General features: G+C 34.0%; 2 protein-coding genes, 1 non-coding gene and 1 pseudogene across 4 annotated transcripts; 2 read left to right on the top strand and 2 right to left on the bottom strand.

The window, feature by feature from the left end:
• The first annotated feature begins 2,216 nt into the window (after window positions 1-2,216).
• LOC105629538 (serine/threonine-protein kinase 12) lies at window positions 2,217-18,956 on the top strand. 2 transcript variants are annotated; one of them, XM_037640446.2, is made up of 11 exons: window positions 2,217-2,759; window positions 3,058-3,132; window positions 3,282-3,377; window positions 12,645-12,730; window positions 12,833-12,953; window positions 14,223-14,302; window positions 15,265-15,327; window positions 15,483-15,595; window positions 15,918-16,003; window positions 17,408-17,548; window positions 18,546-18,956. In XM_037640446.2, the coding sequence occupies exons 1-10, from the start codon at window positions 2,421-2,423 to the stop codon at window positions 17,531-17,533; spliced, it is 1,185 nt and encodes a 394-aa protein (XP_037496374.1). In that variant the 5' UTR covers window positions 2,217-2,420; the 3' UTR covers window positions 17,534-17,548; window positions 18,546-18,956. The 2 variants fall into 2 exon arrangements, with proteins under 2 accessions (XP_037496374.1, XP_012066539.1); XM_012211149.4 differs by having other exon boundaries at window positions 2,220-2,759; window positions 17,408-17,529.
• Window positions 5,178-8,625, bottom strand: LOC149496975 (uncharacterized). The gene is made up of 7 exons (XM_089720381.1): window positions 8,265-8,625; window positions 8,053-8,144; window positions 7,813-7,947; window positions 7,165-7,315; window positions 5,858-6,936; window positions 5,528-5,713; window positions 5,178-5,204 (listed from the first exon to the last, which is right to left on the bottom strand). The coding sequence occupies exons 1-7, from the start codon at window positions 8,623-8,625 to the stop codon at window positions 5,178-5,180; spliced, it is 2,031 nt and encodes a 676-aa protein (XP_089576507.1).
• Window positions 18,957-43,590: 24,634 nt separating the features above from the next.
• LOC149496974 (small nucleolar RNA R71) lies at window positions 43,591-43,696 on the bottom strand. The gene has a single exon (XR_016320708.1). It is a non-coding gene; the product is annotated as a small nucleolar RNA R71 (small nucleolar RNA).
• A 12,597-nt stretch (window positions 43,697-56,293) lies between these two features.
• LOC149496973 (uncharacterized) lies at window positions 56,294-57,352 on the top strand (annotated as a pseudogene).
• Window positions 57,353-62,553: the final 5,201 nt, after the last annotated feature.

The raw sequence follows: 62,553 nt of genomic DNA, 5'->3' as shown, positions 1-62,553 counted from the left end.
AGTTAAATGTAATGTTGATGCCGCTTATAATGAGAAGATAACGATGGCTGGAGTTAGGCATGGCCGGTTCAGTGAACCGCCGGTTCGAGATGTTTAAAATTTTGAACTGGAACCGACCCTTGAACCTCTGGTTCCGGTCCGGTTCTGGTTCCGGCACGGTTCAGCACGGTTTCGGCGAACAGACTGTTCAAATTACGGTTCCGATTCGGTTCCGGCATTACACAAATTTTTAAATAAAATAATAAAATTTTGATTCCGAATTCACGAATAAATAATAATTTTAAAATGTTTAAATTTTATTAACTAAATGAATTATTATAAATTTTAAAAGAAAAACTTCTATTAACTAACTTAGAACTATTATTACATTAAATTTACAAATTTTGCTAATTTCCTAATATAAAAAACTATAAATGGAATATAAAATTAATGGAATGAGTTGGAAATTATTATTTTCAAATACCAAGAAAATTATTTAAAAAATCAAATGAAGTAAATTTATGAATGGAAAAATTTGAGATTAGAGAAAGAATTTGGAATTGGATGTAAGAAAATAAAAAATAAACAATAGATAATTCCAATATTAAGGAAAATAAAGCAATAGAAAAAATAATGAACTATGGAAATTTGAGAGAATTTTGATTGAGAATAAGAGAAGAGTTATGATATAATTGATTGTGAAATAAAAAATCATCAACTCATCATATTTATACATGTTTCTCATTTATTAGTTTTCCAAATTGTCCCTTATAACAGAAAAATAACAGCAATATTTTTGGATAATTTAGTAAATTGCAGTAAATAAATGAATAAATGATTAAAAATGAATAAAATTTATTTACCAAAAAATAAATAAAAAACACCTATCATATCAAAAACTATCCGTTACACTCTTTTTTTGTACACTTGAAAGTATTTTCTTTTATATAAATCAACTATTCATGTACCATTTTTTATATAAATTAAGTCAAAAAATGTGTATTTTTTTCACAATTTTTTATAACTTATGTACCATTTTACTTCTCTTCACCATAAATCAAATCAACTACAATCAAATCAAGTGATATAAATTTTTTTATAAAAATTTTAAGCTACAATTTTTTGTGCATCCATTTTGAATCGGACCGGAACCGCCGGTTCCGGTTCATATTTTAACATTCACATGAACCTTAACCGGCCCTTGAACTGCCGGTTCCAGTTCAAAATTATGAACCGCTGGTTTCGGTCCGGTTCTGGTTCGTCTACAGTACGGTTCAGTTCCGGTTAGAACCGAACCGGTGGCCATGCCTAGCTGGAGTTGGGATGGTTTTGCGGGACCAACCTGCGAAGTTTGTGGCGGGTCCATGCTTGCCTTTGGGACGGGTTCAAAGTGCTTTGATGCTGAAGTGATGGGTGTGCGAGAGGCGTTGGGCTGGTTGAAGGCACAGTATAAAGATTTGCGAGTGGTGCTTGAATTGGACTGTCAAATGGTTCAGCAGGCATTAGAGAGTATTTTACTGCTTAATTCTTATTTTGCTTTGTTTATTCATGATTGTAAATTGAGTTTACATCATTGTCGATTTCTTATGTTAGAAAATCAGCAAACCAAGTCGCTTATGTGTTAGCTAGGGCCACTGGTTTTATGTCTGGTTTCGTTGAGTAGTTTGATAGACCTCCATCTATTATTCATGATGTTTTGCTTTTGGATGAGATTAATAATTAAGCAGCGTTTGAATGTTAAAAAAAAAAAATTGTTATATTAAAAACGTATTTTATCATCATATTTTAATTTTCAGTATTATTTTTTATTAATATCCTTATTATATAATTTAGAATGAACTATTTTAATATTCATAAATTATTATTTCCTTAGAAGAAAAATCCTCAATGACAATGATAGTTTTGTAATCTTTATATTTAACCTTACCTTTCCATACCATCTAATCCAACAAAACAGTGTTATTAAATTTTTATTTACCATACATTTCCTCTAAACACAAACATGACACTTACAATACTTTCCCATGCCATATTTTAATAATCCTTACTTCACTTCATCCAAATATAGCATTAATGTTTCGTGGACGGAAAGACTAAATATTCTAATCGAACGAGGCCATAACTTAGGATGAAATTATATATTTAAAGAAATAATAGGTCTTAACTAATTTGAGCAATATATAAGGAGTTAATAGTATTTGCCTAAAAATTATCCCTATCGTATAATTTCCTCGATTTGTCTTTACCCTTTATTTGTTTAATGTATTCTTGTTTATTTGGTTCTCCCTAGCCTTTGTTCCTGGTTCGGTTATTATCTTTAGAATGACGCCGCCAACAGTGAATGGATTCCTAAGTTCTCTAGGTCGAGTCTGATACTCTGTTCTTCTTCTTCTTTTTTTTTTTTTTTTTCCCTTCCTAATCACTCCTGGAGCCAAAGCCATATGGAGTTGCCAGAACCGCAATCAACAGCTCGTTTCATCCTTGGCAAGCAGTCTTCACTGAAGCCGGAAAGAGGGTGTTCGTCTTCGTCGCCTCTGCCAGCGGAGAATGAAGAAGAAGAGGCGATCATAGACCCGAGGGTTCGGTTAATGTATTTAGCTAATGAGAGAGACATAGAGGGGATTAAGGAGCTCTTGGACTCAGGTATCAATGTTAATTTTGAAGATATAGATGGACGCACAGCTTTGCATGTCGCTGCTTGTCAGGGCTTCTCCGACGTCGTTCAGTTACTGCTCGATAGAGGAGCTGCGGTTGACACCGAGGACCGCTGGGGCAGCACTGTAATTATCTAGAACATAATTTTACATGCTAATTTATTTTGAGATATTAATTGAATTTGTTGGAATTTAGTTGCTAAATACATATAATATATTTATCTACTGAACATTTAAAGAAGATCAGGAGCCTGAAAATTGAATGTTTGATACTCTTTGTTTGTGATCAAAAGGAAAGAGGCTCGAGTTTTAGTTCTGTAGTGGCTATGGCTCTGTATTAGAATTAGAAATTTTGTATAATATTACTTCTGCTGTAAATTGTCAATCATTCCTGATGTAATATATTGTGTGGTTGATGTAACAGCCTCTTGCTGATGCTATTTATTACAAAAATCATGACGTGATAAAGCTTCTAGAGAAACATGGTGCAAAACCCCCGGTATGTGGCTTGGCTTTTCTGTTTTCTTAAGTTCTAGCTGCAATTATATATTCCATTAGCCAAAGCCTTGATCATCTTTTCTTGCTTGTACTTGATACTTTTTACATGCTTTTTTTGTCTATTTATTTGTCATTCTCTTGTTATACTAGATAGCTCCAATGCATGTACAAAATGCTCGTGAAGTTCCTGAGTATGAGATTGATCCTAGAGAACTTGATTTTTCTAACAGTGTTCATATAACAAAGGTAACTTACAGTTCCACCTCGTATTTTAGTTTTGTTTCTTCAACTATTAATGGATTTTTATTTAGAAATGAGCGAAGTATTCCTGTTTCTTATTTTTTTTTTTTTCATTCACTTTTTGATGAACCTGAGAAGTGGATAATTTTTGTTCTGGTTCATATGGTATTTTCTGTGAAGAATCAAGTACAGATCATGACAACTGTCAGCAGTGTATGTACGTGCTACTTTGAAATTATTGCATATTGTTTTGCTATCAGTAGGATTGAGTTGTTAGCATCCCTTCTAAAACATCAGTTTCAAAAGTTTCCAGGGTTAGATGATATGACAACTGTCAGCAGTCCATGTGCTACTTTGAAATTATTGCATATTGTTTCATTATCAGCTAGGTGGAGTTGTTAGCATGCTTTCTAAAACATCAGTTTAGGGAGTTTCCAGGTTTAGATGATATGATAACTATCAGCAGTCCATTTGCTACTTTGAAATTGTCGCATATTATTTGGGTATCAGCGGGGTTGAATTGTTAGTATGCACTCTAAAGCAACAATTTCGAAAGTTTCTGGGTTTAGATGATATACAAAGTGAATGTTATGTTTTGCAAGCTGATAGGTGATGTTTTTTTTTTTTTTTTTTTCTTACACCATTTATTAATAAGAATTTATGCTGCGATTCTAAGTTATCAGGCATCAAGTCTTGGCCTGTTTTAGGGTTGTTTCTGGTTCTTCTAATCATGAAATAGTTTTAATTTTTTCCAAAAGATAAAAATACAGGAAGGACCATTCTGTTTTCACATTGTTGTTTTCGTGATAATCTCATTCTTGGATTAGAATGTACCAAGTAACTTTGAGAGAGAATTTAATGCCCTTGGCTCTGCATATTAAAATTAAGAAACACCACTTTACTTACAATACAACATTTTGTGCTTGAATCATTTTCTAAATGTTACGCATTCTCTGTGCTATCTTGGTTTTCTGCCCCAACTTCACACTCATGTTAATCTGCATCTCCCTGTTAGTAACGATGCAGATCTTTTGTTTTCTGTTTTTTTCTTTTCTAGTGTGGTACAGAGCAACAGTCTGTCTTTCTAATTTAGCCAAGCCTCTGTTACTTTTACCTATAGTTCCTGATATTGCTAATAATTTTATCTAGGTCTCTAAGCAGTAGTTTCTCTTTATTGTTAACTCAAATAAAATATAAAATTTTTAATTGCTTCATATTTTTTCCTCTCTCTCTCTCTCTCTCTCTCTCTCTCTCCCTCATCATCATCAACATTGTCATTGAGGCTGAGGAAAACATTATATATATATATATATATATATATATATATATGTAGAAATTAAAGGAAAGACTGTTTTATTTCTTTCAATTTTTGATAATATTTTCAACCTCTACTCCACTATATATATACAAAAATTGTTCCAATATAGGAAGTAATCTAAATAGGAATATCCCTAAACTAGGAAACATAATCTTTACACTAATTAGAAATAAACCTAAACTAGGAAACACTATATTTACTTTAATCACAAGGATTTCAACACTCCCCCTCAAGTTGGTGCATAGATATTACTCATGCCCAACTTGCAAACTAAAGGATGAAACAACTTGCTATGCAAACCCTTTGTGAAAACATCAGCTAGTTGCTCTTTTGAAGCTATATAGGAGACGCTTATAACACCTTCAACTATCTTCTCTTTTATAAAGTGACGATCAATCTCTATGTGCTTAGTTCGATCATGCTGGACTGGATTGTTCATAATACTGATGGCTGCTTTACTATCACAAAACAAAGATATATTTGTTGTTTCAACCAACTTTAACTCTTCCATTAATCTGCGCAACCATAGAAGTTCATAGATTCCCTGTGCCATAGCTCTATACTCAGCTTCTGCACTAGACCTTGCAACAACAGCCTGCTTCTTGCTTCTCCATGTGACCAGGTTTCCTCCAACAAAAACACAATAACCTGAGGTTGATCTCCTGTCATCAAGGGAACCAGCCCAATCTGCATCTGTATAGCCTGTTATTGTTAAATGGCCATGTTTAGAAAATAAAAGTCCTCTACCTGGAGCTGATTTTAAATATCTCAGAATTCGATGCACTGCTTCTAAATGAGACTCCCGAGGGTCATGCATTTTCTGACTCACTAAACTTACAGCATAGCCAATATCTGGTCTAGGATGGGCAAGATAAATCAACCTCCCAACCAATCTCTGATACCTGCCAATGTCAATTGAACTTCCCACTCCAGCTTGAAGCTTATGATTAGCTTCAATAGGTAATTCTGGAGGTTTACATCCCAACATACCAGTTTCTTTAAGGAGATCAAGGATATACTTTCTCTGAGAAATAAAAATCCCTTTTTCTGACCTAGCAACTTCTATCCTAAGGAAATATCTCAACTTTCCCAAATCCTTAATCTCAAACTCCCTAGCTAACAAATTTCTCAAGCGAGTCATTTCTTCTTCATTATTTCCCGTCATCACTATATCATCAACATAGACAATAAGCAACGTGATCTTACCTTCATGATGTTTAATGAATAAAGTATGATCAGCATCGCTCTGAATATACCCAAAGGAAAGCATAGCTTTATTAAATCTTTCAAACCATGCTCTTGGTGATTGTTTTAGCCCATATAATGACTTCTTCAGCTTGCAAACTTTTCGTCTGGTTTTGTCATCATCAAATCCAGGAGGAATCTCCATATACACCTCTTCTTTCAAATCACCATGTAGAAAAGCATTTTTAACATCAAATTGATGTAACTCCCAGTCAAGATTGACTGCACAAGACAACAAAATTCTGATTGTGTTCATCTTGGCTATAGGGGCAAATGTTTCCTGATAATCAACACCATAGGTCTGGCTGAATCCTCTGGCTACCAATCTAGCCTTGTACCTCTCAATTGAACCATCTGCCCTATGTTTAACTGTGAACACCCATTTACATCCAACTGGCTTCTTTCCTGGTGGAGGAGTTACAAGATCCCATGTCTCATTTTTTGCCAAAGCTCTCATCTCCTCAACCATTGCAGCCTTCCATTTTGAATCCTGTAATGCCTCTTGCCAATCCTGCAGTATAGAAACAGAAGAAACAGACAAAACAAAGGCTGTATAGGAAGGGGACAGAGCATTGTAGGAGATGACATGGGAGATGGGATGTTTAGTGCATGTTCTAACTCCTTTTCTAAGAGCAATAGGGATATCAAGGTCATTATCAGAAGGACTGGAATCAAGATTAGGATCAGAATCAACAGGAATTAAAGAAGACTCACCAAGTTCTTCCTCTTCTGTATCTTCAGGTACTGAAATTGGAGAGGACGGTTGATCAGAGGTCTCATGCTCCATGGTTGTATCTGTATTAGTCCGCCGTGTGTAGGTTTTCAAATCAGGTCTATCCAATCTTCCTAGAGATTTGGGTGGTTGCTCTCTCTTACTATCTATGTCTACAGGAATCTCCCCCTGGAAAGAAATGTCATCCATTGCCTCTTCCATCTGATATTTCTTCCCCTGAAGAGGTGACTGGGAAGAAAAATAAGATTCAAACTCCCGAAAGGTAACATCTATACTCACAAAGTATTTCCTGGAAGAAGGATGATAACACTTGTATCTTTTTTGAGTAGTAGAGTAACCAACAAACACACACTTCAAGGCTCTAGGATCTAATTTGCTAAGACCATTCTGATGAACAAAGCAAACACATCCAAAGACTTTAGGAGGTACAATATAAGAGTTTTTTCCTTGAAGAACCTCTAATGGAGTTTTAAAATTCAAAGTACGAAGAGGCATACGATTGATAAGGTAAGCAGCAGTCAAAATAGCATCCCCCCAATATGGTTTGGGAAGATTCATAGTGAACATAAGGGACCTAGCTACTTCTAGTAAATGCCTATTTTTCCTTTCTGCTACTCCATTTTGAGCACTAGTATTGACACAACTAGTCTGATGGATAATACCATTAGAATCTAAATAGGTACGAAAATCTGCATTCATGTATTCAGTACCATTATCAGTTCTTAGGATTTTAACATGCGTATCAAACTGAGTACAAATCATTTTATGGAAATTCTGAAAACACGAAAAAACTTCATTTTTTGTTTTCATCAAATAAACCCAAGTCAATCTAGTGCAACAATCAATAAAGGTCACAAACCATCTATAACCAGAAAGAGAGACAGTTTTAGTAGGACCCCAAACATCAGAATGAATAGTAGCAAAAGGAATCAAATTTTTATTATTAATCGGAGAATGAGAATGCCTGGTGTGTTTGGCAAGTTCACAAGCATCACATACTAATGAATTAAAATCACATTTAGCAGACAAAGTGGGAAATAAACGTCCTAAAACAGAAAAAGAGGGATGTCCTAATCTCCTATGCCATTGAATAACTTCATCGGAAGGATTTCTAGAAGTTCCTAACAAAGCTTGAATTGAATAACTTCATCGGAAGGATTTCTAGAAGTTCCTAACAAAGCTTGACTGGTACCCGAATTTGAAAAACCACAAACGTCATCTAACAGATACAGTCCATCGCGTAAGCTACCACTGCCAATCATTCTCCCCGTGTTCAGTTCCTGAAATATACAATGAGTGGGGTAAAAAGTTACTTTGCAATTAAGTGCTTTTGTGATTAAGCTGACAGATAACAGATTAATAGGAAATCTGGGAACATGAAGAACATGGGAGAGTTTAATATTGGAAGTAAAGTCAATAGAACCTGTGCCAGCAATTGGTACTAATGAGCCATCCGCAATGCGAATTTTGTCTGTGCCTTGATATTTAGAATATGTGAGGAAATGTTTTATAGAGCCTGTTGTATGTTTATTTGCTCTTCAATCTATAACCCAAGAGGGTTTTGCAATTTTTGCAAAAAAGGTAAGAAAAGCATTACCTGAATTAACAAAATTGGAGGCCGCAGTCTGAGTTGAGGACGAATCAAGCTGTGATAATAATCGTTTCAGGGACTGAATCTCCTTATCAGAAAAGCTTCCAGCAGTAGATGGTTCCTCAGATAAAGCTCCACTATCAGATATGTGTGCCTGTGGTCTAGAAGAACTGACCCGCTTTCCTCCACGCCCTTTAGTTGGGCGTCCATGTAATTTCCAACAGAACTCCTTGGTGTGCCTGTTCTTACCGCAATAGTCACAAAATAATTGATCTCTGTCTGAGGAACTGTTCTTTGCAGCTTGGATATGTTCTCTTGCAGAATTAGCAATCAACCCTGCTTTGTCAATGGTAGATCTGTGAACCATAGCGTTCCTCCTAGTCTCCTCTTGCTGTACAAATGAGTATGCTTGTCGTAAGGATGGAAAAGGATCTCGTCCAAAAACTTGGACTCGAATCTGATCATACTCGTTATTAAGGCCAGCCAGAAAATCATACACACGTTCTACTTCAATCAACTTCTGAACTTGAGTCGCATCATCAGTACATCTTGCTTGAAAGTCTTGATAATAATCTAGTTCCTGCCATAACCCACTAAGTTCCGCAAAATACTGAGCGATGGTTAGATCTCCCTGCTTGGTTTTATGAACTTTCTGTCGCAATTCATACCTCTGAGCATAGTTTTCAGTTTGTGAATACGTCTGTGAAGAAGCATCCCATATCTTCTTAGCTGTATCAAGAAGCAAATATCCTCGGGGAAATAGTTGGCTGCATAGAATTTATTAACCAAGACATAATAAGAGAATTCTCGGATTTCCATTTGTTAAAACCCGGATCTGTTGAAACTGGTTTAGTCGCTCCACCATCAAGGTATCCTTGCAAACCTCTTGCTTCAATAAATAATAAACAAGACGGAGATCAAGCCAGGTAGTTTGTTTCATCTAACTTCACTGGACTAATCTGAAGTGAGGGACTCTCTGAGTGAAAACTTATATCCACCTTCTTTCCGTCACCCATACTGTCAGATTAAAAAAAAATTCAAACAGAAGTGTGAAGAACTAGCAGTGGCAGAAAAACACCGGAAAAAACGAAAAAAAATTCCAAACGCAAAACTGGTGCTGAAGAACAGTAGGGGAAAAAACGCGACAACAAGTCGAGCTCGTCGGAACAAGAAACGTCGACGGAGCTCGCCGGAAACAGCCGCATGCGTCGGCGAGTGAAGAACGGCCGAAATCTTCTAGTGGTGCGTGTGCACACGCGCGTGGTCGGACGGCGACGCGGCTTGGATGGAGGGCCGATCGGCGGTCCCTCTTCCTTCTGAACTGGGCGGTGACGGCCAACTCCCACTCTCGGAGGCACTGTGTGTATCTCAGCTCTATTTCAAACCAAAAACGTTGCCGAAAAATTCACGGCAATGGCTCTGATACCATGTAGAAATTAAAGGAAAGACTGCGTTTTATTTCTTTCAATTTTTGATAATATTTTCAACCTCTACTCCACTATATATATACAAAAATTGTTCCAATATAGGAAGTAATCTAAATAGGAATATCCCTAAACTAGGAAATATAATCTTTATACTAATTAGGAATAAACCTAAATTAGGAAACACAATATTTACTTTAATCACAAAGATTTCAACAATATATATATATATATATATATATATATATATATATATATATATATATTTTTAACCGTGGGTTCATTGATATCAAATGTCATGGTCCCGTATCAAGCACACAAGAGGAACCATGTGGCGCTTGCTTGGAACACTTGAAAGCCACCCTATTGTGTCAACTAGTTATCTGCAAGTCAATAATAGCATTAGGGGAACATGGTACCAACATATAAGGATAGGTTCGAATATAATAGGAAGCCAAACATCATAAAGAATCATATAGCAACATAGAGCACATCATCGCACATAAAGGAATCAAAGGGCGTTCTTATTCATAGATCAAACATTACACTAAGGCAACAGGTGGACCTTCCATAGGCAAGGGGAGTGACTGACAGTCAAGGTCACTTGGATGTTACATTTAGTTACTAAAGTGCAAAAGGATATTGAAGCATATGCTCAAGGTGCTGGTGCAGCTCAAGAGAGGAAACACCCAACAGATATCCTATCTAAGTCAACTACATGTATTCATAACATAAGACAGAATCCAAGAACCAATGCCTTTTGAAATTAGAAAAATGAAACTAAAGATGTTGAAAAGGATTAAAACAAAAATCGAATCTTCCTACTAGATATCAATAATAACCATAAGACAACTTCTCATCATGCAGTTTAGACTAATAGGGATCTGATTTTTTAGAAAAATCAGGCACAAGAGCAACAAAAGCATCCCGAAAAGATAAGGAAAACGAATAAGAAAAAAGCATCCAGAAAAGGAGAAAGGAAAAGAAACAAAGATAGAGACTGAGCGACAGCAGAGGTAGAATGTAGAAAATGCAATCTGGACCATGATATTTTATAGTGAGAGTAAAGGAGAATAATAGATGGGGAAGGGGAAAATGAGGACCAATAGCCAATAGAGACTGGAAGAATAGAAAAAGACAATTGATTGAGTGAAGAGGGATAGAGAAGAAGAATGACGGAGAGAGAGATAATGAATCTGGTTGAATGCAGAGAATCTGTAACAGCTCTTGGGTTCTCCTCTTGTGTAGAACAGTTGTCTGTTCTCCATTTCTCATATAAGTTCACGCATACATACCCGAGCCAAATGGTGGAGATTTCTAGATGAAGGAACTAGAAAATTAGAACAGAGGGGGAAAAAGATGCTGAATAAAATATTATCAAGGTATGTGCCTCAAGTGATAAGGGTGACACTTTACTTTAAGCACCTTGGGAGTGCTCACTAGGCAATGCATTTCAATTTTTTGTTTTCTAAAAGTAGTGTTTTTTTTTAGCACAGGATTTTGAGTCTCGCTTGTCTACCATTTCACCACCAAAAAAATTGTCAGCAATATCAGAGGCAAGCCTATGTTTGCAAACTTTGGCTGTTGTGCACGTACCTTGAGTGCCCATAGGCTAGGCCATCCATAAGGTGTCTGCCTGGTACTGAGGCATATGCCCCTTTATAGTAGGCTTAATTACAAGAAATGCTTCAATTTTAGCACCTTTTCTAATTCTATCAGAAATTTCTAATTTTGGCAAAATTATCTAGCATCTTTTAAATTTTACAATTTTATCGGTGGTTCAATTTAGGTGAAATTATACTTGTAGTTGCTAATGTTTCAGACAAAAATTTATCAAATTTTTGTCAGTTTATGTTACTAAGTTGACAAATGTGCCTTATTGACATGGTATATTTTATTATTTTATTTTTTTTTTTTCACATAATATGTAATAAAAGAAAAACAAATTCAGACCTGTCCCATCAGTAAATTCTGGCTTATTTTGCCTGAAATTGGATCGATGATGGAATTGCAAGAATTCAAAAGGTGCTCCACAAATTTGCCAAAGTTAAATGTTTTTGATAGAACTGCAAAGAACTTTTTAGTCTTGCTGTTGAATAATTTTATTTATGGCTTTATAATTTAGTTTTGACCATTGGATGATAGTTTCTATATTTATAAAATGATACAATTCTGTAAACTAATACTTGAAAGGGTAAATGTTGGTCTGCCTAGTCAACTCAACTGTGTAGAGCGGTGGCACAGGGTATGGTTCCCCTATTAAATTTTACTGATTGGCAAGAAATTTGTGGCTGATGGATAAAGAGGAAGAAAATGTTGAAAACTTTAATTCAGGGAAAGAAGGAAGATGAACTGTTACTCGATGATAATGATAAATCACTATTAGTTTTCTCTAGGGAAGAGTTGAAAATAAAATTTAGGGTTTGCAATTGTTTCTTCTTTGTGTGTGGTTAACTATGCTATTTGGTGGGTTCTTTTTCCTTTGCAATCTTTTGTGCATCTTCTTTATTGTAGTATTGATGTAGCTAGACGGTATTATTTGGAATTCGTTAGTTTGAAATGTGATTTCTTTGTATTCTAGTGTGTGCACGACTTTAAATTAAAGATTAAACTAGTCCAAACAGTGATATTTGTAAAATGATGTTCTATTTTTGAAATTTTAGATGCTTTTGCATTTAATTTTTTATTATTGAAGTTGTGGATGTGTTTACATTTGATGTTTGCGACTGTCAAATTTATAACATCATATTAATGTTTTATTCATATTTTAATTAATGTGTGTCTCAAAGTGCTTTTTCTTTGTGCTGAGGGCTTAGTTACCTTGTGTGCCTTGCAATTTTATATTGTATCAGCTAGTTCCACTGATGCAAAAGAAAAATGAAGATCTTGGGTGCAGCATGACTTCTTTCTAAATAAAGCCTTCACTTGTCTGCACTTTTTTATTCACTTGAAAGTTTTACAGGGAACCTTTCGCATTGCATCATGGCGTGGAATTCAAGTTGCTGTTAAGACACTTGGAGAGGAAGTCCTTACTGACGAGGATAAAGTGTGGGTTGGTCATAGTTGATCTATGTATTTTCCTTTTCTTTCTTATTTCGTCCTGAACTTGTCTTTAAATTATTCATAACTTGTTTTCTTCTTCATGTTCAGCAAGGGTTTTAGGGATGAGCTTGCATTACTTCAAAAGATTCGTCATCCAAATGTTGTTCAGTTCCTGGGTGCTGTAACGCAAAGCAGTCCTATGATGATTGTCACAGAATATTTACCTAAGGTTGTCTTCTATTTCTAGACTGATGGATGCATTCAATTTGATCTGCATGGATGATGGAAAAGGGTGTAGTAGGATGGCCAGCATAAGATGCACCCCATTTTATGATATGGAGAATTCTCAGTAATAAACTTGTATTGATTGCAAATTTCAAAATTAATCCAATAATGGAATTACTAGGAAAAGGGCAAAGGATGTGGATGGAAAGTTGTGAATTGGCAAGTTTTTATGTGCTTAAAAAAAGGCTCAATCGTCAACACAACTTCAAATCTATCACCTTACTTTGCTACGGGAGAAGCTTCCAACTCTTAAGGCATCTTCTCTGTTCTTGCTGCTTTGTGATGTTGTGAAGTTACGAAATCCTCCTATCAAGATACTTCCTATAAATTTGATATACTACTGTTTAATTTCTTTTCATTGAAAAGTATGAATTAATTATCTTTGTAATTTGATGCTAACATAGAAGAGCTCAATAGTCTAAGATTTCATATGGGGCTTATCAAGACATTATGGTTTACTTAATACTTTCTACTTTTTAGTCCTTGTGGATTCTTACATGTTGGTTTGTTCAAGTAAAGTAACTACTGGGCCTGCATTTTGCAGTTTTTATGTCTCATGTTCACTGGAATGGGCTGGTTGTATGCCTTTTAGATTTCAAGTCTTAATTTTAACTTCGAATGCTTATTGTTCTAGAGGAAACATAAATTCTTTCTTACTTCAGTATCAGAAGTCGAGTCCTAGCAGGCTAGGCATGGTTTTTTACTTTTTAGGAGTCCAATATTTTAAAGGTTCGAGTCTTTCTAGCATTTATATCATCATAAAATTAACTTTAAATAGCCTAACCTGAAAGCTGTCAAATGAACACTGGTATCACTTATGCCTGCTGTCTAGTTTGTTTCAAGATCTAAGAAGTTGCTTTTTTTTTTTTTTTCTTGTTGGAATCAAACACTTTCTATCACCATCATTTCAATATCCTGGACAGTAGCTAAAGTGTTGTCACCAGCAAAACTCAGTTAGAGAAAACTTATATTTGATGTTATGTTACCTTTCTCGGATCCTGGCATGCCCTTCAGTGAAGGAAATTTGAGATCAGAAGGCCCTGAGGCATTTCTTTTAGTTTCTTATAGTATTTAATGTTGGCAATTGGTGCTATGCCGACTTTGTTAGCTTTTGTTGGATGGTTTGATACTTTGATGTAGTCTAACAATATTCCATGAGGTGTAACTGTTTGAAAGTATATGCTCTTTAATATTTATTTTTTAATTTTTTCAGTGTGATCTTTGTGCTTATTTGAAGCAAAAAGGTGCATTAAAGCCAAGAGTAGCTGTGAAGTTTGCTCTTGATATTGCTAGGTCAGTAAAGAAGTTTGCATTTCAACCCTGCTCAACTTGACGGGTTTGGATCAGTTTTACCTGGCTTTTGTTTTTTATATATATTTTTTTTCATAATCTTTTTTCTTAAAAATCAAATATGAAGCATTGTTTTATTTTTAACTTTAAATATAATTTTCTCTTGTTTTCATGTGATATATTAATATATATATATATATATATATAGACTAAAATAAGGTTAATTTATTATATATTTAGGATACAAATATATAAAAATCAACAAATATATATAATTAGGCTGGGTTTGGGTTCGGTCTGCCCCTTACCCCATACCCGACCCAAATCCATCTGTTAGAACTTTAAAACCCATACCCTACTGATTGAGTGTCTGAATGTTTCTGGTCGTAGCGAAAGGTAAGAAGAAAATTGATTCTGAGCTTCACAGTTAGATTCCCTTAGTTATCACACCCAATGTTCACCATCAGCATCACACCTAGAGTAGAATCAAATAATACAATCCAAGAATCAATGAAATGTAGGCATTAATTGAGGCATTGAATGATAGTGCCTAAGGGCATGGTTATTTCTGCACTTAAAGGACTCTGAACCTTTAGTGGCTTAGACTCCAGATCCGTATGATGTTTGGTTAACTAAAACAAACCCCTACTTATTTTGTCTACTACATTTAGGACTATTAGTGTAGCTCTAAAACAAAACTAAATCTAAGACCCATAAGATTATAACTCAACTTGTTTCTATAGAACAAGCAAAACTGCTGAAATATACCTGTTAATTGTTGAAATATGCACCTTGCATCGTGAAAAGGCATGTTTTCACTTTCACTAAAGTAGCTAGGCTCAAGGTAGCCATTGTACCTTTGTTCATTTTAGATAATATTCTTCAACTATGGCATATATACTCTCATGGAATATTCTGATATTCTGCAGGGGAATGAACTACTAATATTCTGTTGTATTTTGCAGGGGAATGAACTACTTGCATGAGCATAAACCTGAGGCAATAATTCATAGAGATCTTGAGCCTTCGTATGTTTTACTTTATACATGGTCATGTTGATACTTCTTTTGTAATTTAATTTCTTCTCAGTTGTAGTTGAGAAGTGTTTGGCATGAAGTTTCCATTATAATTCCTTATTGTCTAAACCTGTTTGAAAGTTTCTCATTTACGAGTAAGAAAACAGAAATATACTGCGGGATGATTCTGGGCATCTGAAAGTTGCAGACTTTGGAATTAGCAAGCTTCTTAAAGTTACAAAAACAGTTAAGGAAGACAGACCATCTCAAGACACTTCTTGTAAGTTCTCTGAATTGGACAAAAACTGTTCTTTCCTTAATTGTCAGTGGTGGTTATCTGGGAAAACTTTCCTTTAAGACATAGATTGGCAAAATAGATTTTTGCTTTGTTGAGGGAGGTGTAGAGGTTGTGTTGGTAATTATAATATTTTAGGGGCATTTGTTAGCCTGACAGCATCAATACTTACAGTTTTCTTTTATTATATTCTGTAAAAATCTTCCTGGGTATTTATAGCGACCTCTGTGATATGCAAAATCAATATGTTTTAGCCTTTGGAAACCTGAAGAAATGCTTCAAAGTATGATATTTCTCATTTTGGTAGGGCGATATGTGGCTCCAGAGGTTTACAGAAATGAAGAATACGACACTAAAGTAGATGTATTTTCGTTTGCTTTAATATTACAAGAGGTCTATACTCTCTCTCTCTCTCTCTCTGTGTGTGTGTGTGTGTGTGTGTGTGTGTGTGTGTGTGTGTGCATGTGTGTCTGTGATTCTATGTATTTCTTCCTGTTGAAAGTGGCTATATACTAGGACATGTTTGTCAATGTATGTTTCAGTGTACTATATATAATAGACTTTTCTACTGGCATAAACACTGACCTTAGCCTTTGGCAAATTTATAAGCTGTTGTGGTTTGTAGATCATCAAATTTTACCACATAAGTTGAAAGACACTGCAAATATGTGACTTGCATTTAGCATTTGCATTCTGCTTCTTACACAATTATCTTCTCTGCTTTTACAATCAGGATTTCATCACTTCTTTTTTGTGCTGCATGATGGGGGTAGGGGTGCTAGGATGTCCAGGTAGATGTAGTACAGGGTTCGTGGACATGAATTTTTGTTTGCACCTGAAATATGTTATGCTACTTTGTTACTAAATAAATTGTTTAGATTAGTTGTTAGTTTGACCTAAATATTTTATCATTGAGTTAAGTGCCAATTCGCAACTTTGCACTCTAACTATTGTAGATTTCAATAACTCACATATCCACTTTTATTTTGAATCTTCCTGGTAGATTGGACCCTAAAGTTAGAAACTTTAGGGTTTTATCCCTGTGGCACTTTGGAGTTTTGAGAGACTCATGATTCACTGAAGTTGCAATTTTATTATAAATAAGCACCTTCAGGGGCATATGATGGGTCTCTGAAAACTGTTACTAAAAATTTCGCCTATCAACCTCTAGGTGCAAGGTTGTGTTACTAAAAATTAAAACTTCAGGGGCATTATAAGTCTCTAGAAAACGTTGGGGTACAACATGGCTAAACGCTAAAGTTCAGGGGTAATTTTATGTAGTAAGCCCCAAAAGTTTATTTCAAAGTATCACATGATTTGTGGAAAGTAATCTGTTATATTGGAATTTTAGTCTATTTATCCCAATATTCACTTTTAAATTTTAATAACACTAACAAATTCCAGTATATCTCAATTTACCTATCGCGTTCTACTGAAATTAGTGACATGCATGTATATATAAATGTATGTGTCTGTATTTATGCATGTATTATAATTTGATTTTAGTTAAACCGGGTTGAATCTCCAACATTTTATATTATTCCTTTTGTGATTTGATGATTATTGACCTGGGTTGGTTTGGAAAACATTGATTGTCTGTTATTTAGTTATTTATTTATTTATTAGGAGAGGGGGGGGGGGGGTGTTCATGGGTGTTTTGGATTTTGGGCTGAACACTGAATTTCAGTCTAGGGGTCATTGCATTTTGAAATATGCAAGTTCTTCCTTTTCTAAATGCAAAGAGTGTGGAGGTTTTTATGCATTCTAATTGATCCCCATTACCTTCTAATGTTCTAGATGATTGAAGGCTGTCCTCCATTTTCAACAAGGCAAGATTTTGAAGTTCCTAAAGCATATGCTGCAAATGAACGGCCACCATTTAGAGCTCTGGCAAAGCGATATCCACATGGACTAAAGGAGTAATGTTATTGTTCTCCAGTTCTGTCCTTTTATCTTCCTTAGTGTTTCGACTTTTATTGCGGCGATTAAGTAATCTATATTATTAATTCACTGATTATATATGTTGTTCAAGGCTCAAATCTGAACTGTCCATTTGTTGTCCCTAAACTATGGTAGTAAATAAGAATAGAAACTGCTCTATGGAACCAGTGATCAAGTATTTTTTGAGTCAGTAAGATGTATTATATATTTCATGATCTCAGTAATTGTACATTGACAATTTATTTCTGAAAACTGTGATACCAAAACTGATCCTTTTTCCTTACCTTATTTAGATAAGCAAACCATAGATCATACTCCAGCGTTGAAGGAAACCTTAAGCACTCCATAGATTAAGTCTCTATTTTCAGATCTGCAGATATTTGTGTTTTTGGTCTGATCAGAATTTTGGCTTCTGTTTACTGGGAAAGCCAGTGCAGTTTTGTGGGTTGTGATCCATTTTGTGAGGACGCAGTTGTGCCCTGACTTGGATGGGTTCGGAGAGAGAGATTATTGAGCAGATCTGGGGCAGAGAGGTGAAATCTGTCCCTAACTACTGTTGCTTAGAGTTGAGACGAATCCAAACCTGAAAGGGTGGGAAGAGTTCAAAAAATTAACAAGAATAATAAAAGGATAACAAAAGTATGAACTCGTTTAGCTAGCCTGTCTTTTAATTTGATTGTTGTCAATATAGCATCTGTTTAGCTTTAGAAAGATGGAACAAATTTAAGAGGTTGCAATTTCTCTTTTAATATTATTTGTTCTTGTTTGCAGTTCCGGCAATTAACATCCTCCAAGTTTCTTTTCTTTAATTTTTGGGGTTTTAGGAGGTGGGGGAGGATGATGCTTTCTAATTAGTGGTAGTAATCATTAAGGAAATGTTTCCTAGATAACCATGCACCATCATTTTTTATTTTGCCATGCTTCTTTTGTTATGATTGGTTCTCCTTCAGAGGGGTCGGAATTAAAAAAGAGATTATTCTTGTTGTTTGTGCAGGCTAATAGAGGAATGCTGGAGCGCGGAGCCATATAAAAGACCATCGTTCAGGGAAATTATAACGAGGTTGGATAACATAAACAACCGAATTGCTCAGAAGAATAGATGGAATGTTGGACCGCTTAATTGTCTTCGTAGCTTCGAAGCCATGCTGAAGAGGGATCGTCTAAATCCAAGCAGCTATTCATCTCGAACTATAAGCAGATGACAAAAAAATTAGCCTCAATATATAGAGAATTTAGTTTTTGTTGTATCGAGCTCTGTTTTTTTCTGTCCCTTTTATTGTTATGAAATAATAAAACTCTCATTCTAATTGATGAAAATCTTCATGATAATAGGGGAGCTTGCACGTCTTGGTTTTAGATCTTTTTTAATTAATTAATTAATTAATTTGGCTTTTGTATTTCATAACTGCCTATTTTGACACGATGTTCAAACAACCCTTTTGAGACTTATTAGTGAGTCATAATTGGATGGCATGTAATATAATCAAATGTATTTTTAAAATTAATACATATACTGAATATAAAACAAGACAGTTAAATTTAAGCGTGCCATTTACATGTTTTAATAATCATGATAATAATAATAATAATAATAATCATGTATCGTTTGGCCTCGTGAAAAATATGTATCTATGTTAAATTTTGATTAGAATTTTTATATTTGCATCGGATTAAGAATATCTATAAATGTTTGAACTTTTAAAATTTTTTCTATTTTAGCGTGTTTGAAAGGAAAAAAAAAAAAAAATTGTGATCGAGTGTTTAAACTATTAAAAGAGTTGAATATTCCCGTTTGCGCTTAAATTGCACAGGGGAGTTTCTATAAATTCTAATCTTGCTTCCTTATAAATCTGTTTCAATAAATTCTAATCTTACTTCATAGCAAATCTTTTGGATTTAGAGCTTGTATTTTGTTAATATGCATAAACTTAGGAGAGCACTTGTTATCTTTATGTGATAAATTTATTGGTTTTGTCATCATAGAAAAGAGAGAGATTATTGGGTAAGGTTAATTTTATCCTAAAATTTTGATAATTATGCAAATCAAATAAATTTAATATTTTTATATATGCTAAAGATATTTTATGCATAATTTATTATTGTTGAAAATTATTGAAGAAGTCAAGCTTCTACAATTCAAGATTTTTTATTTGAAGACCATGAAAATTAACAAAAACACTTTTAGTGGTTAGCATTTTATTAAGTCTTAGAAATTATTGTAGGATAGAGAGAAAATTATATTATAAGCACAAAAATTTATTTTATCTCTTTTAAAATCATTTTGAAATATTTTTGATAAAAATATTAAGAGGATATAGCCCAAATTATTGCTTTTCACGTTTACCCAAATGAAAAAGATTTTTGAAATAAAACTTGTTGGTGGTTATTAAATGAGTTTTTGCAAAAACTGTTCTATTTCTGACATAGCTGTCTGTTTCTATTTTAAAGTAACACAGCTTTCTAAAATAACTTCTCCATCTTCAAAGCTTTGCATGTGTATATGCAATAAGTGCTCTAATAGCCATTTAAATACAGCCTATGCAATGTCTCTTTAAACTCACATGTTAGAAAATATTCAATACTTTATGGAGTAAACTCCAACGTCATTTATAACAGGATCATCATCCCTTTTGTATAAAAACCTTTTCCTCTTTCAAAAGCAATGGTTGTCAAGAGTAAGAGATCATTGTTCAAAAGATTCAAATCTCTCAAAGCTCTCTCTTCAACCCTCTTCATTTCTTTTCTTCTCCATTCTTCAAGAGATATTTTTAAGGGAAAAAAAATTGTTAAACAACTCTTTTGAAGAACAATTCTGAACTTACCTTCTGTTTTTAAAATCTGTTTTCTATTCTTCATGCACTTATAGTTGTATTTCTCTTTGTCTATATAAATTGTTGTAATCTGTTGTAGACTAGAAGTTTTAAATGAAAAATATTTTTTTTAATAGCTTATGTGGGAAGCTATATTATAAAAGGTTATCAAGCGACCTTCTTCTTGTATAAGATTTTAATGTCTTGATTTGAGTTTTCTGTTCTTTGCAAAATAGAAGAGTAGAGGTTGACTAGAACATATGAAATCTAGTGGGTTAAAGATTAGATCTAGGTTTTGATCTATTTCCTTGTAATTGTTGGTTTGTCTCTTACCCTTTAAAAGAGATAACATAGTGGAGGATCTCAATATGAGTCTTGAGGAGTGGATGTAGGCGAGATAGTGCAGAACCACTATAAATCTCAGTGTTATTCTTCTTCTTTTTTTTTTTTCTGAAGTGTTGTTTGATTATATTTTTATTACACATTTGTTAATATTTTTAGAAATGCAAAGTTGTTTATGATTTTCAGTTTCTAATCGTGCAATAAGCTTTATCTTTGTGGATCATTATAACTCTGGATTTCTATACTGTGATTTCTTCAAGTTCTAACCTATCCTTTTATATTTAACAGAAATTAGAATGTGAGTTATAATCAGTTTTCTAATCTTTCATAAGCTTTGTGAGAAAGTTCTAAACTTGATAACTATCTTTCACAAAGGCTTTCTAATTCCACTGGTTTAGAATTCTAAACTTACATAACGGGACTCACAATCTAGTATCAGAGCATGTCTTTTTACTTGCCAAAACTTAACAGCTTAAGAAAAAAGATCCCATGGCAGCCCCATTACCTTTTATATCCTTAGAAGGTCAATATATTTCTAGACCACCTCTGTTTAATGGTTCTAATTACTCTTACTGGAAAACCAGAATAGAAAATTTTATTAAATCAGTTGATATAAATTGCTGGAGGAACATTATTTCTAGTCCTCGCATCCATATAAAAACTGTTGAAACCAGAAGTGTTCCAAAAATAGAAGAAGAATACAATGATACTGATTGGAACGATATTTCTATACATGCAAGAGCCATTAATATTCTTCACTGTGCATTAGATCCAACAGAGTATAACAAAGTTTCTGGATGTAAGTCAGCAACAAAAGTGTGAAAAAAACTTAAAGTTACCTATGAAGGAACAAACTGAGTTAAGGAATCTAGAATTAATATCCTTTGGAGAGAATATAAAATGTTTAGTATGAAAGAAGAGACTCTAGCTGAAACTAAATTCCAGATTCACAAATAGTCAATCCTTTGAGAACTCTCGGAAAGGAAAATTTCAAAATATGACATTGTTAAGAAATCCTTAGAATTTTGCCCAAAAAAGTGGGATTCTATTGGAACTATCATGAACTATAAAGAGACTCCAATAACCTAGCTATGATTATTTTATTGGAGCTCTTGTTTTAGAAGAGATGAAGTTTTCTTTGACTATAGAAGATAAGAAGAAGAAAGGACTATCTTTGAAAGTTGTTTCTAGTAAAGATAGTTTTTCTGATCTTGATAGTGATGATCTAGCTCTTATTGCTAGAAAATTCAAAAAGTTCTATAAGAAAGGTGGAAAGCCATAGAAAAATTCAATAAAAATAACTTTTCACCTAAAAATAGTAACTTGCCGTAGAAAGAATCTTATGAAGTCGTTTGTTATGAGTATAAAAAACCTGGTTATATCAAGCCAAACAGTCTAAGCTGAAAAAAAAAAAGTTAAAGAAAGAAAAGTTAAAACAAGCATTTGTAGCTGCTTAGAGTGATTCAGATGATTCTAATTCTGAAAGCCAGAATGGTAAGGAGGAAGTTGAAAATATTGTCTGATGGCCATTACCAATTCTGACTCCAAGGAAATTAGCACTCTGACTTCATCACATAAAGCTGAAAATAGCAAAACAGAAACAGCAGGCCACAAGCAAGATGAAAGCAATGTAAGTATCTCTGAACTTGAATCTGAAAAGTGATCTTCTTGATACTTATAATAATCTTTGTACTGAGTTTGAAAAACTTCCTAAAAAATATAAAGTTCTAAAGAAAGATTACAAGAAAATAAAAATTGATAAGTGTTATTTTTATTGTATTTTAAATATAGTTTTTACGAGGAATTTTAGTATTTTTAATTACTTTAATTAATTTTTATTCAGTTTTATTTATGTTTTCGTTTAAAGCTTCTTTGAATCATATTTCACTTGATCTTAAGGAATTTTGTAGGCTTTTGATAGGAAACCAGCTAAAAATATAGAAAAGAGTGAAGTTAAGCAAAACTCTCATAGGCTGGCACGCCCCAGGCGTGCAATCTAGCACCCTCGTGCTGAATTTAAGGGAAATTATCATGGAGACTCAGAGCTTAGCACGCCCTAGCCGTGCTATCTGGCACACCCGTGCCTGAAGAGAATGTCGATCCAAGGGCGTGCTCACTTGAGCACGGCCCATACTGCATCCACCCTGGAGACTCAGAGCCTAGTATATCCAGACAGTGCTATTTAGCACGCTCGTGTTGAATGCTTGACTTCATATTGGGCCGAAAGACAACTCTAGCCTATGCCGCTTGCACGGACCCGCATGAGATGCTTTTTTGACGTGCCAATCAAGTTTAAATCCTATCAAGCCGCTAGAAGAATCCTAAATTGGAAGAAATACAAAGCCTAAACAGTTTCCTACATCAAATCGATTTCTTCCTCATTAGAGATTCTATTTCCTAATCAAGTTTGGAGATTTCCCAAGGAGTCTATAAAAAGAGAGAGATTAGCTAGGTTATTATCATCTTTTGATATCTGATTCTCTTATTCTCTAGATGGTTTTCTCTCTCTTTAAGACTTCAAGTACTCAAGGTGGTGTCAAGATTCAAGGAAGCCATTCAAACCAATCGTTAACTAGTTTTTATTTTTAAACTCTCTTCTGTTTATTATTCTTTATGGGATTATTTACAAATTTAATTGAGTTTGATTTTTTCACTATGTCGACCTAAATCTCTTTACTAGGGATATGATGTAGCTTAAATTCAACTCCAATTTATGATATTATATTTGATTTTCTTTATTCAATTAAAATTTATTATTGATCTTAATGCTTCCAGGCAGAGTTTCTCCCCTGGATTAATTTATTTCATTAATCACTGTCAAGAGAAGGGTTTTTGATATGAACAGGGTAATAAATTTTATGGGAATAACAACTTGATGCGAGAGCTAGATAGTTTGACTCATGGGAGATTTTCATAAAATTAAAGATCTTAATTTATGAATTCCTGAATAATCACAAGAACTTAATGATATAATCTATGTTTGGTTGCGCCATTGAGAGATGGGTAATTGACGTAGGTTAAAATAGCTAATAAAACATCGAGAGAGCTTATTAGAGAATTTAGCATTATTTCCCATTATTGAATAATTAAAATTGATTATCAAACTAATAGGATAAACTGGATAGAATTAAGAGAAGTTAAAATCCCTAGTAAATTTTAACCATTGATTTTTTTTCAACAACTTCTTGCTTGATCTCATTCTTATTGTTTTTACTTTAATTCTTTTATTTTCAAATATATTCTCTTTATTGTCGCTTAAATAATAATAGGTTAACATAATTTTGGTACTTGGTATATAATCTTCGTGGGACGATACTCTACTCACTCTTTATAACTTGTTGCGATTTCGTACACTTGCGAAAAAAACCTGTCAAAAACTGAACATAATCATTTGAAAGATGGTTTTATCAAGAAGTTACATGCAAGGATCTTATTATAGAGATCAAAGATCTTAAAGAATGGAATGAGAAGTTTTTTGAAAATCTGAAACACTTTGAGGAAAAATGTAAAAGTCTGAATTCTAAAAACGAAACTTTAAAATTTGAGATTAGAATTCTAAAGTCAATTTCATAATCATTTACAAAGGAAAAGACAGGCTCTGGCTATGATGGTCTTTCAAGACAAAATCAGTTTTCTATTAAGAAAAATGTCATTACTAATGTTGTGACTTTAGAACATCAGAAGAACTTTGAAAAATCTGGCAGTCTTAACAAAAGGAAAAATAATAGCAAGAAGAATGCAAAAGAATCTACACCTATTACTACTAACCTTCTAGGACCTAATATCTGTTGGGTACTTAAATCTGCGTGATGATTTCAGGTGTGCCTAAGGAGTGAGCTTAGAATAGAAATGTGATACATGGATAGCGCTTGTTCTAGGCATATGATTGGTGATAGAACGAAATTCGCCACATTAGAAAAGAAGAAAGGAGGTACAGTGAACTTCGGAGACAAAGCTAAAGGTAAGATTATTGGTATTGGTGTTGTAGGTTCTAATCCTTCAATAGAAGATGTATGCTTAGTGGAAGAATTTCATTATAACTTATTAAGTGTGAGTTAGATTTGTGATAAAATAGAAGAGTAATCTTTGAACCTTCTCATTGTGAAGTACAAAATATGCATGATAACAAAACTTTATTTGTAGGAAAAAGATTTGGAAACATATACCTAGTTGATCTTTCTGATATGCATAACCTACACATATGCTTAGTTTCTGTTGTTAATTCTAGTTGGTTATGGCATAGAAGACTAGGACATGCAAGCATGCACCTTATTTCTAAACTGTCAAAGAAAGATTTAGTTTGTGGTTTGCCAAAGTTAAAATTTGAAAAAAATCACATCTATAATACTTGTCAATAAGGCAAACAAACCAGAACATCTTTCAAATCTAAGGGCATGGTTTTTACTTCTAGACCTTTAGAATTGCTGCACCTTGACTTGTCTAGACCTGTCACTCCTTCTAGACTTAGAGGTAAATCATATGCATTTGTCATTATAGATGATTATTCTAGATTCTCTTGGACACTCTTCTGTAGAAATAAGGATGATTCATATGACTTGTTTGTTCATCTTTTCAAAAAAATACAAAACGAAAAAGGATACAACATCACCGCAATTAGAAGTGACCATGGAAGAGAGTTTGAAAATTAAAGATTCGATGCTTTTTGCAATGAATCAGGAATCTTCCATAACTTCTTAGCACCTAGAGCACCCTAGCAAAATGGAGTAGTGGAGCACAAAAATAGAACACTTCAGGAGATGGCCAGAACCATGCTGAGTGATTCTAAGTTGCCAAAGTACTTTTGGGCAGAAGCTGTTAACACTGCCTATTATATTCTAAACAAAGCTTTAATAAGATCTAAACTTAAAACGACTCTATATGAGCTATACAAAGGTAGAAAGCCAAGTATTGGCTACTTTCACATTTTTTGGTGTAAATGCTTGATTCTAGATAATAAGAAAAATCACCTTTCTAAATTTGATGCTAAATCTTATGAAGGAATTTTTTTAGGATATTCTAGTAATAACAAAGCATATAGAGTGTTTAACAAGAAAACTCTAGTTGTAGAAGAATCTATCCATGTTGATTTTGATGAATCTGATTCTACGTCTAGAACTTTAGAAAATGATGATATTATAAACTAATCAAGAAAAGCAAAATGAACTGTCAGAATAATTAGAATAGCCTGAACATGAGCAGAATGATGTTAACCAGGCTGAACCAGAAGATGAACATGAATATCAGAATATCACTGAAAGTCAAATGCCAGGAACAGAAAATGAGAATTCTGACTTACCAAAAGAGTGGTGATTCCACAAGTATAATCCTCAAGAGGATACCATTGACAACCCTTCAAAAAGGATGATGATTAGAGCTCAACTTAAGAAGATATTTTAGTAATATTGCTTTCGTTTCTCAAATAGAACTTAACAATATAGAAGATACTCAAAATGATGAAAGTTGGATTCTTGCTATGTAAGAAGAACTAGATTAGTTTGAGATAAACCAAGTTTGGAAACTTGTTTCTAGACCTAAAAACCATTCTATTATTGGAACAAAATGAGTGTTTAAAAATAAGCTTGATGAACATGGTAATGTTGTGAGAAAGAAAGCTAGCTAGATTAGTGGCTCAAGGGTACAACCAAGAAGAGGGCATCCATTTTGAAGAGACCTTTGCTCTGGTTGACAGACTTGAGGCCATCCGAATGCTTTGTGTATTTGCATGTTTTAAAAACTTTATGTTGTATCAAATGGATGTAAAGAATGCTTTTTTAGATAGATTTCTAAATGAAGAAGTGTATGTAGAACAACCACCCGGTTTTGAAGTGTATGAAAAACCAAACCATGTTTATAAACTTACAAAAGCTCTTTATAGTTCAAAATAAGCTCCTAGAGCTTGGTATGAAAGATTAAGTAAGTTTTTATTAGAAAATGGTTTTTCTAGAGGAAAGGTGGATACTACATTATTTATTAAGAATAAGGCACATGATATTCTAGTTATAGAAATCTATGTTGATGACATAATCTTTAATTCTACTAATGACCTTCTTTATAAGGAATTTTCTAAGATTATGCAGGAGGGGTTTGAAATGTGTATGATGGGAGAATTAAACTTCTTCCTTGGGCATCAAATCAAACAATGTGACAATGAAATCTTTATAAACAAGGCAAGTATGCTCGAGAACTGTTAAAAAGGTTTAGATGGAGAATGCTAAGGTATGTAGCACACTAATGAGCCCAGCCTCAAAATTAAAAAAAGATGAAAATGGAAAGGATGTGGATATTAAGTTGTTTAGAAGTATGATTAGTTCTTTACTATATCTAACTGCAACCAGACTTGACATTCATTTTAGTATTTGTTTATGTGCTAGATTTCAATCATGCCCTAAAGAATCTCATTTAATTGTTGTAAAAAGAATTCTGAGATATCTTTGTGGAAGTTCTAATTTAGGTCTGTGGTATTCTAAAGATGACATATTTGATCTTATTGGGTATAGTGATTCTGATTTTGCAGGAAGTAGAGTAGATAGAAAGAGTATGTCTAGAACTTATCAGTTTTTGGGTAGCACCCTTGTATCTTGATTTAGCAAGAAGTAGATTTCTGTTGCTCTCTCTAATGCAGAAGTAGAATACATCGCTACTGGAAACTGTGTTGCACAAGTTCAGTGGATCAAGCAACAATTAGTAGACTATAGTCTAAAATTAGAAACAATTCCAATTAAGTGTGATATTCAAGTGCTATCAACTTGTCTAAAAATTCAGTCCAACACTCTAGAACCTAGCATATAGAACTTAGACACCACTTCATTCGTAATCATGTTCAGAAAGGTGATATAGTGGTTAAGTTCATCCCTACAAAAAAGCAATTGGCAGATACTTTCGCTAAGCCTTTAAATAAAAGCAAATTCTGCTTAAGTAGAAGAGAACTGAGTATGTTGATTCTAAACTCTTAAGCTCTGTTTATTATGTTCTAAATGCTTTCCTGTGCTTGAAAATGAAAGACATGTCCTATGTTGTATGTTTTTGCAAATTCTAATTATGTGTGCACCCTTCTGAAGTAAAGTGTTTTTGTGTTTAAAAGAACTTAACTGAGTTCTGATGTAGAGTTCTAATGTTGCCATCTACATCAGATTCTACTTTTTATATTAGACAAGTCGAGTCTGTCTTTTATTTTATTTTATTTTATTTTGTTTAATTCTTTTATTTATAATTTTTCATGGGGTTCCTTCTTCCATCATTTCAGATAGAGATCCGAGATTTAATTCTAGATTTTGGAAGAAGCCACATGAGGCCCTGGGTACTAAGCTGAATTTCAGCACAGCTTTTCATCCTCAAACTGATGGTCAGTCAGAGCGGGTTATTCAGATTTTGGAGGATATGTTAAGAGCTTGTGCTATTGAGTTTGAGGGCAGTTGGGAGAAGTACATTCGACTTGTAGAATTTGCCTACAATAATAGTTATCAGTCGAGTATTCAGATGGCCCCTTTTGAAGCACTATATGGCAGGAGATGTAGGACTCCACTATGTTGGTCAGAATCGAGTGAGGGCAAGATTATAGGTCCAGATTTGATTCGAGACATAGAGGATAAGGTCAGAATTATCAGAGATAGATTGAAAGCAGCTTCAGATCGTCAGAAATCTTATGCGGATTTGAAGAGGAAAGATATAGAGTATGCAGTGGGAGATAAGGTTTTCTTTAAGGTATCTCTGTGGAAAAAGATATTGAGATTCGGAAGAAAGGGTAAGCTTAGTCCTAGGTTCATTGGTCCATATGAGATCATTGAGTGTGTGGGTCCATTAGCCTATAGATTAGCTTTACCACCAGACCTGGATATGATACATAATGTTTTCCATGTGTCTATGTTGAGGACGTATCGGTCCGACCCATCACATGTAGCTCTATTTCTCAGCTTTCCAAAACATATTCTTATGTCTAATTCCAATACTTGTAGCTCAACTTATGATTTAAATACCAAAACTGGTTCTGTTATGGTGTCTTACCTGTATATCCGAAATGATTGTCCATTTTGACCACTCAAATGGCAAAATAACGTCTTATGTTCTTCATAAAATTTGTAGCTTTACTACTTATCTTTCCAACCCATCCTCTTGTGTCCAATTTCGAGATACATAGCTCAACTTATGGCTGAAACACCCAAACTGACTCTGTTGTGACGGGCTACATGCATCACTAAATTGAGTACCCATTTTGACCACTATAATGACAATATTAGGCTCTGAATTATTCATAAAAGTTGTTGCCCTGTGTCTTGAGACTTCTCTCGTTCGGGATTGGTTTCATTTGAGTGTTTGGTTAAGTAGGAATTCAAGAAACATTGGACTTGGTTCTGCGGAATCAGGTCTGATCTGTTGGTCTGTGTTCCTAGCTTTTGTTTGCTATTTTACCATTTGATCTGGGCTGTGGTCCCTTCTGAACATTTGTAGCATTTTGTCTTGCTTTCTAATGAATCTGATTTCATTCAATTTGGAGACCCATAACTCAAATTATGTGTTAAAAACCCAGCAAAGGGCAAGTTTATGAAAATGCTGAAAAGTTCTTGATTTATGTACTTTTATACTATATTAAGTCTATATATATCTATAGTGTTTTGAGTAACAATTTTGAACTGATGAGTATTAAGATATGAAGAGGTTTTGATTAAGAATTATTGCTTTTGTGAAAGAATGATTTTGATTTGGGCTCTACTATGCATGATTGAGACGTGGTATGATGAGATGGATTTTGTTATTGTGAAGCTATGATCATATGCTAGGGTTATCAGCCCTTATAAATAGGCGGACGCGCTTATTTGTGTGATGGGGTGGTGCTTTCATAGGCCACGGTGGTGCTTTCATAGGCCACGGGTATGTGATGGGGGTGGCGCTAATATAGGCCACGATCAAATTTGCTTATGTTCATTCTGCATGAGTACGAGCCTTAACAAAAAAATGAAATTTTATTGTTGCTATAAAAGAATGGAGACATATTTGTATTTATAATATTCTCATTGCTTTCAAAGTATTTGAATTAAATGAATGCGGTTTCGGTATTTATATAGTTGAGTAATTTAAAATTTGCCTTGGCTATTCTTGTTAATTAAATTGTTGGTTATTTAGCACCACTGAGTCTTCCACTCAGCGCGTTGATTTTTATCACGCGCAGGTTCGGAGCGGAGGGTGTTCTTCAAGACCAGAGGAGTAGCATCAGAGTAGATATCACATTTTGGGTAGGATATTTTGTAAATGGTGATTTTTGGCATGTATATAAATATTGTGTTGTGAAGGTTGGATATAATAAGTTTATAATGTATTAAGAGTTATGATTATTTAAGGAAATAACATCTTATTATATTTTTGGTGTATGATGATTATAGATTCCTTGAAAAGAATGTGTTTCGAATATTATGCGTATGTTGATGGATATTTAGAAGTGCTTGTGGTATGTTGTGTTGAATTGGAGTTTTGGGGGTTTGGAGAAAATTGAAAGTGTGTATATTTTCTTTGTGTGGCAAGTTAATTTTTAGGGGAAACTCTTGCGAAATTTTCGTAGGAATTTCCTTAAACATTATTTTTGTAAAAAAAAAAAAAAAACAAAATGTTAATTATTTGCCTCCTTATGAAAATTTCACCACTTCTAATTTGTGATCTAGCTTTAATAAGTGACATAAGACGGTGCTCCGGCACCGATTGTGGCATCCGCCGTCTGGTTCTCCGGGATTGGTCGGTGGGTGTTATAGATACACTTCGTCTCTTCAAAATTTTGATTTTTTTAGATTTATGCTATTATGTGAAAATTTGGGGATTTTGTATGAATTGCTTGAATTGTTGAACTTTGATTGAATAATTGTGCTCTTGGGTGTATTTGAACATTGTTAGTACGATTAGTTGGTTAAGAGAAAACTCCTACCCTTGTTCTCCCATTTTGGCTGAACCATGTTTAAAGTAGGAGTTGAGTTTTCTCTTCAATTAATGTATTGATGAGCCTCTAAATGTGTTGTTATGGACATACCTAATGGGTAGTAAAGTTAAATTGTACATATGTTATGTTTTAGTAATTTTTCGTATGAGTGAAAATTGTTTGAAATTGGGGGAAAATGTGAAATTGGTTTAATTGATGCATGCTAATGGTTTAAATGGTTATTTGGGTGCATAAGAATAATGTTAGCATGCTTGATTGAAGAGGAAACCTCCTCCCCTTGACCGCCATAAAGAGACTGAACCACCCTAGGGTCGTAAGGCTTACTTTATCTTTTTATTTGATGCTTGGACCTTCTAAGTTATACTAAATATATGTTTTGAGTAATGGTAACCCGATTTACATAGGTATGATATATTTGATAATTTTTTTATATGTTTAAAGTTTATGAGAAATTGGGTTTAAAATATGTGTACCTTGAATTGCATATGGAAAGTATAACTTATATGGTAAGATTTTATTTATGATAAATCTTATTATGACTTTAAGAAAGTTTTAAAAACAAAAGTTTAATGAGAAATTTCCTATGTTAGTAATTGTGCCTAAGTATGAAATTTTCATGAATTACTTAAACTTTGAAATTAAGCTACCATTATAATTTCAAGAAGACTAAAGTACAGTAAGTTTTATGAGAAGTATTATGAATTAAGAAATCAAGTTATGTTTTTGGGCTCTAATATACTTGGTATGAATTTGATGTGTGATTTGACTTATTATGTAAGATGAGAATGCTCAGCATTTGATGCCATTATGATATGAAGCTATGATCATATGCTAGGCATGTGGATGCCTTATGTTAGAGTGGACGCGCTCCATATGTTATGATAGGCTCTTGAAGCCCTATGACTATGTTGGCATGTAAGACCATTATGAATAAGTTTATGAAATCTTATCTGCTTCATTTTCTCCTAAGTGTATGCGAGCCCCTTTAAAAAATATTTTTTTAAGGAAATTAAATTAATGAGATTATATTATTTTAGTTAATCTTAGTTTAGGAATAAATGATTATATTATCAAATGAATTTTCAAAGCATGATAATTCGGTACATGGTTTTAAAATAAATAGTATGTTTATTGGTAAAATAAATGTCTAAAGTAATGAACTTATGATATGAAAGGATTAAGTTATTTATGTTATCAAATTGTAAGTTTACTTTGATATTTCTTTTCCTATAAATATATATGCATGTTGAATATTCAATGATTTTATTATTGTGAACCTTTTTATGAAATTTATGTTTTAAGTATGTTGCCATCGCAATGTTGGTAAGTATGTGATTTCTGAGCACCACTGAATTTTATACTCAGTGCATTGATTTTTATCACGTGCAGGTTGAAGACCGTGGTTGCTGCTCGAAGACCGGAAGAGTAGCATCAGAGCAAAAGGGACCATTTTTGCAGTAGTAGTATTAGTTTTATGCAATTAAAAATTATGGCATGTATAATTATTATTTACTTGGAGATTATGTTATTTGAATTATAACTTAAGCATCTTTTTAAAAAATTATTTTGGTGTATATATTTGGACATAAGCATGGGACCTATTTAATGATTGGATATAAAATAATTATTAAGTTAGTTGGCATGGTTGGTTTATTAGGACTTGATCTATGAATGAATGCATTTACTTTGATGATTATCGTGATGCTAATGAGAAATTTCATAGTTATGAAGTTACAGAAGTGTTGTTGCATTGTGTTGATGATTTAGAGTTTGTTGGGGTTTGGAGTTTGAATTTGGCAGTGTTTTAGTATTCACATTTTTTGCGAGCCTAGTTTTTAGGGGAAACTCTTGTAGTTTTTCTGTAGGATTTTTTCCAAATCGTTTTCAATATATATATATATATATATATATATATATATATATATATATATATATATATATATATATATCAATTACAAAATATTACTTGCTAAACTTGCGAATACTAAATCACTTCTAATTCATAACCTGATTATATGATTTATATGTTAGTTAGAACGATACCTCCGGCACTAAATGTGGCATCCGCCTTCAGGTCTCTCGGGACTGGGCAGTGAGTGTTACATGTTTTCATGCGAACAAAATATGCTTATCTTGAGTAGTTATTTCTAATTGTTAGACTTTAGAACTTCGGTTCTAGTTCTAAAATCAGTTTCTTCTCTTATCTATGTTTTGTTCTAAATACCCATTAGTGCTTATATTGCATTTATTCAGGGGGAGTTTCTATAAGTTCTAATTTTGCTTCATTAGAAATCTTTTGAATTTAGAACTCGTATTCTGTTAATATGCATAAACTTAGGGGGAGTGATAGGTCTTATTTTTATAGTATTTTTAATATAGTTTTTATTAGGATGTTTAGTGTTTTTAATTACTTTAATTAGTTTTTGTTTAGATTTATTTATGTTTTTAATTAAGTTTTCTTGTTTTGTAATAAGTTTGATTTGAAGGGTTTTTACTAGGAAAATAGCCAAAATTTGCATCAAAGAAGGTTGGAATTGAAATAGGGAGATAAAAGCTCAATATAGCCAAGTCAGTAAAGTACACGACCTGGCCGTGTCAGACGCCACAGCCGTGTCTCTAAGAAAGCTGAAAATTCAAGTTGACCGAATTTAATTATTTAGCCAGTGTAGATTTGAAGCCTGGGCGTGTCTTGTGCATGAAGCTGTATGAGAATAATATAAGACTTACCTTGTTTGAGTTTCAGCACTATTTGGTCAAAGAAGACTCTTAATTGGGAAGAAATACCACACGAATCAATTTCCTACTCAAATAATATTTCTTCCTAATTAGGCCAGCTAATTTCCTACTTGGATTCAAAGACATCTTACAAAGTCTATATAAAGGGAGATTACTGCAGCAATTGAGCAATGATCGAATCTTCGATCTTAGATCTTTGTTCTATTCTTTTTTTAGTTTTCTCTCTTTAAGACTTCAAGTATTCAAGTTGGCGTCAAGGTTTAAGGAAGCTACTCAAGCCAAGCGTTGGCTAGTTTTTATTTCTAAAATCTCTTTTTGTTTATTATTCTTTATGGGGTTATTTACAAATTTAACTAAGTTTGATTTATGTACTATATCGAACTAAATCTTTTTACTAGGGATATGATGTAGTTTCAATTCAACTCCTGTTTATAATATTAGATTTGATTTTCTTTATGAAAGTAAAATTTATTATTGATCTAATGCTTCCAGGCAGAGTTTTTCCCCTGGATTGATTTGTTTCATTAATCACTTTCAAGAGAAGGGTTTTTGATATGAACAGGGTAATAAATTTCATGGGAATAACAACTTGATGTGAGAGCCAGATGGTTTGACTCATGGGAGGTTTTCATAAAATTAAAAGCCTTAATTTATGGATTCCTAAATAATCACAAGAACTTAATGATTTAATCTATGTTTGATTACACCATTAAGAGATGGGTAATTGAATTGGGTTAAAATAGCTAATAAAATATCGAAAGAGCTTATTAGCGATTTAAGAATATTTCTCCTTCTTGAATAATTAAAGCTGATTATCAAACTAATAGGATAAACTGGGTAGAATTAAGTGAAGTTAAAATCCCTAGTAACCTTTAAATCTTGATTTCTTTTCAATAATTACTTGCTTGATTTCTTATTCATTGCTTTAATTTAACTCTTTTATTTTTAAAATAATTCTCCTTATTGTCATTTAAATAATAGTAGGTTAACACAATTTTGATACTTAGTATACAATCCTCGTGGGAACAATATTCTACTCACTCTTTATTACTTGTTTGTGATTTCGTACACTTGCAAAAAAGCCTGTCAAGTTTTTGGCACCGTTGCTGGGGATTGTCATTACCAATATCAATACCAATTAACCTATTATTAATTTAGATATTTTTTATTTTTTTTGTTGTCTATTAATTGAAATATTTGTTTATATTATTTGTAGTTTTTCTTTTTTTTTTTTTATTGATTTTTACTTTTGAATTGTTTTGAGATGTTTCATCGACAAATAGTCGCATATTTTAGTTAACAACATTCGAAGCCATTTTACGTCCCTTGGGCAAGATTTAATGAATTGTTAGAGAAATTTTCCTATCATAATTTTACAAATAAATATCTCACTTACCTATTCTACTTTGGATTAGATGAAGAAATAAAAAGTTGGGTGGATAGTGGATTTTCGGCAATCGATATTCATATTTCAGAAAGTAGGTATGTAGATGTACTTCACATGTTAAATGATATAGCGGATTTTTGACTACCGTTGGCATTGGGATCCTTCGCTATAGGGTTCGAACCACCAATACCCTCAAAGTTTTAAGGATGAAAAGAAAAGGAGAATCAAATTAAGGATTTGATTGCTGCCCTCACTGAGTCTCAAATGGAATATTCTAAGTTTCACATTGAAATCATGAATGGAACTCGTGAGAGTTTTAAGATCCAACAAGCGGCAATCAAGAATTTGGAGGTACAAGCAGCGAAATTGAAAACTATGGTAGCTGATAGATTTCAAGATGAGGAATGCAAGTTAGATTATGAGGAAACTTCATGGGAAGTTGCACCCTTAGAAGAAGCAAAGCCTACATCTGAAGAATACAACTCCTTTGAAGACGAATTAAATCTCACTTTCTTGTTTTTAGACATGACTATTAATGACAATGAAGAAAGTGAGGTACAACTGGAAGAGGCATTGGTGAGATTTTAAATGAAGATGAGCAAAAAGCAATATTGGTGGATGAGAAAATAATTGAGACTATTGATTTGAGCTCATCAATGATCTTTACATATACACATCACCTGAAGATCCTTTCTTTCCAATGATACCACCTCTAATAAATTGTGTTCTCCTTGATCTAATACAACTCTCACCCCAAGTTTATCATTCGAAGCCAAGTGTTGTTGATAAGACAAGTATAATTTTTTCTAAACTAGCCAATCATGAGGGCGTTTTCAACCAAGCCTATCAATATCTAGTTATAAAACAATATTCTGTTTCACAATGATTATCTAATAACTTATGTGTGATGTTACATGATACATACGATGGGCGAAAGCCGTTATTTGATGAGCTTCTCAATAGTCGAGCTTAACGACATTAAACAAAAGCGTTTGTGGGAGACAACCTATGTTTTAGTTTAGCTCTTATTTAGTTTTGTTTGTCTTTTATTTAGATTTTGTTAAAATATGTATAATTTTATCTAGTTTTTGTTTTTGTGTTGATCTATTTTTATTTCACTAAACTTACAATCTAGTTTTTATCTTTTGTAGGAGCTCAAAGAGAGGAGGCTTAGGGGAGTCCATGGGCTGGTCGTGTTTGGTGCCACGCCTGTGGCCTCGTAATCGTTCAAAGTGAAGTGTGCTCGGAGGTTCAGAGGACTCCACACCCAAGTCGTGGCTCACAACACGACAGTGTCAAAGTCCACTCTCAAGGTGTGTCAGATGCCACGCCCATGGCAACAGCGCGAGTTCACGATCCCACTGCAGCAAGAGCCATGGCTTGGTCGTGTCAGACGCCATAGCTGTGTCTCACTGTCCATGTTGAATATGAGAGACCCAGAGGACTCCATGGGCAGGCTGTGGGCATTGCCATGCCCATGGCACACTAGCACGCGACTAATTTGCTCTTTTAATAGTTTTTCTCCTTTCTTTTAGCTTTTAACCATTGGATTTCATGCCTTCATATTCTTTAAATTTTTATTGTATTTTTCAATACAATGGTGGTAAGGTGTTCTCAACTCTAATTTTTTTTTTTTTTTTTGTACCTTGTGTTGATGATAAATGATAAGTTTGGGGAATTGGTCTTTTGTTTTCACACATTGGGGACAATGTGCTAAATTAAGTTGGGGGAAGGAAAATTTTAGTTAAAATTTTAATTTTTAATTTTGTTTTGTTTGTTTTTATTAGCGTAATATGGTTAGAATAATTGTAAGCAAGCTTAGAAATTATCATAATTTATTAACTTGCGATAAATTTAGTTGTTTTTCTAAACTATTTGTTTTTGAGCTTTAATTTTAATTTTTGACTCACATAATTCTTTGATTTAACTATTTGTTTCTAAGGTCATGAACACTAATTTTTGTAATTATTATCGTATATAGGTATATTTTAATCAAAATTTATTGAATCTCGACATTCCTAGAACAGATTAGAATTTCCTTTGAGACAAAATTTTAAATGGTCACATTTAGGAAGAGATGATTTAGTTATTCTTTGTTTAAAACTCATATTTAGCATAGGTCACCATAAGTTAAAATATGACCTTTGGAACCCTTTTGAGCCTATATCCAAATATTTTTCTTAAGTACCCCACATCAAACCTAGCCACTAAACCAAATTACAAAAACCTTTCCCCCAAAAGTACATTAATGTATAAAAATAATTTTTAAATTATATTAAGACATTGGAAGAAAAATAAAAAAAAAGAGAGTATTTAGCAAGTGGAGTACAAAAGAAGAGCACCCCATAAAGAGAAAAATGAAAATAATCAAAAATTCAAGTTTGGGGAATTCAAGCAAGAAAGAAGAAATTATCAAAGCACTAATATAAAGAAACCTTGCTAAAGTATCTCCAATTAGGCTAGTCAAAGATCTCAAAGTTAAAACCCTCTTTATAAAAAGAATATATATTTTAAATATAATTAAATCTTGTTATTTTACATTATTTGTACTATTTGTTTATCCTTTTTATCTCTTTTCTTCATTAATCAAATTATACCCCCTAACCCCATTATAACCTTGATAAAAGACCTTTTGATCTTTTCAAAATTTGCATTTTTGTTATGGAGAAGAGATGACTAAGTTTGCCTGTAGGAATGTTGAAATTATATTCATAATCATCTTATTTAAAGGTTAATAATTTTTGTTAAAATTCATATTATATTTGTCATACTTTGAAGAATTATCGGTGTGAATATATTATTAGCTTGTGTTTAAATTAAAGAATGTGTTTTCTTGAGAATTGAATTTTTACAAGAAAATAATTAGTATAGTGTCACGACCCGTTTCCATGGGCTGGACCGGCACTAAGGTCCAAGTAAGCTTAAAGCCCCCGAGGCCCGTAGTAAGCCTAAACTACAAAACTCATACACGCCACACACAAAATCTTAGGAACAGTAAGCCCATATAAATTAGAATATATATATATGTCTATATCTAATAAGCACACAATACTGGCCCATTCTCAGATGACGATAATACATCTTGTTCATACTATGGGATGCTGATAATACATACGCTTAGAGAAAATAATGAAAACATCTATGAACTCATAAATTATCGTACCTATTTTAATATACGACTAGAGATACATAATTCCTACAGCTGTGGAGTTTACTAACAGATAAATACAAATAAGTCATCGCACACATAACTATTTAATGAATTAATTTCTACAACTAGCAAATTCTTTTCTAGCTCTGTAGTGAAGGGAACAGAACTTTAACGGGGACATAGAAGAATCTACTTCCTGAAAGTTTAAATAAGAGAGATGTGAGTTTATTAATGAATATTAATATTGCACAACATATGCATTCACACAAATGCGTAAATATATCAATCTAGTCATCCGACTAGATATATGATCATGCAGGCAAATCACGCAAATGATACAACAACAGTAATCACAATTATTAACACCTTCACATAATCACATCACGTGGAAATTGGTCTGTGGCGTCACCGAAACCCCCGATATGAGCCATCCTACCACACGGTCCATCCTCTCATGACTTGTGCACTAGGGAGCCGATCCCCCATACATGGCCGACCGTCTAATCCTCACTTGACCAGCCCTCTCATTGTTTTTTCATTCTCTCTTTTCTTTTCCATACCAACAGGAGGCCACCCTGTGGTTTTCCAAATCATCCATACCATATCATCAGGTATCACCCATATCATATCATCAGGTAGACATGGGGGCGCCGATCTCCCTATACCTGGCCAACGGTCAAATTCCATATTTTCATCATTTCTAGGACCGTCCTCACAAACCCATGGTGACCCACTTCATCCAAATTCCACACAAACAAAGCATACCATTATCACATCACAATTAATCAATCATTGCTATTAAATGTAAGCATAACTAACAATTAAATATCATGATGCAAGTGCACAATTAGACATTCACATTCAATTACAATTAAATAAAGGAGTAGTAATTAACAATATATTATGATAATTGATCCTTGGAAAATAAATAAATAAATAATAAAATGAATAAAGAACTTTATTTATTATATATTAAGTTCAAGAATTAATTTAAATAAACCTATTAACTTAATTCTTAATTATGACTAGCCTAGATCCTATCGAAATTCTAGGAGAACCTCCCCTAAAATTTGACTAACCATAAATCTCCAGTCCATTCATCAGGCAATCAATCTAACTAAATTCGCATCCTCCTTCAACAGCCCTGTCATCATTCAACCGTAATTCGCAAAATTAAAACAACCCTCAATATACAGTTTTATTATATCAATATTCAATCTTCAAATACATATATGCACTTAAAAATTTCTAAACCAATTAATTAATTCCACACGGCTACCATAATTACCATAATTACCATAAATTTCTAATACATATATATTAAGCTATTCAAATAGTCTAATTTCTTGTTATGTAATTATAACTACTCCAACAATCATCTAACCTAACAAAAATGCTAAAATCTTCTAAATAACCCGTTTTCTTAATTTTTTTGAATTAAGTACGTTTATCTATTAAGGGTCTCTAACAGGAATCATATTGACGTTTATCCATTAAGGGTCTCTAATAGGAATCATATTCAATTAACTATTTATTCGGACTCAATTAATCCACTAAGGAATTAATTTGAGATTTATACCAAAAATTTAGAACTGGGTCTTAGAGCGTATCGATTGAAATTTGGGCAACGATTCCACAATCTACGCAAAGAGAGGAAGATTCTGTCCCTTATTATCTCGCCAAAGGCTCACCGCGGTCGCCGGGCCGCCGCTGACGCCACTGCGTACGGTGGTCGGAAGCTCAAACTCCACTAGAATTGGGCGATTCTTACACCATTAGGCTCCAAATTCACTTAAAAGTTCATTTTTGGCGTTAGTTGCGCGAGCTCAGTCCTCTATCTGGCCTGATCGAGGTCGCTAGAGAACTAAGGAGACAGCTGCGACGCGACTACCCGATCGAGGCAAAATCGCAACTCCTGCGACGCTACATTCACCGGAGACAAAGGAGAGAATGGAGGAGAGATCGCGCTTCTCCGTTGATGAGAGAGGAGCCGACGTCACCGGAAAGTCACGAAGCAGGAGACTCGACGCGATCCTGATCGCGGCTCTTCCTATGACAGCCGCTCACACCAGAGATGAACGGAGAGAGAGACGAGATCAACGCTGTGGTGAGGACGGAGCTTGCTGCAGTGAGGAGACGACAGCGAGGAACTCAGGTGGTCAAAAAACGAGAGGAGGAGAGGGGGCGCGCCTGCACTCGCTAGAGAGGGAAGAAGAAGAAGAGAAAAAGGAAAGAAAGTGGTTCTAGAATTTTCTGGGCCATTCCGGTTCGATTCGAACCGGTTTGGCTTAATTCAGTGATTTGGCTCCATTTTTGTGTGGTTTTCGAGTTTTTTTCACTTGGTTTTCGGAAATCTCAATTAGGTTTATGGGTCCAGTTAATTTATTTTAATTGATTTAATATTTAACACCAAAATAATTTTTAAGGAGTTTAGAAAATGCTCAGTCAAAAGTTGCGATACTATACTTTGCGCTTGGACCCAACTCGTGCATTTGGACGCGGACTAAGATTACACAGTATTTCCAGCCCACGCAGTCAAAATTTCTGATTTTTGATTTAATAAAAATTTCAAAAATAAAATTACGGGGTGTTTCATATAGGAAGCACTTGATTTATTCTCATGTTAATGATTTTTGATATTTTTGAGACTGTTAATAATAGTTCACAACCATATTAAGCGAACTTTGATAATTTGTTTAGCTAGTGATTTGATTTTTTTTTTTTTTTTAGTTTTATAGCTTGAGGACAAGCAATGATTTAAGTTTGAGGAATTTTGATAGGGGGTTATTTTTATAGTATTTTAATATAGTTTTTATTAGGATTTTTAGTGTTTTTAATTAGTTTTTGTTTAGATTTATTTATGTTTTCAATTAAATTTTCTTGATTCTTAATAAGCTTGATTTGAAGAATTTTTAGCAATAAAATAGCCAAAATTTACATCAAAGAAAGTTGGAGTTGAAATAGGGAGATAAAAGCTCAACATGGGCAAGTCAATAAAGTACACGGCCTAACTGTGTCAGATGCCCCGGGCGTGTCTCCAAGAAAGCTGAAATTCAAGTGGGCCAAATTTAATTATTTAGCTCGTGTCGATTTAAAGTCTGGGCGTGTCTTGTGCATGAAGCTGTATGAGAATAATATAAGACTTACCTTGTTTGAGTTCCAGCCCTATTTGGTAAAAGAAGACTCTTAATTAGGAAGAAATACAACACAAATCAGTTTCCTACTCAAATAATATTTCTTCCTAATTAGGCTAGCTAGTTTCCTCCTTGGATTCAAAGATACCCTATGAAGTCTATATAAAGGGAGATAACTGATAGATGTTAATTCTATAGTGTTTTAATATAGTTTTTATTTGAATTCTAGTAAGTTTTTATTGCTTTAATTTGATTTTAAATCACTTTTAGTATAATTATATTCAAAAGCTTCCTTGATCTTTAATCCGCTTGATCTAAGAGAAAATTGCAGAAATTTGGCGCAGAAAAGAACTTTATAATACAAGGCACTTAGCCTTTAGCACGCCCAGGCCGTGTTAAAAAGCACAACCGTGCTAGAAGCCAAGGAAACCAAAGAAGAGACAGAAGAAAGCACGGCCAGGGTGTGCCAAAAGGCACGACCGTGCTATAATGGGACCAGGGCGTGTCAAGCATAGCACGCCCGTGACAACTCTAGGCAGACTTCCAGAGAAAAGCACGCCCTTGCCGTGCTAAGTGGCACGCCCGTGCCTCAATGCTTCGCTAGCCCGTGCTGCCTAGCACGCCCCGTGCTTCACTAGCCAGACTTCCAGACTAAAGCACACCCAGCCCGTGCCAGGAAGCACGCCCGTGCTGCACAGGCGGAACCAGCGTAAATTTAATATGCAAATCAAGCCTTTTCTCACATGGGCCGACTTCAGGGAGTTTCCTAAACACACTAAACAAGACCTGGACCTATTCTAGGAGAAAAAGGAGTCCTAATCAAGAAGAAATCAAAAGTCTAAACAGTCATGATCTCCTATAAAGGATTTTGCATTAAATAAGGATTCTATTTCCTAAAAGGAATCAGACTTGCCTTCAGGAACTCTATATAAAGAAAGGAACTTCTCATAGCAAAGGAGATATCTCGTTGTTTTTAGGCAATTTCTTTACATAATTCGTTCTCTCTCTAAAGGATTTCAAGCATCAAACAATTGTGCCAAGATTCAAGGAAGCCATCAACATAGTTGTGATACAGTTTTTATTCTAAAACTCTTCATCTTGTTTCTTTCTTTTATTATTGTCTTTAAATATGATGAATGTGCCAAGCATGATTGAGTTTAATTTAATTACTATGACCAGCTAAACTCTTATACTAGGGATTTGATGTAGCTTAATTTGATTCCAATTTATGATATTAGATTTGTTTTTCTTTGTTCTCGTTATAAATTATTATTGTGCTTAATGCTTCCAGGCAGAAATTTTCCCCTGGATTGAGGTATTTCAATAACTACATTCGGGAGAAGGGTTATTGATATGAAAAAGATAATAATTTACTTGAGAATAACAACTTGATGCGGAAGCTATATGGTTTGACTCAAGGGAGGTTTTCATAAGTTAATAAATTATTAAGTTGTGAACTCACAAAACAACCATAAAACCTAATAATCTGATTTATGTTTAATTTCACTATTAAAGATAGGTAATTGAACTGAATTAGAATAACTAACAATAAATCGGGAGAGCTTGTTAGTGACTTTAGGGTTGTTCTCCTACTTGAACAATTAAAATTGATTAATGAACTAATAGAATAAGCTGGATAGAATTAAGTGAAATCAAATTCCCTAGTAGCTTAATCCCCTGATTTCTTTTCACTTAAATTTTATGTTTGATCTCTTCTATTTTTACTTTAAGATTCTATTTACCTTACAGTGAATCTCTCTTATCGTCGTCTAAATAATAATAGGTTAACATAATTTTGGTACTTGATAAACAATCCCTGTGGATACGATACTCTCTTACTCTATATTACTTGTTGCGATTTCGTATACTTGCGAAAAAACGCTGTCAAGTTTTTGGCGCCGTTGCCGGGGATTGGCATATCAATATCAATACGAATTACCCTATTGTTAATTTAGACACTTTTTTTTTTATTTTTATTTAATTTTCTTCTAAGAATCATTCCAGGTGTTTTATGCAAAGAAGATCGAAAAGGACTGAACCTTTAGTCTTTGATCCAGAGATTGAGCGAACTTGTCGTAGGCACAACGCTGCAAGAAAAACACGTGAAATAAAACCCGAACAAGAAGCAAACATGGCCAACGAAAACGAAAACATAAATGAAAACATAGTTGGACCACCACTTCAACAGCCGGTCCGTACCTTGAGAGATTATACAACACCTAATCTGAATGGGACAACCTCAAGTATTACTAGACCCAGGGTAGAAGCTAACAACTTTGAGATTAAACCAGCAATTATCCAAATGCTCTCTACCTCGATCCAATATGGGGGTCTACCTAGTGAAGATCCTAATGCTCACATCACCAATTTTTTGGAAATTTGTGACACATTCAAGCAAAACGGTGTTTCTGAAGATGCAATCAAATTAAGACTTTTCCCATTCACTCTTAGGGATAAAGCGAGATCTTGGTTACAATCGTGTCCCGCTGGAAGTTTCACAACATGGGATGAATTAGCTCAAAAATTCCTAGCTAAATTCTTTCCATCCTCAAAAACCACCAAGTTGCGCAATGAGATAATGACATTTGCTCATCATGATCAAGAGAGCTTGTATGAAGCTTGGGAAAGATTCAAAGACTTGTTAAGAAAGTGCCCACATCACAGTTTGCCCAAGTGGTTACAGGTACAAACTTTCTATAATGCATTATCTCCTAACATAAAAATTACCTTAGATGCAGCTGCAGGTGGATCCTTTGAAAAGAAAGGAATTGATGAAGCATATGAGTTGATAGAGGAAATGGCAAGCAATAGCCATTACCAAAACAATACCGAAAGGAGAAGAACTGCAGGAGTCTATGAAATAGACGCTATTACAGCACTTAATGCCAAGGTAGATAACATGGTAAGGAAATTGGACATGTTAACCACTAATCCTGTAAATTCTGTTATGCAAGTTTGTGATAGGTGCAATGGACAACATGGTATTGGAGAATGCATTATGGACTCTTTAAATCCACAAACTTTAGAGCAAGTGAACTATGTGATGAATCAAGGAAGAAAGAATTACCCTTATTCAAATTCATATGATAACAGATTCAGGAATCATCCTAATCTATCTTATGGTAATCCTAACAATGCCTTGAATGCACCACCTGGTTTCCATCCTCCGGAAAAGAAATCTCATGACGACCTCCTCACTGCTCTTTCCAAATCGCACATGGAGTTTATGAATGAAACTAGAGAGAACCACAAAATCCAGCAGGCCGCAATAAGAAATTTGGAGATCCAATTGGGACAGTTTGCAAACATGATGACATCTCGACCCCAAGGTACGTTACCTAGCAATACTGAAAAGAATCCAAAGGAACAAGTGCAAGCTATTACCTTGAGGAGCGGCAAACAGTTAGATGAACCACCAAGGAAAGAAAAAGAAGAAAAAGAACAAACAAGGGAACCTATCATTGACTTGGAGGAAAAAGAAAAGGTAAAACCATATGTTCCCCCTGTACCCTTCCCACAAAGATTAAAGAAAGCACAAGAGGACAAGAGCTTCCTCAAATTCCTAGATGTATTTAAGAAGCTTCAAATCAATATTCCTTTTGCTGAAGCTCTTGCTCAAATGCCTAGCTATGCTAAATTCCTAAAAGATATCCTACGCAAGAAACGAAAAATTGATGATCAAGAAACGGTAATGTTAACCGAGGAGTGCAGTGCGATTATCCAAAACAAATTGCCTCCAAAGTTAAAAGACCCAGGAAGTTTTTCTATCCCTTGTAACATTGGTAATCTTGACTTTGAAAAAGCTTTGGCAGATTTAGGTGCTAGCATTAATCTTATGTCCTATGAAGTTTTTAAGATGCTAGGTATGGGAGAACTCAAGCCAACAAGGATGTCTTTGCAACTAGCAGATCGGTCAATTAAATATCCTAGAGGGATTGTAGAAGACGTGCTTGTAAAGGTAGGTACATTCATCTTTCCTGTTGATTTTGTAATTCTTGACATTGATGAAGACAGGGAAGGATCTCTAATCCTGGGACGACCTTTTCTTGCAACTGCAAGAGCATTAATTGATGTTTATGAGGGTAAGTTGACCTTAAGAGTTGGACAGGAAGAGATTGTCTTTGATGTACTTAAATCTTGTAAACTTCCTATGGACTATGAAGATTGTTTTAGAATTGATGTTGTTGATGAATGTGTGGAAACCACTTTGCATGTTGAAAATAACACTAACGAATCAAGCATCTTGAATGAAAAAGAAAAGGAACTTCCTAAGCATGAACTGAAACAACTTCCACCTCATTTAAAACATGCATTCTTAGGAGAGAACCATTCTTTTCCTGTTATTATTTCTTCTCACCTAACGCTTGATCAAGAGGAAAGGTTGTTACAGGTTCTACAAAGGCACAAGAAAGCTTTAGGGTGGTCTATCTTGGATCTACAAGGAATAAGCCCAAGTGTGTGCATGCATAAAATCTTGATGGAAGAAGACTACAAACCTTCAATCGAGCATCAAAGGCGGCTGAACCCAAATATGAAGGAGGTAGTCAAGGCTGAAATCATCAAACTCCTAGATGCCGGTATCATTTATCCGATTTCAGACAGTAATTGGGTAAGTCCTGTCCAAGTTGTTCCAAAGAAGGGAGGTATGACTGTTATCTCTAATGAAAACAATGAACTCATTCCCACAAGAACAGTCACAGGTTGGCGTGTGTGCATAGATTATAGAAAACTAAATAAAGCAACACGAAAAGACCATTTTCCCCTTCCCTTTATTGATCAAATGCTTGAGAGACTTGCTGGCTATCCTTTCTATTGTTTCTTAGATGGCTACTCAGGGTACTTCCAAATACCTATAGCTCCTGAAGACCAAGAGAAAACCACATTCACCTGTCCTTATGGCACTTTTGCCTACAGGAGAATGCCTTTTGGGCTATGCAATGCCCCTGCAACCTTTCAAAGGTGCATGATGTCCATCTTTTCTGATATGGTGGAAAAGTTTATTGAAATATTCATGGATGACTTTTCTGTGTTTGGTTCTTCCTTCGATGCATGTCTTCATAATTTATCTCTAGTAATGCAACGATGTGAAGACACTAACCTTGTGTTAAATTGGGAAAAATGTCACTTCATGGTGAGTGAAGGTATTGTCTTAGGGCATAAAATCTCTCAAAAAGGAATTGAAGTAGACAAGGCAAAAATTGAGGTAATTGAGAAACTACCTCCTCCTAACACAGTAAAAGGTATAAGAAGTTTTCTTGGGCATGCAGGGTTTTACAGGAGGTTCATAAAAGACTTCTCCAAAATCACTAAACCTCTTTGCAATTTGTTAGTTAAAGATGTTCCATTTGATTTTGACAAAGAATGTTTAGATGCTTTTAACAGGTTGAAGAAGGAATTAATCTCAGCCCCGATCATCACTACACCAGATTGGACTTTACCTTTTGAGCTTATGTGTGATGCTAGTGATCATGCTGTAGGAGCCGTTCTTGGACAAAGAAAAGACAAGAAGTTGCATGTTATTTATTATGCAAGTCGCACATTGAATGATGCGCAATTAAACTATGCAACTACGGAAAAAGAATTATTGGCTATTGTTTTTGCTTTTGACAAATTCAGGGCATATCTAATTGGAGCTAAAACAATAGTCTACACAGATCACTCCGCCATCAAATACTTGCTGGAAAAGAAAGATGCAAAACCGAGACTCATTCGTTGGGTACTTTTATTGCAAGAATTTGACCTAGAAATTCGCGACAAAAAGGGGACCGAGAACCTCGTTGCTGACCATCTTTCCAGGCTTGAATTGGGGGAAGAAGATACAAGCGAGCTACAAATCAATGAAAGCTTTCCTCATGAGCAACTTCTTCTAGTAGCAAATGCTCAAACCCCCTGGTACGCTGACATAGTTAATTATCTTGTTTGCAAAATTTCTCCTCCCAATTTTTCTTACCAACAGAGAAAGAAATTTTTTCATGATATCAATTTCTACTATTGGGAGGAGCCATTTTTGTTCAAGTATTGCAGTGATCAACTATTCAGGAGATGTATACCAGAGACTGAAATAGAAAGTGCCCTTAAATTTTGCCATTCCATGGAATGCGGAGGCCACTTTGGAGCAAGCAAGACAGCTGCGCGTATACTAGAAAGTGGTTTGTATTGGCCTAATCTCTTTAAAGATGCTTATAACTATGTTCGTCTTTGTGATCGTTGTCAAAGGTTAGGTAACATTTCGAAGAGACATGAGATGCCCCTAAATAGCATCCTTGAAGTCGAAATCTTCGACGTATGGGGTCTGGACTTCATGGGACCGTTTCCGCCATCATATTCAAACCAATACATTCTAGTGGCGGTGGATTATGTGTCAAAATGGGCAGAGGCTGTTGCTCTTCCAAATAACGATGCCAAAAGTGTAATGAGCTTCATCAAGAAAAACATTTTTACAAGGCATGGTACTCCTAGGGCAATAATCACGGACGGAGGTAAGCATTTTTGTAATAAGTATTTAGATTCCCTTCTTGCAAAATATGGTGTCACTCATCGTGTAGGTACTCCATATCATCCTCAAACAAGTGGACAAGTAGAAGTAACTAACAGGGAAATCAAGAAGATCCTCGAAACCACTGTTGGACAATCACGAAAGGATTGGTCCAAAAAGCTAGACGATGCTCTATGGGCCTACAGAACGGCATTCAAAACACCTATAGGTATGTCTCCATATCGCATGGTGTATGGTAAGGCTTGTCATCTTCCTGTAGAGTTAGAACATAAGGCGTTTTGGGCCATTCAATTTCTTAACTTCAATACAAAGGAAGTTGGTCAAAAGCGACTGTTACAATTAAACATGATGGATGAAATGCGCCTCCATGCTTATGAAAGTGCCAAAATATACAAAGATCGCACCAAACAATGGCACGATAAGCGCATTATCATGAGGGATCTGAAGGTAGGCCAGCAGGTATTGCTCTATAACTCTAGGCTCCGTTTATTCCCTGGTAAGTTACGCTCTAGATGGTCTGGACCATTCACAATAAAGGAAATCTTTCCTCACGGTGCAATTGAAATAGTGGATGGTAAGACAAATCGAAGTTTCAAAGTGAATGCTCAACGTCTGAGAAGCTATCATAATGACAACTTCGAACCCATCAAGAGTGCGATCGGTCTTGCTTAGCCTAAACTAGGATAAGTGCGTCGAACTTAACGACGTTAAACAAAAGTGCTTGTGGGAGACAACCCATCTAATTTTTGTTATGTGTTTTGCTTTATGTTTGATTCCATTCATGCGTTTTGATTTATGTTTTATTTGCAAAAACCCCCAAATTTTCTCCATAATTGTTGTTTTGTTTTAGTTAGAGTTTTTAGGAAAAAGTGGAAATCCAGAAAAGCGCACGCCCTAGCCGTGCTAGGAAGCACGCCCGTGCCATGGGGTGAGGATCCTGCACGGCCAAGCATGCCCAGCAGCACGCCCGTGCGGTTTTTCAAGGTGATGATACTTGAGAGTCAGAGAAGAGCACGCCCTAACCGTGCTAAAAGGCACGCCCGTGCTACTGAAGAAGGGAAAAGACACTTGAGAGTCAGAGACAAGCACGCCCAGGGCGTGTCAGATAGCACACCCGTGCTATCCACAGGCAATTTTCAATTCAAGAGGCAGGGAAGAGCACGCCCAGGGCGTGCCCATCAGCACGCCCGTGCCAGGTACGCCCTTTCTTTCACTTGCAGGTCAGAAGAGAGCACGCCCAGGCCGTGCTTATCAGCACGACCGTGCCACGATCAGACACCCTCATTTATTGGCGCCCCTATTTAAAGAGCACGCCTCTAACCGCCCCACTTCCCATCTCGCACGCCCTAGCCGTCACCTCTCTTCTCTCAAATTTTCTCTCTTCTTCTCCTTTCTTTCTCAAATCAAACACCCTCCACACCAAATTTTCACATAATCATCTCCAACCATGCCTCCTAGATACAAACGTAGCAGACCCGCATCCTCAGTTGCCGCTCGAAAACGCCCAACTGCGCGATCCACCACGGCTCCTCAACCTCCTTCACCTCCTGCACTTCCATTCGACTTTGCCTCATCAGATCAACAAGAAAGGTACATCCGGTGCTGGTCCATCGTTTCAAGGCACCTCCAACATGTCAAATGATGAAGTCCTTGCAAGGATGATGTCTCGAATGGACCTCTTTGACACGCGCCTTAACGGAATGGAAACAATGATCACAGACCGTTTCCAGTCCATTGAGATCATGAATGGCAGTCTTGACTCTAGAATGGACACCATGCAAGGACAAATCCAGACCATCCTCCAGCTTCTGCAGCCACCCCCACCACCAGATAATTGACGGATTTCTCATTTTTCATTTTGTTTGGTCTATGTTTATGTTTCTTTTGTTCTAATACATTGTTTTAGTTACTTTCATTTTAACTTGTTTGCTTGTTTGTTTGTTATGTGGAATTTTATAACTTCTTAGTAATTTTTTAATGTTTAGTTGCTCCTTTAGCTAAGACACATTCCATAACCTTTCTATTGTATTGTTCAATACAATGTTGGTAAGTTTTCTGCTTCTCTCTTGATGCTTTCTTTCTAAGCAATGCAATAAGTTTGGGGAATTTATACACATTGGGGACAATGTGATTGATTAAATTGGGGGAAGGGAATTTTAGCCAAAAATCTAAATTTTTGTTTTTTTTTTTTAACATGGTTGGAATGACTACAAGCAAGCTTGACGGTTCTTGTGTCTAGTAATAAGTATTAAACATAATTGTTTCTCAAATCTAGCATATTTTAAGTTTTGAATTTGAAAGTTTGATTTAAACATGTTCATTGATCTAAACTATTTGTTTCTAGATTTTTAAACACTGATTTTTATGAGAGTGATGATGTATAAGTGTGTTTTACTCTAAGTTATTTAAATCTTGGCATTCCTAGAACAAAACTTAGAAATCCCTTCGAGGCGAAAAATTTAAATGTTTACTTTTTGAAAGAGATGATTTAGGCAGTTTTTGTTGAAACCTATATTTAAGCCTAGACCACCTAAATTAAAAATATGACTCTTGAAACCAACTTGAAGCCTTAAAACCGTAAAATTTTCTTCTTCACCCTCAATAAACCAAGCCATTAAAGCCAAATTCAAAATTCCTACCCTAAGTGCAAAGGATTGTATGATTGAAAGATTCGATTGTTAATTAGAATGTAGCAACAAAAGAGGGAGAATTCATCAATTAAAACTAGCAAATAAAGAAAAGAAGAAAGAATCAAGAAAGAGGCACATGAAAAGCAATCAAAAGAATTCAAGAAAAATAGAAAAGGCAAGGAAGAAAAGTGCAAAAATATTAAGAAAAGACCTTGTCCAAAATGCCTCTAGCTAGTAAGAAAATTTCAAAACAAAACACTCCCTAGAACTAGAAAAAGTTTAATTAAAATAGAATCTAGAATGTTATACATTCTTTTGTACTCTTTGACCACATTTCATCCCTTTCTTTGATTAAGCAAAATTTACACCAAGAAAGCCCCATTACAACCCAAAATAAAGACCTTCTGATCTTTTAATCGTATGCATTTAAATCGTGGAGAAAGGATGACTAATTCTGCATATGGGAATGCCACTTTTATCAATTATCTTATTTTTAAATGCTTTAGATAACTCATGTCCTGTTTATCATAATTTGAATAAGTATTAGTGTTGATAATCTCTCTAAACTTATATTTTACTCAATGAATGTGCTTTATTCAAAAAAATAAAAATCAAGCTTAAGTATGAATAGCATGGAGAACAATTGAGTTTATCCACTTATTTACTAATCATGATATCATGAAAAGTTTATTGAGATCAGCTCCAGCCATGGTAAGCCAGTGTCGTCAAATTATTTTCTTTTAGTTTTGTTGCTTGAGGACAAGCAATGGTTTAAGTTTGGGGAATTTTGATAGATGTTAATTCTATAGTGTTTTAATATAGTTTTTATTTGAATTCTAGTAAGTTTTTATTGCTTTAATTTGATTTTAAATCACTTTTAGTATAATTATATTCAAAAGCTTCCTTGATCTTTAATCCGCTTGATCTAAGAGAAAATTGCAGAAATTTGGCGCAGAAAAGAACTTTATAATACAAGGCACTTAGCCTTTAGCACGCCCAGGCCGTGTTAAAAAGCACAACCGTGCTAGAAGCCAAGGAAACCAAAGAAGAGACAGAAGAAAGCACGGCCAGGGTGTGCCAAAAGGCACGACCGTGCTATAATGGGACCAGGGCGTGTCAAGCATAGCACGCCCGTGACAACTCTAGGCAGACTTCCAGAGAAAAGCATGCCCTTGCCGTGCTAAGTGGCACGCCCGTGCCTCAATGCTTCGCTAGCCCGTGCTGCCTAGCACGCCCCGTGCTTCACTAGCCAGACTTCCAGACTAAAGCACACCCAGCCCGTGCCAGGAAGCACGCCCGTGCTGCACAGGTGGAACCAGCGTAAATTTAATATGCAAATCAAGCCTTTTCTCACATGGGCCGACTTCAGGGAGTTTCCTAAACACACTAAACAAGACCTGGACCTATTCTAGGAGAAAAAGGAGTCCTAATCAAGAAGAAATCAAAAGTCTAAACAGTCATGATCTCCTATAAAGGATTTTGCATTAAATAAGGATTCTATTTCCTAAAAGGAATCAGACTTGCCTTCAGGAACTCTATATAAAGAAAGGAACTTCTCATAGCAAAGGAGATATCTCGTTGTTTTTAGGCAATTTCTTTACATAATTCATTCTCTCTCTAAAGGATTTCAAGCATCAAACAATTGTGCCAAGATTCAAGGAAGCCATCAACATAGTTGTGATACAGTTTTTATTCTAAAACTCTTCATCTTGTTTCTTTCTTTTATTATTGTCTTTAAATATGATGAATGTGCCAAGCATGATTGAGTTTAATTTAATTACTATGACCAGCTAAACTCTTATACTAGGGATTTGATGTAGCTTAATTTGATTCCAATTTATGATATTAGATTTGTTTTTCTTTGTTCTCGTTATAAATTATTATTGTGCTTAATGCTTCCAGGCAGAAATTTTCCCCTGGATTGAGGTATTTCAATAACTACATTCGGGAGAAGGGTTATTGATATGAAAAAGATAATAATTTACTTGAGAATAACAACTTGATGCGGAAGCTATATGGTTTGACTCAAGGGAGGTTTTCATAAGTTAATAAATTATTAAGTTGTGAACTCACAAAACAACCATAAAACCTAATAATCTGATTTATGTTTAATTTCACTATTAAAGATAGGTAATTGAACTGAATTAGAATAACTAACAATAAATCGGGAGAGCTTGTTAGTGACTTTAGGGTTGTTCTCCTACTTGAACAATTAAAATTGATTAATGAACTAATAGAATAAGCTGGATAGAATTAAGTGAAATCAAATTCCCTAGTAGCTTAATCCCCTGATTTCTTTTCACTTAAATTTTATGTTTGATCTCTTCTATTTTTACTTTAAGATTCTATTTACCTTACAGTGAATCTCTCTTATCGTCGTCTAAATAATAATAGGTTAACATAATTTTGGTACTTGATAAACAATCCCTGTGGATACGATACTCTCTTACTCTATATTACTTGTTGCGATTTCGTATACTTGCGAAAAAACGCTGTCAATAACTATAGCAATTGAGCATGATCGAATCTTGGATCTTAGATCTTTGTTCTATTCTTTTCTTAGTTTTCTCTCTTTAAGACTTCAAGTATTCAAGTTGGCGTCAAAATTTAAGGAAGTCGCTCAATCTAAGCGTTGACTAGTTTTTATTTCTAAACTCTCTTTTTGTTTATTATTTATTTATGGGATTATTTATAAATTTAATTGAGTTTAATTTATTTACTATGTCGAACTAAATCTGTTTACCAGAGATATGATGTAGCTTAAATTCAACTCACGTTTATAATATTATATTTAATTTTCTTTATTCAAGTAAAATTTATTTTTGATCTTAATGCTTCCAGGCAGAGTTTCTCCCTTGGATTGATTTGTTTCATTAATCACAATCGAGAGAAAGGTTTTTGATATTAACTTGATAATAAATTTCATGGGAATAACAATTTGATGCGAGAGCTAGATGATTTGGCTCATGGGAGGTTTTCATAAAATTAAAAGCCTTAATTTGTGGATTTCTGAATAATTACAAGAAATTAATGATTTAATCTATGTTTGGTTGCGTCATTAAGAGATGGGTAGTTGAATTAGGTTGAAATAGCTAATAAAACATCGTAAGAGATTATTAGCGATTTGGATAGAATTAATTATCAAAATAATTAATTCTATCAAAATTATCAAAATAATTAATTGAAATTAATTATCAAAATAATAGGATAAATTGGATAGAATTAAATGAAGTCAAAATCTCTAGTAACTTTTAAACCTTGATTTCTTTTCAATAATTGCTTCATTTCTTATTCATTGCTTTAATTTAACTCTTTTATTTTTAAAATAATTCTCTTCATTGTAGTTTAAATAATAATAGGTTAACACAGTTTTGGTACTTGGTATACAATCATCGTGGGAACGATACTCTACTCACTCTTTATTACTTGTTTGCAGTTTCGTACATTTGCGAAAAAGCCTGTCAAGTTTTTGCCGCATTCTTTTCTCTACATCGTTACTCTTTACATTACTTCAAGTAATCAAATCGGAGATCAAGATTCAAGGAAGCGTTACAATCCAATTGTCGACTATTTTTTATTTCTAAACTCTCTTCTTGTTTTATTTTCGATATTCATATTGATTATGAGAATATTTACAAGTTTATTTGGGTTTAATTTATTTACTATGTCTAACTAAATTCATATACTAGGAATTTGATGTAGCTTAATCTCTATTCGAATTTATAATATTAGATTTGTTTTTCCTTGTTCAAAGTATAATTTATGATTGAACTTAATGCATCAAAGCAGAATTTCTCCCCTGGATTGATTTATTTCATTAATCACTATCAGGAGAAGGGTTTTTGAGATGAAAAAGATAATCAATTACATGGGAATAATAACTTGATGCGAAAGCTATATGGTTTGACTAATGGGAGGTTTTCATAAGTTAACGACCTTAGATTATAAATTCATAAACAAACCATAAAACTTAATGATTTAATACATGTTTGATTGCGCCATTAGAAGATAGGTAATTAGACCGAGTTAAAATAGCTACCAATACATCGAGAGAGCTTGTTAGTGATTTTAGGGTTGTTTCCCTTATTTGAATAATTAAAATTGATTATCAAACTAATAATATAAATTGGATAGAATTAAGTGAAGTTAAAATCTCCAGTAGCTTTTGATCCTTGATTTCTTTTCATCAAATTGTCTTGCTTAATTTCTTTTTATTCTCTTTTATTTCTTTTAATTTAATTTCTTAAAATAATTCTCCTTATTGTCGTTTAAATAATAATAGGTTAATACAATTTTGGTACTTAGTGTACAATTCTCATGGGAACAATACTCTACTCACTCTTTATTACTTGTGTGCGATTTCATGCACTTGCGAATTTGCCCTGTCAAGGAGCACTTATTACCTTTATGTAATAAATTTATTGGTTTTGTCATCATCAAAAAGGGAGAGATTGTTGGGTCAAGGTTAATTTTATCCTAAGATTTTGATAATTATGCAAACCAAATAAATTTAATATTTTATATATGCTAAAGATATTTTATGCAGAATTTATCATTGTTGAAAATTATTGAAGAAGTCAAGCTCCTACAGTCCAAAATTTTTTATTTGAAGACCATAAAGATTAATGAAGACACTTTTTAGTGCTTAGCATTTTATCAAGTCTTAGAAATTATTGTAGGATAGAGAGTAAATTATATTATAAGCACAAAAATTTATTTTATCTCTTTTAAAATCATTTTGAAATATTTTTGATAAAAATATTCAGAGGATATAGCGCAAATTATTGCTTTTCATGTTTACCAAATGAAAAAGATTTTTGGAGTAAAACTTGTTGGTGGCTATTAAATAAGTTTTTGCAAAAGCTATTCTGTTTTTAATACAACTATCTGTTTCTGTTTTAAAGTAACATAGCTTTCTAAAACAGCTTCACCATCTTCAAAGCGTTGCATTTGTGTGTGCAATAAGTGCTCTGACAGCCATTTTAAATACAACTTATGCACTGTCTCTTTAAACTCACATGTCAGAAATATTCATTGCTTTATGGAGTAAACCCCAACGTCATTTATAATGGGATTATCATCCCTTTTGTACAAAAACCTTTTCCTCTTTCAAATGCAATGGTTGCCAGGAGTAAGAGACCATTGCTCAAAAGATTCAAATCTGTCAAAACTCTCTCTTCAACCCCCTTCATTTCTTTTCTTTTCCATTCTTCAAGAGATATTTTTAAGGGAAAAGAAATTGTTAAACAACTCTTTTGAAGAAAAGTTCTAAACTTACCTTCTGTTTTCAAAATCAGTTTTCTGTTCTTCATGTGCTTATAGTTGCATTTCTCTATGTCTATATAGATTGTTGTTATCTGTTTTAGACTAGAGGTTTTAAATGAAAAAGCTTTATGTAATAGCTTAAGTGAGAAGCTATGTTGTAAAAGGTTATCAAGCGACCTTCTACTTGTATGAGATTCTAATGTCTTGATCTGAGTTTTCTATTCTCTGCAAAATAGAAGAGTAGAGGTTGACTAGAACCTGTGGAATCTAGTGGGTTAAAGGTTAGATCTAGATTTTGATCTATTTCCTTATAACTATTGGTTTGTCTTTTACCCTTTAAAAGAGATAACAATGTGGAGGATCTCAAGATGAGTCTTGGAAAGTGGATGTTGGCGAGTTAGTGCTGAACCACTATAAATCTCTATGTTATTCTTTTTTTATTTTCTAAAGTATTGCTTGATTATATTCTGATTACACATTTGTTAATGCTTTTAGAAATGCCAATTTGTTTATGATTTTCAGTTTCTAATCATGCTATAAGTTTTATCTTTATGGATTATTAGAACTCTAGATTTCACAACTGTGATTTCTTCAAGTTCTAATATATCCTTTTATATTTAATATAAATTAGAATCTGAGTTATGATCATTTTTCTATTCTTTCGTAAGCTTTGTGAGGAAGTTCTAAACTTGATAACTGTCTTTCACAAAGGCTTTCTATTTCCGCTGCTTTAGAATTCTGAAGTTACATTTTAAAAGACAAATTTTTTAGAAAATCCAATTCACCCTCCCTCTTAGATTGTGCCATATACATAACGGGACCCACACTCTTCACTTGTTCGAAAAATTTCCTAAGTGAGTAGTCAACAACTTATGGCTTTAGAAAATTTTGTGCAAGCTGCGATTCCTTGTTTTGATGGTCACTATTATCACTGGAGAATGTTCATGGAGGATTTTTTGAGATCCAAAGAGTACTGGCAAGTCAATTCGGTTAAGGTTCCAAAACTAGCAAATGCGGTGTATCTGTCGGACGCACAGAAAGCTAAAATCAAAGGACAAAAGTTGAAGGATCTTAAGGCTAAGAATTACTTATTTCAAGCAATTGATCATTCTATTTTGGAAATTATAATATGCAAAGATACTTCAAAGAAAATTAGGGACTCGATGAAAAAGAAATACGAAGGTTTGGGAAGAATCAAGCGAGCACAACTTCAAGCCTGAAAACGACATTTTGAAATCCTACAAATGAAGGATGGTGAGTCCATTGCAAGTTACATTGCAAGAACGATGGATACAAGTAATAAGATGTGGTTTCATGGTGAAAAGATGGAATTGTCATCATTGTAGAAAATATCCTGCTTACTTTGATACCATGATAATGTAGTTTGCTCAATTGAACAATCTAAGGACATTAATGTTCTCTTCCTTAATGAATTACAAAGCTCTCTACTGGTCCATGAGCAGAAAATGAACCGAAGTTCAAGCACAGAGGAGCAAGCTTTTAAGGCTTCAAACTTTGATCATTTCTCAAATTCTAGAGGTAGAGGAAGAGGAAGAGGAAGGGGACATCAAAGCAACAAAAATGGCAGCAAAGGATTTCAAAACTAATAATGATCAAACCTATCAAAAAGGAAGAGAACGGGATTAGCATTTTGACAAATCTAAAATTGAGTGAGATCAACATTTTGACAAATGTAAAATTAAGTGCTTCAAGTGTCATAGAATTGGCATTATCATTCATAATGTCGTACCAAGCTGCCAAATGACAAAGAAACGCAGGAAAAATCAAATTTTATTGAAAATCAAGAAGTAGAGACATTCTTGATGGCTGTTCATATAGTGAAAAGGCATTTTCTTAATTTTTGTTATAGCTATCTCATACTGGGTGCCGCAATCACATGTGTGGTAGTAAGTCCTTATTCTCCCATTTAAATGAAAATTTTCATACTATTGTTAGTTTTGGTGATTGCTCTAAAGTTAATGTCATGGGAAAATGGGACATTAAAATAAAAACTAAAAATAGCTTTAAAGAAATTATTTCTAATGTATTTTATGTTCATGATATAAAAAGTAATTTATTAAGTGTTGGCCAATTGCAAGAGAAGGGTTATGTGATAATAATTCAAATGGGTGCTTGTGAAATATATGATCCTTCAAGAGGATCAATTGTCATTGTTCAGATGAGTTAGAACAGGTTGTTTCCATTAAAGATTCAAGCTGCCCAATCATGTTTTTTCGCTAAACTAAAGAGCCCTTCAAGTGTCACACCCCAAAATTGATGGTGCGACGATCTTAGGATCCAGGTAGGCTTAACGCCACCGGGTACCTCGTAGAACCCACAACTGAACTAATCCAACTGCACACATTACTTCTCTTGATTAATTACTTAGGTGGGTTATAATCAATTTACTTATTTTCATTTAATTCCCAAGATTATTGAATATAATCTTTCATACACTTTGCATAATCACATATCATACTCTCAAAATACTGTTTACATTATAGCTTACATACATACAATACTAATATCATTCACAAAGGTAGTATGGAGCAACTAGAGTTCATATAACTTCAACAACTTATAATATCTAACAACTATTTACATTATTCATAAGCTTCTTGTTGGAAGAAGGAAATCAAAAAACTGACGGACCTGGATCACCTCTACCTTAAACTATAGACGCTTGAGTGAGTCGTCAACTCAGTGAAATTATAGTGTCATATCAGTAGCATGTAAATTGAAAAGTATCTCAAGGTTCAACATTTATAGTAACACAGGATGATAGTACCATTATAGCTCGTCAACAAAAGTAAGTCCATATAAAAGGATTCATAGTAATTGAATAAATATCACAAAGGCAATATCAATAATATGACAGATAATTACATAGATAACATTGAAGAAAACATATTACTATGTACATTCCAGTGCTATCACACATTACACACTTTAAGGCGGTAACTTTTCCCTTTAATCACAAATCTCTATTTTGTATAGCTCCCACCAAGTTGTGATTCTATCATATTGGCTAAACAAATGGCTTGGTATAATCAAATAGGCCTAGAGGCCAAATAGATTTCACAATTCACAATCTCAATATTACAGTTAACAAATGGTTTCAAATACCAATAATGGTATGCATTTGATCAAAGTTTCAATGCAACAAGGAAGGGTTAGAAATTATAACTCACCTTGAAAGCGAGAATTTAATTCCTCTTGATTACTTATAATTTCAAAACGATTCCGTGGTAATCCTCGACCTATATTCACATTTAAACACATATTGCACTTTTAGTCTTATTTCTAGTTCTTTATTGATATTCAAGGTTCTTTTATATTTTTATTCATTAAATTTGAATCTGAAATTTTAGGGGCAAATATTATACATACTAAACTTTATGTTCATCCATTATATGCTCATGTTCATAGTTTATTTATTTATGTTTTAACATGCTCAATTTAGTGTAAGCTTAGTGAAACATAGAATTTTCTGCACATGAGCAATCTGTGTTCATTTGATTGAATATTTACATTGTCATATCCATTTGTCCTAAAATTTTACCAAGTGTTTCCCAATATCTCAAGGCACTCCCACATTAAATTTCATGAATTTTGGAGTTCATTAACCTATTCAAACAAATTAAATTACAGAACCAGAATTTTTAGCTTTCTCATACTGAGTAGTCTACTTTCTTTTATTAATATCTCCATTTTCCCTCATAATTTGGATTTTCACTTTTAACACAACTTTCTTAACATCTTAGGCTGTATATATATGTAAATTTTCATTATTTTTGAAGTTCATGTACGTGGACAAACAGCCTAAACACAGTAGTGATATCTGTTTAGAGTGTCAAACTGAGTAGTCTGTATTCACTTAGCTATAAATTATTTTCCTTTCATCTTCTAGACTTTTCCTTTTACCAAAATATTTCCAACATCCCAAGATAACTCTCTGTAAAATTTCATTAATTTTGAAGCTTGTTTTCATATTTAATTTAACAAAACACAGTAGCTGAATTTACGCAGTTTCATTGAGACAGTTTTGAAAATTTAAGTTTCTAGCTTCTCCATGTTCAATTCCTTTCAATCCAAATAAATTTCTAACACTCTAAATGATCAATTAACATGTTTAAAAGATAATTTCCACTTTTTATTCATCAAATTAAAGAGTTATGCTTAGGGAATCATAATTGAAAATCAAGGGCAGAATTTTGGATTTCATACCTCTTTGTTCCTTTTGTTTTGTCTTCTCTTGTTCCTTTGTTAACTTCGCTTTTCCTTTGATAATATTATTGTCAATTGGTATTTTGTGGTGAATGAACTCTAGCAAATATTAAAATGATAGAAAGAAGAAGGAGAAGGGAGAAGCCTACGTTGGGAATGAAGAGGTGGGTGTTGTCTCCTATTACACTTGTCCTCTTTTCTTTTTGCTAAGGAGATGACTCACCTATACACTTGACTCCTTTCTCTTAACTAAAGAGGTGAGTCATATATTGTGTTGTAGGAGAAATAGGCTGCCACTTGTATGAGTGAATTGTCCTTCTTATCCCTTTTAGTTACTTTGGTTTATTAATGTCTAGGTGGCTAATTTAGTCATTTCACACTCTTATTACTTAAAAATTTTATTTAGCATTTTATTCACATGTTTTTTTTTCTCAATTTTTGTTTCATTTTATTAGATCAAGATATTTAGTTTCTTTATACATATATTTTTATAGAATTATGGTGCCTTCCAATTTAAATGCCTTAGGGGTTTTTGGATTTTCCATATACAACACTTTTAATACCTTTCAAATTTCACTTTCTTGCATTTCAATAGTCTTTTATCATTTTTAATAGGTTACATATTTTATAAAATATATCTTTATTACTTGTTTACTTAATTTACATAACATTTGGATTATGAGATTTTCATTGCACTTAGGGTGTTACATTAGAGCTTTGGCACCTCCGCTACGATCACTTAAATTTTAGAGGATTAAAACTTTGCAGTAGAAAAATATGGTGATGGGTCTACCTTAAATTGTTATTTCATCTCAGGTTCGTGAAGAATGTGTTGCTAGCAAACAAGCTCTCAATTTCCATAAGGGAAGTCATGGAGAGCAAAGAATGCATTATAACTACTTCATTCTGACATTTGCAGAGTAATACATCCAATCTCAAATGGAGGTAAAAAAATATTTAATTACTTCCATTGATGATTATACTCAGAAAACTTGGGTTTACTTCATAAAGGAAAAATCATAAGCTTTTAGTGCATTTAAAAGCTTTAAGACACATGTTGAAAATGAGTTGGAGAAAGTTATTAAAAACCTCTTCGAACTGATCATGGGGAGATTATTGCTCAAAAGAGTTCGAAGTTTTTTACGATGAACAAAGCATTCAAAGGGAACTTACAGCTGCCTACGCCCCATGAAAAAATGGAGTATTAGAAAGGAAGAACAGAAGAATCCTCAATATGGTGAGAAGCCTTTTAGCAAAAGGTAGTGTTTCAAATAACTTTTGGCCTGAAGCAGTCAATTGGAGTATCCATGTGCTTAACAGAAGTCCTACGTTCTCCATAAAAAAAATGACACCTGAAGAAGCTTGGAGTGGATGCAAACCAAATGCCGATCATTTCAGAGTTTTGGGTGCACAGCTTATGCTCATGTTCTAGATTAAAGGAGAAAGAGAAATGCATTTTTCCTGGTGTCGTCGAACATTCAAAAGCTTACAAATTATATAATCCTATCACCAAGAAAATTGTCATTAGTCGTGATGTAATTTTTGACGAAGAAAAGTTTTAGAAATGGGATGGCAGCGACACCAAATAACAAATGGAAGCTGATTTTGATGGACACAATAGTCACCAACCTGTGGAAAGTGCACAACCAATGGAGAGTGAACCACCAGCTGATAAAAGTGGCCAAGCTATTGAACCTAATAAATGATTAGCGACCTCATCGAGTTAGAAGAGAACCTGCATGGATGGAGGATTATGAGGTACAAGAAACTAATAATGATGAAGATGTTTTCACTCATTTTGCACTATTTGCATATTGTGATCTTGTAGCTTTTGAAGAAGCTGTAAAAGAATCAAAATGGCGAAAGGCTATGGATATTGAAATTGAAGCTATAGAGAGGAACCAAACTTGGGGGTTGATGGAGCTTCTAGAATGGCAAAAAACCATTGGCGTAAAATGGGTGTATAAGACAAAACTGAGGTAGAATGGCGAGATTGACAAGCACAAAGCACGATGGTTGTTAAAGGCTACAACCAAGAGTTCAATGTTGATTATAAGAAGTTTTCGCTCCTGTTGCAAGACATGACACAATCAGGTTGGTTATTGCATTACCAGCCCAAAACTCATGGCCTATCTTCCAAACGGATGTGAACTCAGCTTTCTTAAATGGAGATATAAAGAAGCAAGTATTTATTGATCAACCTCCTAGATATATTAAAATTGGAAATGAGTATAAAGTGTATAAATTAAAAAAAAAAAAAAAGACACTTTATGGACTAAATGAAGCACCACATGCTTAGTATAGTCGCATTGAAGCATATTTTATAAAAGGATGATTTCAAAAGTGTCCCTACGAACATACACTTTTTCATAAAACTAAAGATGATGGGAAAATGCTCATTGTTCTATTATATGTTGATGATCTAATATTGACCTGAAATGACAGAACCATGTTTGAAAATTTTAAAAAATCCATGATGGTTGAATTTGATATGTTTGATTTTGGTCTAATGCATTACTTTCCTGGCATAAGAATGAAACAAGCTACTATTGAAATTTTCATTTCAAAAAAGAAATATGTGCAGGAAATCTTAGACAAGTTTTAAATGAAGAATTGTAATTCGGTAAGCACACCGATGGAAATGGGTCTCAAGCTTACAAAGGATCCTGATGGAAGAAAGGTGGACAACAATTTATAAAAGTAAAGTGTAGGGAGTTTGATGTATTTAACAACCACCAGACTTGATATAATGCAAGTTGTCAGCCTTATTAGTAGATACATGGAGCACCTGAAGTAGATGCATGTGCTAGCTGCTAAAAGAATACTTAGGTACTTGCAAGGTACCACGTGGAATTTATTACAAGAAAGGGGAAAAGTCATTGGCTATTATGATAGTGAATTTGCG

The sequence above is a fragment of the Jatropha curcas genome, chromosome 4, assembly GCF_041381405.1.
Source record: "Jatropha curcas cultivar XTBG-Jc1 chromosome 4, XTBG_Jcur_1.0, whole genome shotgun sequence".
In the NCBI taxonomy this organism is placed as follows: domain Eukaryota; kingdom Viridiplantae; phylum Streptophyta; class Magnoliopsida; order Malpighiales; family Euphorbiaceae; genus Jatropha; species Jatropha curcas.
The sequence above is the reverse complement of the archived record's forward strand: the minus strand, read 5'-3'. Positions and strand labels throughout refer to the sequence as shown.

What these genes read in the sequence shown, in the direction of transcription:
- LOC105629538 (XM_012211149.4), top strand. Translation starts at nt 2,421, where the DNA reads ATGGAGTTGCCAGAACCGCAATCAACAGCTCGTTTCATCCTTGGCAAG. An exon ending in AACATGGTGCAAAACCCCCG is followed by an intron (nt 3,133 to 3,281) that starts GTATGTGGCTTG and finishes TTGTTATACTAG; the next exon opens with ATAGCTCCAATGCATGTACA. An exon ending in ACCATCTCAAGACACTTCTT is followed by an intron (nt 15,596 to 15,917) that starts GTAAGTTCTCTG and finishes TCATTTTGGTAG; the next exon opens with GGCGATATGTGGCTCCAGAG.
- LOC149496975 (XM_089720381.1), bottom strand. Translation starts at nt 8,625, where the DNA reads ATGGTTCACAGATCTACCATTGACAAAGCAGGGTTGATTGCTAATTCT. An exon ending in CTAGAAATCCTTCCGATGAA is followed by an intron (nt 7,316 to 7,812) that starts GTTATTCAATTC and finishes ATTATCCATCAG; the next exon opens with ACTAGTTGTGTCAATACTAG. An exon ending in TGCTGCTTACCTTATCAATC is followed by an intron (nt 6,937 to 7,164) that starts GTATGCCTCTTC and finishes TTGTGAGTATAG; the next exon opens with ATGTTACCTTTCGGGAGTTT.